Genomic DNA, 72,089 nt, shown 5'->3' with positions numbered 1-72,089 from the left:
AATTCCTATAAAGGTGATATCTTAAAACATTTGATATACGTCCACTTCCGTTACAGGCTGTAAAGTTTCAACTGGCCTACGCGGACATGATTACCACATTGTGAATGATTTTAAGGAAAGGGTCTAGCCCAGAATAATTAATGCTATTTTTAATTTGACAGAAAATGTGGGTGCACAGAATGTCTTTGAGCACTAGTCCCAAAGAACCAGATTGCTCTTCCAAGAGAAAACTGCGTCGTGACACAGATTGTGGTGACATCGGAAAGGGTAGTCTTTGCCCAAGCGCAAAAAGAAAGCAGTGTGGCGAAGCATGCATATAAATAAGGGTACAGGACCTCTATAGTTCCCTTTTACCAGAAAACATGCTTTATTCTATGTATTTGAACGTAATTTAATGGCTCTCTAAATGATTACTGGTCACCGTGAACTGTGAGATAGGCTGTTGTAGAAGGCTCTGCAGCTGGGATTGTATTTGGCTTATTTCCCATTTTTCTCTAAGCTTTTACTTCTCTAGATTTATTAGATTTATTTTTAGTCATAGAAAACGGTGTACATACAGGTTTTGTTGCTAGTGCCCTTGAGGCAACGATCAGACCCTGGACATTGTGCATCAACCAAACATTACAGCCTTTGAGGAAATATCGGTATCCCCTTAAGCTCATAAGATAAACTGATAATATTACTATGGAGACAAGATCTAATGCTAATTACAATGCGGGAGAAAAAATGCGGCAAAATCTTGGAAATTTCCTGTTCGAATGCATGAAGAAGAGTTTTTGTTTGTTTTCTGCCGTACCAAATCTAAAGCTCCGTACAAAAGAAAAATGAGCTTTTTGGAAATCAGTCGCTAAATGAGAAAGAGACTGGGGAAATATAATCGCTGGTATCAGTTTTAACGTTATCTAGCGGCATCGCAGCGACCGGATATTCAAAACGGGGATTGGTCTGCGGTACACTTTGAAGAGCCACGCAAAGAGGCTTTAAACACTCTTGCTGCGCACTGTCGAAAACGAATCAGTTTATGATGGGAAAGTCATGGCTCTGGTGTGCTTACCGTGAAATGCCTCAGAATACGAAGTCCAAGCTTTTCTGCTCCTGGTGGTGATACAGCAGGAAATGCATCCAGATGGGGTATATATACTTGTAGCAGGGACGGAGTGCCCTATATTTTCGCTAAGAATGTCACAAAAATTGACGATAAAGCAGCGCATTCGTGACAGGCAATTTACTCAGCGGCGGCGTTCCATATGCACGCACAGCTGAATTGACGAGAAAAAAAGCTTTTAACTCCGAGGAATGATTGAGTGAAGAGCAGTACTGATCAGAATGTCGGAAAGTCATTAATGAAGGCACAGTTTGAATGACAGGCATTTTACTACTCGGCCGATTATAATAACAACACAAAGGTGAAGCAAATAACACAGCCGATCAATTTAAGCGCAAAAGACGCTAGCACTACACACCGAGCGCAACAATATAAGAACTTTTATTACAAGATACGAAATTTTGAAGATCTGAATAAACGGGCAAACTCTCAAGAAACTGCACACATGGTCTGCACTTTCTATTCATTTTTGAAGTTCGAACAATTCCCGCTTTTTCATGCTTTGCTTAGTGTTATTTCTTTACAAATACAGTACCAAACATAAAGATTGAATATTTTCAACGTTTTCGTGTAAACTTAAATTAGAGTTGGTGTAAATGACTTGTTGGGCTATTTATGAGTATATTGTGATGCAATAATATTCTTTTCCCCAGAGCTGTTGTTGGGGCATAAACGTTTGCCTGCAGTTAGCCTTTCAATTGTGTTCTTGCATGGACCATTTTCAGTGCGTTCATTTATCGTCTGTTCTCAATTATTATCAACTTTCTGCCTTTTTGAGGTGGGATATTCTGCGGTGGCATGTAATACTCTATATTTCTATAGGCAATTGGCGGAGTGCAAGGTTAACTTAATGTCATCAGGACTGCTCAAGTGGCAATAATCCGTGCCTCAACTATGTATTAATCGCCATCAGGTTACACTTGATTTTATACTTGCACAATCCACAACTTCCCAAGATTTGAACCGATATAGCTTTAGAGTTGGTTTGTCGTTTCCATCCTCTCAGGAGAACGACAAAATGACCAACCAAATTATCGAGGAAGAGTTATTTCGCGCAAGCCTTGAAAACTGTAAGCTCAAGCAAAAATTAACACTTACGAACTCGATAAAATTTACGCTTAATATTTCTTTTCAAGTGGGTGATGCTTTTGTCACCAGGGGATAGGCTGAAGCCCCTAAACTATGAAGGCCCGTTTCCTGTCCTCAGTGTATCATCTTTCGATGGAGCAAGTTCAGGATAGTTGTTTCGCACCAACTACAGCGGTAGTCGCTTGATTACATTTTTTTGCGGCCGCGTTTATGTACATATAATCCTAGTATTAAGTATACAGCAGCGCGAAAGACAAAAAGTACATAGTGGATGCTTTGAATTCCGCTAATCTTTCAATTCTTTTGCGCTGTGATGAAGTATATGCTGCTGTACTTTTTATACTACACTGAGTATTCCTGCGTGCACAATGCTTTCTATCGATTCCAGGTCATATATCTTATGGTGTTTGCATTTTTGTTCAGAGCAACCGTTTAGTTCGCACAGGGAGTCCTTAAAGCTTGTTTCACCAGTTGCTAGCTATCCTGAATATCGTATTGATGTGGTTTTAATTCCTTGTGTTAAAGATTTAGCTAGAAGAACTGGATGTGGTGCAGTGCAAACGGATGCGGTTATGCATTTGACACATACTGTAGAACTGTAGAGATTTCTCCAGTTAAGTAAAGAAACCTCTGCAAGCGCGTGTTCTGCTATTGTTTTCGGAAGTGTTTTCAACGCCTAGTGATTATACGTTCTTTTTGGGCAACTTTTTTTTTTTACAAGTCAAGACATTTTACCACACTGCTGGAAGGGTTTGCAGGCTACAGGAACCGTGCGCCAAAACCGGCCTATTAAGTGTCTGCTGGCCCTTAAAGAAATAAATGATATAGAAACAGCGAGAAGAAATTGGTTGTAGTTTCAGTCGCGTAGGTCACCCGTTTTTCGTGAAGCGTAAGGACAACAGCGCGGTGACTACAATCAGCAAATGTCACAGCATCGAGCCAACATGTTTTGAAGAGTGGTTGTCGCCTACAGGGCACGAAACTGCACTTTTGGCAGTCAAATCTTTTTTCTTTAACTATACTGGCACGGAAGGTGTCGAATTTCCAAATCAAGCTTTTAGCTCCTATTAGATTGGCACCAGGGCAGAAATTGGTGGCGGCTGTTGTCGACACGAAAGCTCAACTTTGCAAATATGGGTGCCTCGACAATGTACCAATTTGCTAGAGAGGAGCATGCTGACCATATTTGATTCCGTAAGAAGGGCTACTCGTCATTATCTACGTCTCGACATGCCGCAACCAGCCGCTCGTAGGCTTACTCGTCTCTCATGCTTTTTTGACATAGGGGAAAATTTCGCGCTCAAATTAGAGAAACAACAGCGGTGCTAGAAGAGCCAGAAAAAAATTATGAGGGCCTGCGAGAAATATATCACCCTGCGAAAAAATCACGGATATTTAAAAAAATCACTCCGTTAAGTATAAGTGCAGCGAAGTTCCCGCTTCTGATATGGGGAGTACCCAGTGTACCACAAAAAGCACACCTCTGTAACTTCGAAACTAATAAAGAAATTTTCATGAAATCTCAGAAATCTGTTTCGCACTATATGAAACTTTATGCGCAAAAAATTAAAACAATCCGGCCGTTTGAGTTTTCTTTGTCACTAAGGGGTTAATAGGGCTTCTAAGATGACGTAAGGTCAAAAACCTCGGGTGTGAATTGGGTGCGAACAGAAATGGGTCATTTGATAAGACGAATTGAAGTCATTTTTGTAAGAGATTGATGAGATTTCTTCGATATGTCGTCCCAAACGCCGATAATATTGACGTCATTATGAATTTTTCTTAGTAAACCAGGGTTGAGTCTACACTCGTGGAGTTTGGCTCTGTGACTTGATTCAAGGCGCTATAAGGAAAGATCTTTATCGGAGTATTCTTGAAAAGTATATGATTCTGTATTCACGCAAGAATCTGTGTTTTGCATATGCGTATGGACAGAATTATGTTTCGAAGCACTGTTCTAGGCTTGTGAAAATGTGAATGAAAAAAGAGAAATTTGGTACTTATGGAGTGGCGAGGCATGGATTATGATATCATGTAAATTGGACATCTTTTCTTGAGCATCGCACGTCGTCCGAGGCAATATAAGCATTTTTAGGCACCCAGAAAGTCAAACAGATGCTGCAAAAGTGGGTACACTTATTCTAGACATTCTTTGAAAGCTTCCTGGACACCATGCTTCGGCTGTGCGATGCAGTTGCCGGCAGAAAATGCTTGCGTGTGCAGAATTCAGAGATTAAATTATCCTGAAAAAGGTATTCTTGGTATTGTTATTCCTTTAATAAAGAAACTTATAACAGTCAATACCTTCATGGAGCGCAGAACGGAGTTCTACAATAAAATTGACCCCGAAACAAATTTTGCCTAAGTAGGATATTACCTCGTTTTGTGTAAAAAGTCTGAAGTTTTAGTTTCATCCGCGTCGTGAGCATATTATACTGCGATAAAGAAAGTAGAATTTCAGGGATCGTCATATGTATCTTTTGTTCACGATTGTATGAATCGTGCCGCATGAACTGTTCGGTTTTAATTCTGTAATATCGAGACATTTTTTTCCGATATTACAAAATTATAAAATAACTAGCGGATCAATTTAATAGCCTGTCTCCCTTACGTTGCGGCATTTTGCTTGTTATCTGAGACATCTATCAGTTAGCGCTGTTCTTTGTTGACCCGTTTGAGTAGTGCATCAAGTATTACTTTTGTCTAAAAGGGTTTATTTTTTAAAGGTGCGCAGACTGTGAAGTCACTCTCCTGCGGTGCTATTGGATGTAAACAAGGCATTTCGGAGTTTTGCGCACCATTTGTATCTGTGTCATTGGTTTTGCGTGGACGGCCATGGACCGCTGACTTCTGCACAGTCAACCTCTTATGCTGGAACTTGTTAGGGTGTCATTCCCATGCATATTCTTGCGAAAAAAATCTGAGATTAAATGTATCCTTGTTGTGCGCAGAAACACTCGTTTTAAACATGCAGCTATCGAGACTACGCAAACGACAAGTTCAGCTCATCTCATTTGCCCTTAGTTGACTTTAATACAATGAATATGGATAAGGGCAAGGAATAATTCAGGATGTAAGAGAAATTGGCTGGTCTTGAAAGGTGTTGACAAACATTTGAGCTCAAAGAGATTAAAAATTGCCCTTCTAATCAACTAACCTTAATGCCCACAAGGACGTTAGATAGGCTGGTGCAAAAAAGGTTGAGAAAAAAGAGTAGCATAACAAAGAAAAATTAGTAGGACGAGACAAGGAGCTGGACGCTGCACTGGTTGAAAGCGATGACGGGATGTAATGGCGAAGCATAAAAAGAACTTTGAGAAGATTGAAGGCCGTAAGCAAAATGAATATCGAAATGAAAACGAACGCCATTAAAGAAAAAATGTTTGATTTCTGATGCATTCACATTCTCAAGGAGCACATAAGGTTGTCATGAAATGAATCATGGCTAGTGGTAACAGGTGGCAAGAAGAGGCGAGGAGTGAGAAAAAAATTCCAGATGCGAAAATGGGTTGCTCAGAAGCGTGAATTGTTGGGCGAGTTGGTACATGTTCACGTGAAAAAAAACCAGCGAGAAGAGACGCAAGACCAGAGGAAGACGCACACAGACTGTGTGCGTCTTCCTCTGGGCTTGCCTCTTTTCTCACTGTTTTTTTTTTTTTCACGTGAAAATGGCTTGCGTACGTCGTGCTGAAGATGCAGACGCAAAAATCTTTGATTGGCTTTATAGAATAATCGTTTCAAAGAGCATGAAAGATTAGATAAAGCTTGTGAAGCAAGGACACGAATTTAGCCAATCTACGAGTCTCAGGATATGATACTAATGAATTTTTATTTCACTTACGAGAGATTCACGTTACAGCATCGTTTAGAGCTAATTCATCTTATTTATTAGATACGCCTGATACTGATTCCGTATCAGATGTGTATACAATTAATGAGTGAAACAATGCAGTGCGAGACGTACAGTCTTGCTCGTAAGTCTTAAGGCCAAAGGCTTTCCGCTTCAGCCGCATAACAGAGCTGTCACGGCACTATTAAAGACACCGAATGACCTTGAAATCGTAGCAGGAGGTTTCTTCTAGCGGCGGAGAAGCTTCCTGCATGACCTCTGTTTTCAATGGTCCGCCATACGGAGCATTCTAGGAGCATTCATCACGGTGCACGTGAACTCTGCGGCCTTAAGATTTGTTACAGGACTCTACGTCTAGTTCTTCTATTCACTAATACACCTTGTGCCTCACGAACCAAAGCGCTTTTGTCACCCTGCTCAAGATCCTGTCTATGTAAATATGCGATGAATAGTTAGATGAAAAATGAAAGCGCAAATGTTTCAAACGCTAACGTAAATTGAAAAGTGCATAATATGCCAAAGAGGAGATTAACAGTCCTTTTCCTAGAGATAGCTCTAAACCTCTGTAAGGATCAGGAAAATATTAGTCGCAGCAGCCTAGCTCCTACACGAGCAGTTGAAATAGCATGCAATTTATAAGTAAAAGCAGCACTTAACCAGTTAGCGTTAAATTTGAGAAATTTTAAAATTCCATTTCAATGTAATGCTTCTTGAAGCAGAAAGTGCGACTTTATAGTCTGCAAATCATTTTTCATGCCTTAAACATGAGTATAAGGTCTATCTCTAAAAATTAATTGCATTTCAGAATTGTGTTTCTACCATAAATAAACATACGAAACATCACACCACTGAATTTTATAACAGGGTCTTTTTGTCCGATCCATAGATGAGTGGAGTACCTTTACAAAAGACATCGTACGGTGCTCTGATAGAGATCTTAAAAAGGCCCCAATCAAATATGTCTATTTATTGTTTTATTGTTTTATTTGTTTATTGATTTATTGTTTTCTTATTGCTTCGCATGTATTGATATTTCATTCTTCTTTGTCGCTTGTTACTTCTCTTGCTATAATTGTTTTAAATATCTGTAAGTATTTAGAGTTCTACAGTGATGTTCGCAGATTTGATATTTTGCACTATAGTGAATTACGCTTTTGGGCTTTGATACATTGTCTTTTCATGCTGATTGGTGTGTAACAAGCTGTTTAATCACTTGCTAGCGTTGTGCCTAACTTCAATGTCGTTTGTTACTGTTTGCATTTTTGCTCTGAATTCTGTTACGTATTTAACGCGAACTCTTGTGTTCGTGTTCCTGGACAATGTCAAAAAGTAAATAAATAATTTTAACAAACATTATTTTCGACCAGATAGTTTTAGTTCCGTGTTTAAACGCCACCCGATTGGTACACTGTGCTAATCGGTTTTAATAATTTTTTTCATGAGTTTTGAGCATACATGGAGCCCCTAATATTTTATAAAGTACTTAATTTCCCATATGTGATATATACTGGCGTGAGCATTATGTTAAAGTCGTTTTCCCTAATCGAAATGGACAGTGCCGCTTCGCTAGTGGCCAGTTTATTACTAAAGAGGCCTCGCCCGTTTAACCTTCTCTCCACCTTCTGGTAGGCGATAACTGTGAGTTTGTGTCACGGTCCAAAACTAAACTATAGTTAACTGCAATCTTCCTTAGATAGCCTTTTTTATGGCCCATGAATACCCGTGGTCTCCTCAGAATTTCCTCCCTGATGCCCTGGTCCCGCCTGGTTCTTCAACGCGAAATAAGTGCTTCACGACACGTAACAGCCGCTCGAGTGCCCTCCTTTCCTTGTAGCCCAGAGGTTGCGTTTGGAGGGGTATCAGTTAGTTATCACTGCGTTTATTTTGAAAACAAAAAAAACTATTAGTTCGACGGCCTTATTTTCTTGCTTTTCTGGTATGTCAGAGAGGCCATTAATTTCATGCCAAAAGTATGTTTTTTGAGACGTATATAATGAAAAAATGTCATAAATAGAGGAAATGGATAGCGCTTGCCTGTCAAATGTTCCACGGAGCTCTCCGAGGAGCATGATTGCCCCAGGCTGATTAGGTCATCACGACTACGGCGAAAGCTTTGATTCACTTTGACTTCAATGGCATGCGGTCCTAATTAGACAAAGAAAGACTGCAAAAAGCAATGATTAGTTTGTGGCAGTTTTTGCGGTCAGTCGTTTCGAAGAGAGACTCTTATTGCGCTCCTGTCAGTGATGCTTCCTGCTGTAATTGCGGTAAAATGACCCTTATACTTGGTAAAGTTTTCTGAGTCTATATGAAAAAGGGAAAGCACTGTGAGCTCAGAACTATACTGACAGTTCTGATATGGCGTTTTACACAATGAAAAGAAAAACATAGAGCCAATTCGCTTCCAGCTCAATTGCTGTGTTTCAGAAAAAAATTACAGTTGCTTCGAGCATCAGTTGAATCCGTCTCTAACTGCAATCATATAAACTTCTTCACAGCACTAAAAAATTGCTCAGCTTCCATGCGTCCTGAGTTTCATACGAGTAAACACCGGTGTCTTGAATGTAACAAAAAAATACTACATATATCAAAAAGTCTGCATTTACGACTTGCTACATGCGGCATGATGAAAAAGTGAGAAGGCATTCTAGCCCCTCACGGAAGTAAATTTGCTTACAAACTATCATACGTTGCTCTAAGATATGCAGCAAAAAGCGATTTGCTCTTTTAGATGTATTTCCGGCAGCGCCTATAACTGTACATACTGTTAATATTTCGACAGAAATCTCGGGGGAATATATTTTCGCCAAATTTTGACAGCTACTTAATACTGGTATATTGCGATGCTAATGCCTTAAAAAAACAACGAAAAAAACACTTATGCACCGTCTCCAGTGTATGGCTCGAGCGTGTAATGAGCCAACTCTCATATATCTCATGTATTCCCATGTGTACTTTACGTTCATACATTCATAGATCGCTGGTAGTCCTCGTAGCCTTCCTGGCGCACCGGTGCAGCGGTTGAGTGATGCAGCACATCCCCGCGATTCCAGGTGCACCCAGTGGTTAGCCTTGCACGTTCCAGTTTGTTCTTCCCTAGAGACCAATCGTTAACTTATCTGCTGCCTGCCACTGTGGGGAGTTTGCTAACTATCCCATGACCAGGGTATGAGCACGCCGCAAGGTCACGTGACCTAGGTGGCCAACCTGCCTCCTAGGTTGAAGAGTCACTTTATAGTAACTCTACAAGAGCGGCACGTTTGTTTTCTCTGCGCCGCTCACGTCTCTATTGGCTAATAATGATCACATGGTTGAAGAGCATTCATGCATTGCGGAGAAGCCAACTCGTTTGCATCGTTCATCGCCAGATCGTTGCTGTAAGTCCATTCGTACACCTGCTGCTCTCGTGCTTTGCGGCATTTTATTTTGTCCCAAATGATATATTCACTGAAAGCGATGGTTTCAAATCAATCATTCCCTCCTTTATCCCTTCCCTTACGGCGCGGTTCAGGTGTCCAACGATATATGAGACAAATACTGCGCCATTTCCTTTCCCCCAAAAACCAATTATTATTATTATTATTATTAAATCAATAACACGCAATTTTCCACAAGCCTTTGCCGACTATTAAGAGAACACGTTTGCGATTGGTGGCGCTCAACACATCCGCCGCCAACCAACCACAAGACGAATATATCGTTCGTCACTCATTCAGACAGTCCTTGCTGCAGCCGACTCATTATTAGGATCCCACTTCGTTTATTGACACAGCAATGTGTATAGAATAAATCAAGTTTGGCACCAAGAATTAAATTGATTGAGCTTTCAATTACTCTCACCACTCCGGTGATTTCCGATCCTGCATGGAAAAGCTGCGGCTTTCTCATAATATGGGTCCTTGGGGAAACAATATGGCGCTCCTGCAGAGAATTCTAGTAATTTACATAGTAACCCTAGTAGGCTGGTTTCCCTGGCCACCTTGCAGAGCCATGCCCGTGATGTGTCGCTCACAATGCGGACAATGCCGCCGACAGATTTTCTGACAAATGGCGTTTCACGCTATGGCAGAAAAATTCATCTCTAATCGGTGCACGTCTCAGAGACGTGTACCACAATCACCTCATAATTATCGGGATGTCACGAGAGACAGCTCAGTAAACTGCACTCGGCGTCGCAATAGCCTGCTGATATAATAGGAAAGTTGGCAGATACGCTTGAAGTGCTTACGTGTGGGAATGCGAAAGCAGTACTGTCCCTGGATGTCTTCCTTATGCTAATGTGTATACATGTGTGGCAGCACACCCGGCTCACCAAACACACGTGGCAGTGGGCGCAGATGAAGACGACACCGAGGATCATCCAATCCCCATCCCCTGCTTGGGCGTACGCCATTAAGCTTGAGGACATCATCATCATCATATCCAGGTTGGGCCCCCTCCTGGCGCTGGAGCCGCACGCGTGTCTCTTCCAGCTGGCTCAAGGCTGCGCATCGAACCCTGCAACTACTGTCTATCAATCAGCCAATGTTTACCACATCCCGACCTCGTACTGCAGGACGCAACAAACTGGTGACTCCGGACGTCGAGTAGAAAACCCTAACACAGCATGGACAGCGCCGACGGCAACGCATCCACCTAGTCCGGGGAAGACGCCTCTGGCGATATCTCTTCGCTCTATCGACGCCTTATTCTGTTCTCGTCTGCCAATCCTCAGCCGTGGCTCACCTAAACAAGAAGCCAGTTCTCTGGAGCGAATCACCTCCCAAACAAGAAGTTTAACCACGTCGCTGCGTCGCTCCTTCTCTATGTTGCCACCGAGGTACCCGATGTTCTCGGGGCTGTTTGACACGTTTGCTGCAAAACTCATCAAGCGAACAACAGTGACAGAGCATCGCTGCCCGCAACAAGTAATGTCTTCTGAAGAACTGGGGGACCGCAAAACTACCATGTTGCTGCGACGGCGGCCGCAGCTCAGGCTACAAGACTTCCAGCTTAGCCCGAGCCTTCCTGCGTGAACTGCTTCTTCAGGGCTTACTCTCGTCAATGCGCATGGTGGTCGTCACTGCTCACGATTGTCATTGGGCCAGCCCGCTGAGCTTGCGCATCCCGCCATGGGCTTGTCCTGTACGCTGGTTTTCTGTGCGCTGTGTCGCGCCTCCTCCACGCTTCATTTCTTCCCTCCCGATTGAAACTCCAGTGCGTCCGTGAACAGTTCCACATCCTATTACTTGTCACTTGGATCAGCTCATCCTCAGCCCATGAAATCTCCGTTTAAACATCGGATGAACCAAAACTGCCGTGATTACACCCTTTGATCTCTTCGAATACATCCGCATGGCCTTTTTGACTCCGTAACTTTAAACAAACATTTCAACGCTTTGTGGAGATCCTGATGTGGTGTGCAACCTTCGGCACGCCGTAAATCGATGATCTCGTAGTCTTCATTAACGATGCTTGCGAGCACTTTAAACACCTCAGTGAGTTTCTCAAGCGTCTCTCCGTATATAGCCTCATCATCAATAGAGCTAAGTGCGACTTTGGAAAGTCAGAGCCTGTCTTTCTCGGCCACCGTGTTGCCCGTTCGAATATCCGTCCTCTTCCATCGAAAGTCAAGGCCATTCAGGAATTGTTGAGGCACACCTCACTCCGCACTCTCAAGCATTTTTTTGGCCTTGAAAATTTTTATCGCCGCTTTAGTTCTGACTCTGCAACCCCCCTAAAGCTGTTCAAGGCGAGAATGCCAAGTGTGCACAACTTACATGGTCTTCTGCCGCTCTAGAGTCTTCCGAATCTACCAAAGTGAAGCTATTCGATGTCCCTCTCCTGGTCAATCCAAGTCATAATACACCTGTACGCTTAATGACTGGAAGTTCCAACATCGGCGTCAGAGCTGTACTCCACGAGCTCGTGAAATGTGCCGGGAGCCTCCTGTCCTTTTTCGAACAGAACATTTCCTCTGCAGAAAGCTGGTGCAGTACATTTGGCCGTGAACTTGTAGCCATCGACATGCATTTTACCGGTATTCACCTATGGGCAGAAGAGGCGGAGGCTAGCGTAAGGGTTCGGCTTAAGGAAAAAGCAACAAGCTATGGAAAGAAAAATTATAGCTGAACGTTAAGAGATTGGAGGCCGGCGGAGTTGGTGAGGGAATAAACGCAATTATGACATCGGTGTCGAAATCAGGGGGCAGTAATGGGCTTGGGCAGGACATGTAATACGAAGGCAAGGTAACCGCTGGTCCTTAGCGGTAACGGAGTGGATTCCAAGAGAACGCTATTGTAGCAGGGGATAGAGAAAGTGAGGTAAGTGGATGATATTAGGAAGTTTGTGGAGATACGGTGGCCGCAGGTGCCAAAGGACACAGTTAATTGGAGAGACATCGAAAAGGCCTTAGCCCTGCTGTGGGAGTATATAGGTTTCCTCGAAGGTCGGCAGTTGCTCATTTCCACCAACCACATTCCACTCACTTTTGTCACAAAGTCGGGAAGCAGTAAATTCTATACACGTGAAATCCGTCATCTCTCGTACGTGGCTGAATTCACGACAGACATTAGACCCGTGCAAGACCTTGACAACTCCACGGCTGCTGCATTGTCACGTGGCACCGCTTCGCTCTCTTCTGGCGCCTCGTCAGCCAACCTTGATTCAGCACAGAACCAGGACGCGGAAATCAGGGACCTTCCTAACATCCCGGATCATTGGTTCTCCGTGAAGTTCTCCTTCCTTCGTGCACCGTTCCCATCATTTGCAACACTGCAGCAGGCACTCCCTGCCTTTTGGTCTCCTCTGCGTTTCATTGTCCAGTTTTCAACGCCCTCCAACGTCTTTCTTAAAAGGAATTTGCGCCATGCCGTATCTCCTTACGCAACGTTACGTATGGCCTGGTATCAACAAAGACATGTCATCCTGGGCCCGTACACGCCTGGCGTGCCGACAGTGGGAAACACAGCGGTCACGACATCTCCTTTCGGCTTGGTCTCTCCGCGATCAGCCCGCTTTCACAAACTCCGCATCGATATCTTGATCTCTTGGTCCCCGCCTGCAGGATATTGCTATCTGCTTATGTCCATTGACCGTTTCACTCGCTGGCCCGAAGCTTTTCGTCTCCCCGATGGCACCAATGACCCCATCTCCAGAATATTCGTCGCAGGTTGGGTGTCAGGATACGGGGCTCCCTCAACTGTCACCACAGACCGTGGCCCCCAGTTTGAATATTCCCTGTTCATGAATATTCAGGCTTTTCTTGGAAGTTCTCGAATTCTGGTGGCCGCTTACCCTCCCATCGCCAACAGCATGATTTAAAGGTTGAACCGTTGGCTAAAGGCAACCCTCAGAGTACAACTGGATACCACTCACTGGACTACATCCCTACCACTTGTTCTGCTTAACCTGCGGGCTACTTTGAAACAAGATCTCCACGGCACTGCGGCAGAATTTGCCTTAGCACGCACCTTCGTGTTCCTGGTAAATTTTTGACGTTACAGTTCTCACTCCCAGCTCCGATTATTCCACCGTATTTGTCACAGAGCGTCTCCAATTCAGCCGTCATTTCCGAGCTCCTGCTCCTCGACACCAGACTCGTCCATCTTCGAATGTTCCTCCGGAGCATTCGACCTGCACTCACATTTTCGTTCGGCAAGACTCCGTCCTCAAACGACTTCAGTGACCATACGACGACCAGTTCTGTGTAATGGAATGATATTCGAAGATTCACTCCATTTTTACCGACCACCTGAAGCCATTTTTTATGGAAAACCTACTCACCAGTACATCTTGCTGTGCGGTTCGTCTGCCATAAACGGACGGCTGTCATCTACGCCATCTTACCCTGATACTCCACAGTAGCGACATCTCTAGTTCCAGCTCCTAGCTCCGACGGGCTCCTTCACTAGCCGGGGGGGGGGGGGGGGGGGGAGGGGGGAGGGAGGAGTGGCTGGTGCAGCAACACAACCAGTTTTGCTCAGCACAGATGGCAGCGGGCGCCGATGCAGACGACACCGATGAGTGTTGTGCACCCCCCTCGCGCTGGACCTTCGCGCGAGTCTGTTCCGGCTAGCTCAAAGCTGTGCATCGAACCTTGGCCCTACAGCCTATAAATCCGCCGATATTTGCTTCTTCCAGCCTCATAATGGTTCACGCGACACATAAATCCGTTTTTTTCTACGGGTTTGTATTTGCGTGTTGGTGGGGAGCTGTATTACACCCAAGGAACACTGTATGACGAACAGTTGCAACACAGTTTTGATGTGAATCTCTAGGACTGCACACAACTGAAGGTGCGTATGTCGTCGATTGGAATACCTGTAGAAAGACAACCTCCAAGTTAACTAGCACATGTAAGCTATATGCAACAAGAAATCGTATGACGTCACCCGGAGCTCTGTACGACAACTGTCTGCGCCACAGTTAATGATCGAATTAATGTTGGGAATAATGCCACTACACTGAAGTCGGCCAGTATCGAGTATATATAGAACAAGGACTTGTATATAATTGTTTGAAGCGGTGGTGCTTGACTTCCTCTGTGCGTCATATGGCCGCTTGACGGCGTCTGTGTATTTTTCTTGCTATCGCAGGGATTTTCCGTACCATCTTCGAGTACCCTCACACACACGCCGCTGGATTTACTCGCAATAATAAAGATCATTGAATAAAGATCAAATCAAATCAAATGATAGTAGGAATACTTTCACATTTTAACTATTAAAAGAGAGAGGCTATCCTAACAATGAACCGAAATTTAGGCACGAGTGTACGACGTAGCGGAGAATATGAGCTTTTTTGTCGCGCGGCATTTTGTCGCCTATGTTTGTGCGGCGCAATGTTCGTTTTAGTGGCATTCTCATCTTCACTCTTGTGGAGAAAATTTGGTGAATGGCAAGGACAACCAAGCCAGGATTTCGGACAGCACCGGAGGTCTGCACAGGCCTTTTTTTATTTGCCACGAATTCAAGAAAGTTCCCACGTGATGTGCAATTTAATTGCCCGTTGAAAATTGCCAAGAAGTCGAAGTTATTCCTGGGCTCTTTTCTTCAGCACATCTATCTCTCTCTCTCATTTCTTTCACTCCTACCTTACTTCTCTCTTTTACCACTAGGTTGAGGGGTCTAAATGGGCGTGATCAGTCAATGCGCCTTTCATTTCGTGAAAACCAACTTGTAATTTTTCTTAAGAAGCAAATAGCAGATATAAAACAAAAGGCGCATACGAACTCCAAGGTGTGAGTATTGGCGCTCCTAGCCCTTTTTTAACATAGTTAAGTTTCGGAAGTATGGGCTCCCAAAACTTAAGTCTCTTTTAAAACGTGCCAGGATCCTCAAATTGTAGTATATATGTTTTGTTTATGCAATGTAAGTGCGATGTTAATGCGCATTGAAGAACCCCTAGCGATTGCAACTGTCCGCAGACCAGCACAATGGCGACCCTCATAACCTGATTCGCGTTGGGACACTAAGCTCTATAGAACGAAAAAAACGAACGATGGCGCGAAAGAATGTATTGGAATTGAGCAAGGAGAAAACCCCGATCAGTGAATATTGGCACTGATAAGATTGTGTAAGAACCATATACTTTAACGATGTCACACATTTAATCAAGATAACAACGAACAGAAAGCAAATTTTAAATAGAAATAGCTTATATTACTGGTTCAAACATGTCTTTCCAGGTTTCTAGCCGGATCATTATTTGAATGCAGCCTAATTGCCCTATCGGAGTACAGTGTTGACATAATAAAAAAAGCTCACAATACCCCCCGCCACTCAAGATTTCAAGTAAAAAGGCAGTACTGTATACTGAACCGTTGGCAGCAGGCTATTTGTGCACAGAATGATTGATGCGGCACCGCTGTAAAAACCTTTTGCTGAAAAAAAGGAATTTTGCGTCAGCTCCGCCCCTGAGAAATTTTTTGTAATGTTTTTTTTGTGTTTTCAGACTTTGTTTTTGTCACACACACACACACACACACACACACACACACACACACACACACACACACACACACACACACACACACACACACACACACACACACACACACACACACGCGCGCACGCACACGCGCACGCGCACGCACACACACACACACACACACACACACACACACACACACACACACACACACACACACACACACACACACACACACACACACACACACACACACACACACACACACACACACACACACACACACACACACATACATACACACACATGTATATATTCTTGCGTTCATGCACAAAATCGTTTTGTAATTTCTCTTTTCTGCTATTTACTACACTTCGAGTTTTCGGTTGATTTAAATTTTCTGTGAAACTTATGTTGTTTTTTAAAATGCTAAATGCTTTGCAGACATTCTGTGTATATATGTTTAATCTTTTTTGTTTTTGCACTCTCCTCCTCGGTGCCACTCCCAAATATCGAGAAATCTTATAACTCACCTGGAAAGAAAGAACACGTTATTGATTAGCGTACAAAAATATCTAAACCATTATAGTCAGACATCGTAAAACGTATATATATTTCGCATTACTAATGCATACAGTCAGCGTCACAGCTCTTGATCGTTTCAGAGAAACCAATGAAAGCTTTTAAAAACCTGCAAATTAGCGAGTTTCTTTCGAGGACAATGCTTTGTAACCTTTAATCGGTGCCTCGTTTCGCTTTTTACACGTTGTAGTACTACATATCTTAGAGGAGAAGTCACAAACTTCGCATCTATTTTTACATTTCTAGGCGGCTTCTATAAAAAAACTTGGTCCTACCACCATTGATGTGAACGCGCAGAAACCCTTTCTTGCTGCTTCAGAGGTATCAAAGCTCGGTCTCCCATCGCAACATTTATTTACCTTCAAAACGGCAACAAAAATGTAAAGATCATCCGTTAAGTTTAAGCACTTCATGTTAATTCTTAACGGGCATATTGGGGCGGGTAATGTGAATTTATATTAGCGAACGACCGCAAGAGTAGGTTTGTCGCACGCCTGTAGGCGCTCTAGAAACTGGAGGCAGGTGTAGACGAGCCTTTCGTCGAAATTCACAAACAGGGCGCCATGTTTTTGGGGTGGTCCGTCGTGCTTCTGTGCCCAGTGGACAACAGGCACCTCCGATGGAGTTTGTCTCCTGTCCTTACTGTGGCCAAAGACACCTAGACGCGCACTCTATAGTCGGATGCAACGTAAGTCTACAGTGAAGCTCCGCCCACATTTAGGACCGGCGCACAGAATCCCTCCACGACGAAAGAGTATTCCGTGTTAAAACTACCTGAAGTAGAAGATAATCACCAGACAAAAGTTACAAGGTCTAGATTTTTCATACCTGGCTTGATTAATAAAGTCAAACATTAAAATGCTGATTTCGTTTACTTTTGTGACTGGCTACCGGAGTAAACGAGTACGCCGCGGATGGTGGTCCAATGTTAATAACTGCTTGTTTTTTTTAATTTATATAGGCGCGCATTTCTAATTCTACTACAAGAGCGCGCACAGGCTTCCGCTTGTTTCTGCGCTCCAAGTCGCGTTGGGGACTCTTCAAACCGAGCCTCGTAATCGAGTGACTTCGTGTACGCCACGCGAAATCTCCCATTAAAGGCAACATACAATACGAGAAGCACGCAAGCGTACACTCTTGCACAAGGTGCTGTCCAGTGTCCGGCGACCACAATTTAAACAGCGTATGTTTTGTCGTTCCAGAGGCAGTAGCAGCACCAACGTGGGAATGGTTCGCAGTTTAACTTATTTCTCAAATAGTCCGGTCAGCAAAACCAGCAGCGAAAGTATACCTGGAATACCAGGGCGACCATCTTGGAGAATGCCGGCTCGCAGGAAAACAGTGCTACCCAGAACAAAAGATGCATGCTTCTTGTGAGTGAAAAATTGCCCCTATGTTCACAGTTCACATTGCAAGAAAGCAAACGCCTATATACCTAGTTTATTGCATTTGAAAAACGATTTTTTTTCTACAGCGGAGGGCAGACATAGCTGAAGTTATGGTGTAGCTGCGGAATGAAGAGGAAATTACGGTCTTTTTCTTGAACAGTTTTTGATAAAGGTCTTTAGGAGATATTCTCTTTATGACAACTGAACGTTCTTGCAAAAATCTGTGCAATTTTGCACACATTTCGTACGCTGCGTACTAATGACGGCAAATAGCAGTACCCCCTGAAAGGTCCTGATGGAGAAAACAGATTTCGTGATTCCTGTGTCAATTGCCTGGCTTTTATATATTGCCTAATGAGAGAAGCTTTCTTAATATATGCCGGGATGAAAGAAAGATCTATCAGTTAAAACCGTTCACCATTTTTGTTTCTGTTAGAACGCATCAGCGCTAATAAGTTTTGGCATTTTGGCATTTTTGGCAGTGTTGGCATTTTATTCACCGTCGTGGTCTGGAAGCATTTCTTTAGGGTTGCTTTGGTTTTGCATCTGTATTTGATTCTCAGCTTCCATGCCAAGTCGTGCACTTCGAGATTCGCCAACGTGCAGAGATATGCAAACGTCCCTCAATTTTAATATCAGCTGAAAAGAGCACGGAAAAGAGGGGCTCGTTATGACATACACGGCGTGCGTTTGGATCCCACCAGCGGCATGTGCTGCTTTTTCTTCTGCTTATTTTATCTATAACTTTGATTAACATCAGCAATTGAAAAAACATGAATGGCTTTTGCAAGCTATTTGTATTACGCATATAATGTCTCGAATGTTAGTCGAATGAACGAACAATTTATTAAAGCTTAATTCCCACGCTACACGTTTCTGCATCTCTAATAGACTCGAAGGTAGTGGTGTGGAGAAAAGCACTGCTTTGAAGTTTAAATAACAAAAATAATATTGAACAATATTGAGGGTCAGACAAAAATAACGAAAAGATAAAAATTCTAGAATTTCAAATATAGACACAGTAGCTTGCTTCATTTCCCTTAAATGGACAAAACACACGTGTAGATTTCTAAATAGCGGAGAATTTTATTGCAAGAATAGTCATATTTGTGACCAGTAGCACGATGGTTAACAGAGCGCTTCACAGAGCATATTAGGCACTCCGGCTGGGAGCCCAATCGAGGTCTGCGGTAACAATAAAGCGCGCTATAGATTAGGAACTGGTGTTCCCGGCCTAGATTTGAAGGTTCAATTTGGATGCAGCCACAGTGGTTAAAGCGCTCAACCGGTGAGCCCAAGCCCGCCGGAGCAAATGACGCGTTGTCGGTGCTCGTGCGTCTGAAGGCATGTTTTGTAGCAGCTTGCTGTAATACGCTTGGAGAACCATAGATTTTCTGTTTTCTTCGCGGGCAGAGGAGTTTGAGAGCTCTTTGGCACAAAAGGTGAGTTTGTATTTTTTTATGAGTATTTATATTGCAAGCACCCTCCTACGAATAATTTACTTCCTGCATCGCCCACTGCCGCGCACTTGCGCGAATTAAAAAGACGCTTGCCAAGCCGCCCGGAAACGCAGTTGTCACCTTGCTCACCGTGCAGTTCCTTGTTCCCCTGGTGATGAAGTATTACTGTGGGTTCCCGTGCGCATACCCTGGTTATGTGAAAAACTTACGAGCCGCTATATTGGTCCTTATACACTGCCTGAACAAATGTCCCCTGTAAACTATCGTGTCTAACCTGCGTCATCTGTTACTGATCGTCGCTGTCGTGGCATCGATATCATCCTAGTGTCGCGCCTCAAGCCCTTTGCTCGTCGCTCGTCATCACTCTAACTCGCAACTACGATGGCCGCTTTCGTCCGGGTGGGGGGGGGGGGGCATTAGTCTAATCATTGTGCCTGGCACTCATCTTCTTTTGCCTATATTCCTCACCATCTCCCATCGTCGTCTTCGTCGCGAGCGCTATTGCTGCGGCTGGCAATAACTCCTACTCCGTGAATTCACAAGCTCACAATATATAGCTCTGGGATTAAAATTGAGAGATAATCATTCGCCACTCGATCAGATCACTCCAAACGGCAGCTACGATTCCAAGGCCTATGCCAGAGTTTACAAAATTTTCAGAGCATCTTCATGTAAAGTAATACAGTGGTTACAAAAATATAGTTGGTTTTTGTTTACTACATAAAATTTATAGGCTGGGAGATTTCCGTTATCATGTTTTGGGTGTCACCACATTTCGGAGAGCTCAGTTCTCGCGTGGTTGTGGCCCTCTTCTCTTAGAAGACAAACCTTTTGTAACGAAGGTTTAACTAAACAAGCTTTCGAAAGTAGAGCGTCCTTGAGGGCTAGTGTGTTCATTGCAGAAAAAAGATCAGTTCTGTGCGAATCAGACAGGACAGGAGAACGAGGAACAAAAACGACAACAGGGGCACAGACTTCCAATTGTTTACTCGAGGGCCAACGGGAAACGATATATAAGAGACGAACCTACGCGCATAGCCATCACTGTCATTCACACAAGACCTGGTTAAAATGTAGACCACATTGATGAAATTTTTAGTTGTAGAAGGACCGATAAACCAGACAGCACTCAGTCGGCATGTCCCCAGAAACTCTATGCCACGAAAGCGATTCATAGCAAGTAAGGAACCTAATAATCAACCTCAGTAAAAATTGTGAAAAATATAGGAAGTGACAATGCAGGTGACCCAACGAACAAGAAGAGTAAAAAAAATGAAAACGCGATAAAATCATAGTGTGACATATGGAAAAACCGGCAAGAGAGGATGGAAGCAACAAAAAACAAGATTAAAGGTGAAAACTGAAACCAGGCAAAAGCATGGAATCAGGTATGGAAAAACAAAAGTGACATGGAAGCCAACGAAGAACGAGTGTAATGTTGAGCATAAAAGCACATAAAACAACATTTACGGCCTTGAAGTACAGCTTAGGAACAAATTTAAGACACAAGAGATGCAATTATAGGTAGCCTTCTAAGAACATGATTTCACTCAGCGAAAGCGTTGTACTGCTGACACAATTTCACCCTTTTTTACGATGTGATATGCTTCGACGACCTCCCTTTCCGTCTTATCTCTTGACTTAAACAAAAAAGTAGTGTTGCGCAAAACAGAGGTTTTTCGCAGCACTACTTTTCCTTCACAGTTTTTAAAATGATGTCCCTGATGACCTCCCATGTTCTTTACTCCCAAGTTATGTTCACGTGCCAGTTCGGTAAAGCACCTACCAGTCTGCCCAATGTAAACTTTACCGCACCTGAGGGGAAGGGAATTTTGTACACAACGTCTGAATCTTACTTTGTGAACTTCTTTTCGTGATTCGTATAACACTGCGGCTTGTTTCTCTCTTCTGTCGACATCAAAGGGCCGACGATATTCAGCTTGTAGCATCGGCGACGAGCATCGGCAACAAGAGCGGTTGGTTTTTGCAGTGATGTCGCTTGTTTTTATATGCCCTTATATAAATTTTTAGTTTATGATATCATCAATAAACATACACCTTCACTGTTAGTATTAACGAAAAAACTCAGGCTTTTGTTCCGGCTACTTTTTCTGCTACTCAAGGCAGCAGTTATGGAAGGAAGAAGCACAGAATTTCTATTTCTGCTCTAAATATTTGCGCAGCACTTGTTCAGTAAGAAACAAATCGCGCATAAGATATTTCATAATTTGACAAGATCCCTCAATGTGTGTCCCGTACGTAATTGGTATCCCATAATTTCGCGGCGCGCAGTGTCTGTTCTGACCGGCGCTAAAATTGTAGCCGCTATTACATCGTGGGAATGTAGTCGCTGGAACACGATTAAGAACGCGAAGTTCAGCTACAGAATAACCACTATCCCATCAAGTGTCTTTAGTTTTGAACCGCAGCAAGAGCACTATAAATCTAAATCCATTTTGGGTGTATAACCATTCTTTAGTGATGCACTATAAAACTAAACATAAGACATGCACTTTCACTTAGAACTGAGTGCACAATGCAAGTGGTGCAGGAATCACTTTATTTGATTTTCGTAGCATCGCGTTGCTTTTTTCGTTCACATACTTACCGAAACGCATCAATTGTGCTGCGCACTCTGCTAAACAAATAGGAGTCAACTCTACGTCGCATCAGTCCTAAGTCAATGACATGGTTTGGCTGCTCTACGTGAGGAAAGACCCGCATAATGGCAATTTGGAGCCGTGTGCTGCTTTCACCATAATTCGAACATTGCTGGAGGACGCCTAACCGAAGATGTATAGGCGTCGGAATTTCCGAAGTCGCACAGTCTAAAACGCGATTCTTGTCAGCACTGCTGCGTAACGGGTTTGTGGCCTTCACGTAGCTTGAACTGAAGCTCAGTGCCACGAGTGATAGAGTAGCCACGCCTACGAGCGCGAGCGACAAAACAGCCCCTGGCTGCGCGGTCAGCTCTAGTCGCCGGCCTCGAGCCGCGCTCCAGGCCCGGTTACTTTATTCGAATAACAATTAGAACTGTTTTCTTGGTGTGAAAGTTTGACCACTACTATTCGGACTGCGTTCATTTCCCACGCCAGGCAGTTGCTTTATTTACATGCGATGGCGCAGCCCACATTTACTAGACTTTACAAGCTAGCTTAGCGGAAATATGATTTCAATTTGCCCAGTGAGTGCCTGTGGTTCATCCCCAATTGTGGATCAGATCATGTGATTCGCGGGCGATCGACAAAGTACGACTCACTGGGCCACAGTGTCGGCACCTTCTTTTAAGTCGCGGAAACAATTTTAGCGCCTTTTTATTGCGAATCAACGATCCTTCATCAGCATTTTATACCCTGCAAGATGCGACTACAGTTTCGTACAATTCAGAAATCATAAGAGTTTTCTTTGCACGGCGCATGAATGCAACGGTTGCGTCATCAGTATGGCGGCTTTAACATCATGTAAACGTTACACGGGGACGGAATTTTTCTTGTCACGTGAACAATTATAGGCCATGATCTCAGAAGAACCAGCCCAAAATGAAAAACGGACAAGAATCAAGAAGGCCGACAAGGATAGGCTGAACTTTCAACTGTATTTTGGAAGGTTTATTACAACGTATTTATACAGTAACCGGTCAGGGGCAATGACGCACAAGCAGAGCAATACAATCAAGTTGAATTCGAAAGGGGTTTTGCCATTTTCTCGCAATGTTCATCACCATTATCCTTGACGCATGAACTGCCAGATAATGGGTTTTTAAGATTTTTGCAATTGGGCATTCGTTTCAAGACGGATCACCTTTGCTGGACTTATGACCAAGGGGCAAAAAACCAATTCTTCAGTTTGATTCAGCCCACTCCAAGGACCTAATAAGAAATGTAATCCAAGGAATTTTTATAAACGCGCTAATGAAATCTTGTGATCACGAAATGGAAACTATCTTTTTAACGCAAACAATAAGATTGGAAAAGGCAGGTTGCCCAACCAAGCTTTTGGCCTCAGTTGAAGAAGCAATGCTCAGAAAATCAAAACAGCCGACTTCCACACGGACCTCCAATAAGAAGGTAGTTATGCCTTACTTGCATCGCATTTTGCACAATATGAAAAAATTGAAAAACGAGTTGGTGTTGAGGTCGTCTTTAGTCCTCCTGAGAAACTTTCCCAGCTTTGCAAGCGGGTCAATGAACCACGGAAAAAGACGAGTAAATGCAGTATTCAGCACCAACAGTTTCGTGCAGTGCACAGATTCGGTTGTTTATTCAATTCTATTGTCATATGGTAAGCAATATATTGGTCAGACTGGACGTTGTCTAAATAAAAGACTAAAAGAGCATGACTACAACCTAAGTGTTCAAAAGTGCCACCACATTGGTATCCATTGTAGGAGATTGCGAAGCTGTGTAAACAGGTTGTTTGCCCCAACTTGAAAAAATATATATATTAACAGCGAGGAACGGAAACAAGATGTCTAGTGAGATCATTGAAGCAGTCAACATGGTATTATCAAATGACAACTGCATTAGCTAGCCTTCTGTTTCTCTATCAGGAAAAGAACCTGCCTATCTGACACAAAATTCGAGGCATTAGCTGTGCAACCCTCCCACCATGTCTTCTGTTTTTTTTTTTGCACTTTCGTGACAATTAACCACATCTTATAGTTGATCTGCATGTATAGCTTAGTTTCATGTTTTTGCCGTGTTACTTTTTGGCCTTTTAACTCGTTATACTTTCATGACTTTTATACCTTTTATCTTTTTTTGCTTCATGACCAAGTTTTTATCACTGCTTGGTTATGGCGTATTCCTTATTGGCCATTCATCTTCACATTTCTTTTTATTGCGTTCTTTATTTCTTTCCTTGATAACTTAAAGTAAAGAGCTGTGTTGGTTATTGCTTGCTTGTTGCAACTGCCTCATCATTTAATTCCTGAGTCATTGTCCGATCAATAGATTGTTTTTCTCTATTCGTGCGCCACTGCCTCTGCCTGGTTACTGCATATATACGTTGTAATAATTCTTTCGAATTAAAGTTGAAAGTTCAGCGCTTCTGTCCGTGTCGGCCTCCTTTTTTCTTGTCCGTTCTTCCTTTTGCACTGGTTCTCCTGAGATCATGGCCTACCAACTAGCCCAACAACTAGTTTTGCTTCAATTATAGGCGGCGCGTGTGCTTTGAAAGGATCAGTGGTTCTGCAGGTTAGCTTTGCGCAGTTATATGCGCACATAGATGACGCAGCGCCAATGGCGGCAGCAGAGGAGAAGTAAAAAGTTATCTGCTCCCATGCGCCCACTAGCAGCTTCTGCAGTTTTAGCGATATCTACATACAACTTCTGTATTTTATCAACAGTTGCCACTTCTGCAGGTTACATAGGCACGAAAAAATATATCGATGTGAAATCGGTGGTTCAGCGCAGTGGACTTGGCATGCACATGATAGTCTCACCATTCAAATTACAAGGGAAACAATATGCCAGTTCCCCTGTGATCACCGCACTTCTTATATTAAGCCGATTTTCTCACTTCTGATCGGAAATCGGGTGCTCAGGTATCAAACATGTGAAATTTTTTTGAGTACTTGAGTGGAAAAACAGTTGCTGAAGATTATTTACAGCCCGCGTAGTCAATCTTATAATATGGGATTGGCGGTAAATACGGCTGTTGGCTAATTCGCTTTTGTATATTTTTTAAGACATTTACCCTGAGCGCTAAGCTGTTTCTCAAAAATGCGACACCTAGAACAAGAGAGTTGAGGTATTAATATCGAGTCAAATCAACTCCAACTCAGGCCCCAGCTGTTTTCCAGATGACTACTCTCGTGCATCTATTTCTTGAGCCATGAATTAATTCTAGAAAAAAAAATGCCTGAACATCCAATTGTACACTTGACCAAAATTTTCCAACCCAAATTAAAGCTGCCCTAAAATAATTGTGGGGATACTTATACTCCGCTTTAAGGGTACGAGCTAATAGCGTATAGGGTTAATACCCATATCTGCAGAAGGTCATTCTCTACACTACACTCATTGGTACCTGGTAGTCCTCATACCCCTCCTGGCGCAATGGTGCAGCGGTTAAGCGATACGCCACTACCCCGCGATGGCAGGCGCTCCCAGCAGTGTTCCAATATAGGAGCCCAGGTTGCTCTTCCTGTGTGATCGATCATTAATTTCATTTCCACCTGCGACGGCGGGCATGTTTGCGGACTATCCGGTGGGCAAGCTGTAATGATTCCGCGAGGTGATGTCACCTAGGTCGCCCACCCGCCCGTTAGGTTGCTCTCTGGGCATCACCTGCCAGAGGTGTGCTAGTGATTTTTCGGACGCAACGCCGACGATGACGGCGACAACGCCAATGCCGTCACGGTATTTTCTAGAGAACGAAGACTTTAACGCTATCGCGTTAAAAGCAGTGTTTGGTTAAGGCAGCTCGATGAACTCAATGAATGGTTTGCTTCGACTGACCAATGCTCGCCCGTAAACAATGTAGAAATAAAAGGAGCCTCTTGCAATAAAAAATGGAAGCTATATAGAAATTGATTGGGCAATAAGGAGAAATGAGTATGCCCCATTGCGGCTGCTGATTTCGACGTGTGCAGCTTTTGCGGAAAGCAACAAGGCTGCATGGTTTGCTTATCATTAGAATAGTAAAGCCCTTGCAGCTTCCCTAAAGATCAAAAAGGCATGGGAAGGTGAAGACAAGGGATGTACTTACCACACAGAAATTTAGAGTTTGAGAACTGGCATAACGGCTTCAATATTCGACTGAGAAGCAAGCCATCTAGACTGGTTGCTTTTGGCAAAAGGGGTACATCGTGTTTCTGATAAGAATAGAACGAATATTGTTACCTCGGGAGAACGAAGAAAACAAATTTTCTGGAAAGGCTGGAAAGGCACGGCTGAGAGCTACAGACGTTGGGGTATCTGCAGACGACGATAAGCCGCTGTGTGCTAATGAACACCTGACGCCTGAGAAGGAGCGCTTGTTTGGCAGTGCCTTTGAGCTTAAGACACCAAACGGGTGAACTTCTTTATGGTCGACGACTGCATTATCATGACCAAGAATACGTAAAAAAGTGAAGTTTTTCGGACAGCAAGCAAAAGAATCTTGTGGTCTTTACTTGAGTATTTCGTATTTTCCTTCTTGTATTGTTTTTTCCTTAAAATTTGGCTTTTTTCAGTACTTTCGCAGGCCGCTTAACACAAGCTCTTTAAAAAAAGTCGCCGGTTTATCACTAATTAACTGTTCTAACTGCAGTGCTTGTAAGCATCACAATAACCTTGAAACTTACCTCTCTATTCTGAACTGCACATTCTCTATTGTATGGTAGTCAAAATCATAGCTTTCACTTGATGAAGCTGATCTATAGATATTTCAAGCTTATGTTTCTAAAGTTTTCAATCAAGAAAAATTCTGAGGCGGTGGTTCTGACATATTTGTGAAATTATCTTTACCATGTACGCTAAGTGCTGGTCTTGTCTTTAGCGCTCCACAGATTGAGTGTGTTTGGTTAGATTTTCATCCCAACTTTGTCTTTCAATAACATTGGCACAATAATTGCTTACATTCATCGTGCAGCATCCTCTTCGTAATCTGAATTCTGTTGCTGATATAGCGACATTCTAAACACAGTAATTACTGAAAGTAATAAAATAATAATTCGTGACGTCATAAGTCAGTAAAATTGACGTTAGCAGTTCAGCTTCGACTGAGCAGATTAGCAGTATTATTGGTTGTGGTCTCGCATATTTAATATTATTCCTGAGGAGGTGTAAGTGTTTCGATCCTACAGAACTATGACAAATAAATATTCAGGGTTACCCTAAATCACACTCCTGACGTTACTGAGCATCTAATGACCTATCACCATTTTTAATTTATGTGCATTGCTTCTGCAAATCATTTTATTCGTGATCCACTCATTAAATTATTATTTTAATTAGACGAATTCGAGCAGATGACTCCTGTTTTTGACTGGCCTTCTGTTACTACTTACATCCGGCTCCTAAAAAAGCCTCCAGTTTATGTTCATAAAAACCAGCATGCTGCATTACACAATGCAAACGACACATCGACGTTCAACATCGATTTGGATCTCCCGAAATCCATGGACCATGAAGGGCTCACTACGAGGAATGTCTTAGAAAAGTAAACTACAAATGAATGAATAAATGAATGAATGAATGAGATCGCAGCGATTTAACACAATCATCAGGCCTAAATTTTGATTGTATTCTCGCATGTTTTCGCTGTTTTAAAAGGAGTAACATCTCTACTATCAAACACAAATATTTAAAAATGTTAACAAACACCTGCCATCAACGGCAGCTGATTAACGAATTGCGACTAAATAAAAGATTTCAAAAGTTAAAACGACGCATGCACGTATGCTCATGTCGATGACATTTCTAATGCCATCTATGTCCACTTTTCGTCTGCAGCGTTTATGAGCAGGCAACGTTTCCAAACTGGCACCATTCTGAATTTTCTCATTACTTTTCTCGTTAATTTTCTCGTTGTCGCACATGATCCGTCGAAAATTCAAAACCAAATTCCTTCGCTCAACACAACCGGTCGAGGTTTATTTGCGTTCCATCCTTCTAAAATTATTCTGTGGTATAACCTCTATCTTCTTTTTGGCATCTTTAATTAACAAATTGTTTTTGTGTGGGCGCGTCTCCTTACGCCCTAAGGGTCGACTAAACGTTAAACTACCTTCGAGTTTGTACATTATACAAAACCCAATCCCTACGCGACTCGAAGCATTACTATCGAAATTCAACTTACTTTCACGTCACCAATGCAGTTTGCATCAAGGAGTTTTAACTGAGCTTGTTCTTCTCTAATTAACTGACAAAAGTAAGAAAGCTTCACATCAGAGCAGTATTCATAGATATTACAAACGTTGTTGATACAAATATATTCCGCATCCTCTCGCACAAATTAACCTGCTTAGGAATACGTGATGTACCTTTACAACGACTTCAAAGTAATCTGAGAGTGTTCAAGTGAACAATAAAGTATTATCTGCAAAGCTTGCAACCATGAGTGTTCCTCGAGGTTCTAGCTTGGGCTCTTTATTTTCATGTTATTTGTAAATGAAGTGCTTCATTCGTTGAGTCACGTAACTGCATTTTGCAAGCAGTCGAGGCCACAATTATCACACAAGAAAAAATTGCGACCATACTGCATCACAAAACAACGCTGATCACAATATCATTTTTGTGGGGCAAAATAACACTCTACTTATTGATCCTGCAAAAGCAATGATCATTTGGTTCCATTCACCTCAGATGGCTTTTCTTATATCTGCATCGGTACGCTTTACCGAGCACTATCTACATTCTTCGGGCAGAGCTACTTTTTTAGATAGGAATTTTAGATAGCAATATGAAATTTATTCAGCATGTTATTTTTTACTTAAAATGATTCGTTTGGCCTTACATACCAGCGCAACGGTGGCTTATTATTGACCCGCTGCGGTAGCTCAAAGGTTATGGCGCTCGGCTACTGAGTTGGTGTTCCTGCGCTCGAACCCGGCCGTGAAATCCGCGTTTCTGTGGATGCGAAACGTAAAAAAGCGCCCATGTGCTGTGCGATGTCAGTGCAGTTTAAAGATCCCCAGGTGGTCGAAGTTGTTCCTGAACTGTTCACTACCACACCTGATTCTTCCTTTCTTCGCTTACTCCCTCCTTTACTCCTTCCCTTACAACGCGGTTCAGGTGTCCATGGAGATTAGAGATGGATACTGCGCCATTTCCTTTCCTCAAAAAAAAAAACAATTTTCATTTTCATTTCATATTCTTGGCGGAATATACTTCACATACATTCTTGGCGGCTTTCCTATGCATAGATATGCACAGGCGTATAATATTTATTTAGTCGAACATGTATGCGTTATGAACAACAGCCATCTCTTTACTCCCACAAAGTCTGCGGCTGCTTTAACTAACTCATCCATATCTAAGTTGGAGCGCTCACAATAAGAAGGTTGTCTCAGGCGCCACTCAAAGGCTCTGGACGCTAAGACATAAATTAAAACAATGCATGTCAATGACAAAACTAGTTGCTTACGCAGAGCTCATACGTCCACTACTCGAGGATGCCGACGTCGTCTGGGCCCCGCATCCTCGAACAAAAGTCAACCTTATTTAGGGGGTGCAACGTAAAGCTCTCCGTTTTATCTATAAAGTCTATTTTAGGCACTTCTCAGTGAGAAGTGTTTTTACGCTATCTAGCCTTCCACAGCTCGAGGAGCGGCACAAAACGCACCACCTAGAACTACTTTGCATTATCACTAATAGCAACACCAGGCTTTATTTTAATGATTGCGTAATAATACAAGGCCTGCTCGAGGAAAGCATACCAAAAGAATTTTTATGCCTCAATGTGAAACAAATTCATATTACCATTTTTTTTTCCGAGATCTATCTTTGAATGGAACAGTCTGCCTTCCGACGTTACCGAATCCATATCAGTTGAAACTTTTGCTTGTTTGCATCCCTGCTTGTGATAGTAGTGTATGTAATGTTCTCTTCTCGTGTGAATAATCAGCGGCTGTCCTTTATCTTCTTTGGCAATTGCACAGAAGTTTTGCAAACAACGCACACTCTTCGCGTCTGATTCTCGTTGTATCTTTTGTTCTGTTTATTTTCCTGTCAACACCCATTGTATACCACGTGCGTGACTCTGCGCAAATGCACTGTACTCCGCCTATTCCAGCTTTGGCCGCTAAAAGGTGGCTGACAATATTGCAAATTAAAATGAAATAAATAAAAGATATCGCTAATGACGTTGCCCTTTTTGTCTCTTAGCATAGATACTTTGTTTTTACTTATTCCTAGTTTTCTCTTCACTGGTTTTAGACTACCTCCGTTCTTTAGAGCATCTTCGATGCGTCCATGTTAACCTTCCTTATGTCGACTACCTGGCGCTTATTAGTTTCTGAATCACATTCTTCGTCTCCTGAAATAGCCTGCCTGTATCATATCGAACCATCTCACCGCCTACTTCTACTGCGCACTCCGTAATGATAACTGTGAAATTATCCCTCACTGGATGCTTAGAGCCAAATATCTGTTCAGCAGCGATATCCTGAATTCCTCTACTTTGCCTCTTACTGCTAAATTGTTAATGGGCTTTTGCTTAACTAAGTTGTTCCGTTGCCTCTTCACGTCTCAGCTATTTCGAGACCTCACCATTCTTTGGTCGCAACAACGCACTCGTGTAAGGACCTCCTCTTCCTGCACAATACCAGGGCGAGCGCATATTAAGAACTGCCTCTCATTTTTATTCTCACCTTTGGGACTCTTTCACATCCGCTTCCTGTTCTTTCGTTTCGAGAAAAAGTGTTCGTGAGCAGAAAATATTTGTCTGCGAAATTTATATTAACTCTCCCCTCTTATTGCTGGAGGATAGGCCTTAGTTTTCTACCGCTTGGCCTCCGGCCTGCTTCTTTCCCACATCCGCATTGAAGCCGCCCATCAGGGTCCGTATTTCGAGTGTGTGTCATAATAAAAAGCGTCATAATCTGCTGCAGAGGAAACTCCTAATTGGTCGCAATGCCGGAAGCGGATGTGATGGTTCGGAGGAAGCGAGAAGTGTCGAGAAACCGGACGGTGATGTCAAACACAAAGCGTACGCTGCAGACGCAGCACAGTCAAAATGCCGGCGAGCTCTGAAGTGAAGACTTTCGCTTCAAAGTGAACTCGTCGACGTTACTGCTTTTTTCGGCCCGTGAACTGGCTATAAACTTGCTACGATATTTTCGCTTCGTCTTGCCTTGCCTATAACAAATTGAATGGACGACAAATTTGGCCTGCTGTTTATTTCATTTGACGATTCGGTACCCCCTAAAACCAAAGAGCACCGGTTTGTCGCAGAAATTTTTCTCTTCATTAAAACAAGATGGCGCCACTGTCACCAGAGTTACCTCATCTGCGCACATTGAACGATGTAATACAATTCATAATGTTCCGCAAAATACTTGCGTTTACGGCGCGCAGACATGTATTTCCTATTCTAGAACTCTCTCTTAGGTGTTGAAGCATCCTGCAACATGGCCGTATGTAATTCCTTGGCAGCGTGAAAACTCTCATCTGCACAGATGATCAGCAGTCCCCAGCTCCGCCCTACTACACCGCTGCGTTGTACGTGCCAGATGTGGTTTTTCGGCGTTTCTTACGGTCTTCCATAACCGTGGTGGTGTGGCTTGGAATGGAGCTCGAAAGTTAGCTTCCAAGTTAGTTTTCAGGCGTCGATGGGCAAGCTTGCACTTCGTACCATTGCGAAACTACGAAAACTTCGTCTGCGAACTCTCCCAACGTATATATAGAGAGAAGGACAGTAAGAAGATTTTTCTTAGCTTATCCCTTTTATCTATTTGCACTGCCTGCATAAAAGGAATGAAAAACGTAAATTACCGCCTGCACAACCGTCTGATCAAAGCACCAATTTACACTCAGCGATGACGCACACGGCAAGTCGTCACGGCGTCTTAGTTCAGCCCGGCACGATGCGCGCATTGTGAAACGAGTGAGTGCATGCTGCAAATTTTCCTCTTCATTTCCTTTTCCTCAAGATAAATATAAAACACGCTGTTGTGCGAACAAGCTAGCTGCCTTTTATTAACCATCGGCCATCGACGGCTGTAGGGGTTCCCTTCTGTCACTGAAACGCCATGCGTGGTTGCGTGCAATATTTTCTTCTTTACGTACACCTCCGGCCTTTACGGCGCAGGAAAGAGTGCTTGAACTATTGTTTATATTTGCTGAAGTCAATTCGGACAGTAAAGCAGCTTTGACATTACTCTTTTACAGTCGAATCCAATGCGCCGCCAATTTTGTGGCTGAATGTTTGTTCTGTCGCATTGGAAGCGCTCCTTTTCTCGACAAAGAGCAAGAGCACCACTAAATGTAAAGCTGCGGCAGCCGCAAGGCAGTGCACATCCTGCCGCCGCTCACAGTCGCAACAGAGTCGACATCCGCTTCCGGTGTTTTGAACAATCAGGTGTGGCCGCTGCGGCAGATTATGACGCTTTTTATTATGAAAAAACTCGGAATACGGCACCCGTACAGTGTTCTGCGTTTTTACTCTGTTCACTGCCGATTCCACGCCTTCATAGAAGCTTTCAACAGTCTGGTCATTATGTCTTGATATAGGCGCGTAGGCATCCACCTTCCTCAGCTTCTACCACTTGTTAGCATAATTACGAAAGCTGCCAACCGATCGTTAATAATATAGCACTCCTCTATGTTCCCAGTTCTATCCTGATTGATGAGGAATTCCCCAAATATTCCTGGTCTGTCCGCTAATCAATGATAGCACATTATATACCCTCCCCTTAGTACTGTATACGTCTCATCTCTCCTAACCACACTAAGCCCTACGACATCCAATTTAATACCCGCTAGTCGCTAGTTCCTCAAGGAGACCTTGTAGGCTAGCCTTACTGGATAACGTTCCAGCATTAAACGTTGCCAGGTTCAGTTTACAATGGCGGCTTGTAGAGAGCCAGAGATTCTTAGCATTTTCCGGTGAGTCACAAGTCTGATTGCCACCTTGGCCAATTGGTCCCTTGTTGCTGAAGACTGAGGGCCGGTGCTGAATGCGCGTGCTAACGCCTTAGTTTCAGGACTCTGCGACTGGACCGGTGGGCACCCAGGTCCTTGTCATCCAGACTAGAATATTTTTAGGAAGATTTAAACATTTAATGTGCCTCCGGGATGGTCAAACAGCACTTGCCTTTTACAACAGGATTATATTTTATGTGCAGGTGCGGTGACCTGGAACCCGGAGGATTGTTCGCATCGAAGTCTGGCAGGACGCGGCCGGCAAGAGCACTAAGAATGATATGTATCCGCATGAATCTGCCCCGTTGTCCCTTTCTTACGCTCGGAGCGCTGTTCTTTATGCTACTCCCATTGCGGGCGTCGTCCATTTAATCGCTGGCTACACTGGTCGACGCAGTGGGTCGCTAGTTCCTTACAATAGTTTTTCCTATACTAAATTTAATCAACGCGGCTACCTTGCGATCTGCAATCGTGACCAGTTGATTACTAACTCTGCCTCGACCGCTAAACGCCATCTCCTGAAAGGTTATGGTATTGGGTTTGTGGCCTGAACGAGAGCTAATGTTTCGTTGACTGTAATCTTTCAGTGATAGCTGTAATAATTTCTATTTATCTGTGCGGCTTTCTTAAAATGGTTGGCAGCCAATGATTGCTTTAATTCTCCAGGCTATAAAAGGGTAGGGCGATGGAAATATTTATTCTGCCTCCGGGAATGTCAAAGAGTACCTCCCTTTCAGAACAGGATTATATTTTATGATGCACACATAAAAGAAGACGTCATACATGTCCCAAACTCAAAACCCTTGAGCGTAAAAAAGTTCACGATGGTTTAGGATTACTGAGCAGGAAATAATGTGCGAAAGCACGCTATAGCAGGTCGACACCACCAGCATCTCTTCTTGCTGCGAGGGCCCAGGCGCGCTTTTCATCTTTGGAGCTGAGTCACCTCGGTCTTTAACGTTCAATATTTAATCGTGGCAACGTTTCTCGCCTCCTGTAATTAAACTTCGCCGGGTGGGGGGGGGGGGGGGGCAGTTGCTGAAAAGCCACGTTTCTGCCAACGCAGCTCAACGCCACGTAGCTCAACGCACGAATGAAGTGTCCACTGACCGAGGGACACAGTTATGCGGGTTTGTTTTCTGTTCGTGATTGCCACAGAGGCTTCGCGACCACCTCCGGATTTTGCAGTGTATGAAGCTAAGAGTGCTTTTTGGGTTCAGAATGAAATTGATGAATACGACAACGTGCACTGCGCAATAAGAAAGTCCTGCAGCTTACCAAGATTAGTGATCGCTTGCTGCTATTGCATAGTACTCTCGTGAAGGGACCAGCAGACCTGACGTGTTCGCGTCGCCGCAGGTACGAAATCGGCACTCCCGAAACTTTTATTTCTGCAAGTATCGGAGAGGCCTCGGGCAAATACAGCGGTTTTCAATATTGGGAGTGAAGTAGTGCTTGGGCTGTAGAGTGCAACGGAGCGTTCGTAATAGGGCATGATTGCTTAACACTCACTAGTCATCAGGGCTGCTGTTGAAGCATTGTTTTATTCACCAAGCACGTTTTGGTGGCCTAAGTGACCAGAGTCGGACTGAACAAATGTTTACATGACTTTGCGGTGGCTTTACTGCCAACCTCATTGAAGAGACGGCATTATTATGCGTCCTGTGAGTGTCATTCTTCGATACCGTAATTTGACAGCGACACGGTAAAGATATGCAATATTGGAGGAAGCTCTATCAGTGTCATTCTTAACAGTAAGAGACAAATAACATCTGCACTTACGAAACCACTCTGACAGTTCTGCAGTGGAGTTAGTCACATTGAGAGGAATAATATCAGCGTTGTTGCGATGTTAGGCCTTATGCTATATTTCAGACACATATATCAGTGCCGTTGGAAGTCAGTTGATTCCGTCTCTAACTGAAATCAAATAATCTCTACACAGCATCAATAAATATGCCCTATTCCCAAGCGCCTTCGTTATCATAGCCGCAAACACCCATCTCTTCAATCTAACAATGGGCAACTTGTATAACTCAAAACAGTTGAAACACCAAAAGAAGCAAGAATGTATTCTACCGCTTAGTCCACGTTAATCAAGTGGCCCAACTTTCGGCTTTGCTTAGCCCAAGTAAATCTCCCCTACACTTATTATGCATTGTTCGAAGATTCAGCGGTAGGGATTTTCGCAAGTTAGGTGTATTCATTACACCACTTTAATCTAAGAGTGATGTTGCGATTTCGATTTCGGAAGAGTTTATTTTTTAATATACTTCTGGCCCGCGCTTAATGCTGCTATGATCGGATTCTAATCCATGAAAAGAAATGCTAGTTGTATACGGTGGACGTTATGCAGCGACGTACTGTTACCTGAGAGTTACAAGAATGATAATATGGGTCCGTGGCATGACGTGATTAAGGGCCAGTCATGACCTCTGCCAAGTTGGTTATCAACATGCTCGAGGAGCTTGTTGTCGACTTTGTTAAAATGAAGTGAAAGTGAACGCGCCACGCAGCGGTTAAAGGACTCAGATGATGTCGATGTCCAGTCGGTGCGATGTGCTGGTAGTAAATTGCTCGCGACAGTTAAAACCAACTTTCAGATAAAATAGCCGAATATGCTGTTTCGCATAGGAAACGGGGTATCAATAAGGTTTCAAGTAACTCCGTTTGGTTTGTAGACGCTTTAAATTGCTCCAATATGAGTGTGTTTGTGCACCGTACCACAGATACAATGCTGGTGAACACCGCACCACTCTGCGTAATGCGCGTTGAATGCGTTTATGTACACTGGCGAAAACTGAAATATTTTGTCTTTTAAATAGCCTTATGTAACTGTCCTTATACGAGAGATGTTTTATTCGAGTGCGTTGCTTGCCTTTTAAGTCTTCAGGGGTTACAACAATCATTAGTGTGTCCCTCAGAAACTCACAGCTCTGTTCTTCACTTTAGGCGCAGCAGGTTAAAAGACTGCGTTAAAACAATGTAGATAACAAGATTTTTTCTCTTGATGGTAACATATCTATTAACACAAAATTTAACGACAGCAGCGAGCATTGGACAAACGTTATTTTCGCTGGAGGCAACTTAATTGTATTCAGCGCGCGAACATTACTGATCTATGTAGTGAAGACGATTCAGTCTGCTTTTTAGGACTTAATTCTGCACTTTGTAAGCTCGTGAAGCGTGGTATTCATAAATGTTCACTAAGCGCAAATAACTTGTCTAATTCATTCCTTTATACGTTGACCTTTCTTTGCATTCAGTACCCAGCAACTAAACAGACATTGTTGACTCGAAACTGATTCGCGACGCTGTATATCTAGCGGTTTCAGCATTTATAATCAGCCCTGAGATGATTTCGTTTTATAAGGTTTATATTTGTATCATAAATTCTATGACTGCCGTTGGCAGTTATCAGCGAATTACAATGAGTTTCTGTTGAAGGAGTCCCCCACGATCTCCGGTATCATTTCAATGCGAACATTATTTACCTTCCCCGAAATTGCGAGGATTGTGTGTATAAAATTGTTGACCAAGTATTATAAGTACGCTGCTATGATGTGTGGGTGTATGTGTAGCTAGACACAATAGAGGAGAAGAGGAGTGCACTTGAGTGTATGCACTCTTACAATACTGTTATTTCAACCACACCTCTCTCACAAGCATCTTGAAACTCTGAAAAAGAGAATTTTTTTGAAGAAATATATACTCTTCCTGATATTTGGTGCAATAACGTGTTTGTTTTCGTTACCGCCACTATGAACGTGCGCCACACGTAGAATTGGTCAGTTTGTCCTTCACTTCGTGATATCAGTCTCTGCTGGCCAATCCAACAATTTATACAAGAATATAGGATTTCTCTTCCTGCCACAGTTTAGCGATAGCAGCAAAGACTGCGATGGCGACGGCAACTTAAAAGAAGCGTCTCGTCGCGCTTGACGTTTCGTGCAGCAGCGCGAAACCTAATCGGTGGCAGATGGCCAGCATAACGCTTGTATTACAGCTGATGCTAGAGTGTATTCCTTAACCGCACAGCCCGTATCTGGGGTAATGACTGGCGTTTCGGGCAGGTTTACTTGCCGTAAATTGCTATGCGTGAAGCACAACGAGAAAACACTGAAAATGAGGCAACTGCTTTGAAAAGACGAAACGTTCTGCGTTAACTATCGTGTCTTAGAGTGTTCGCTTTAGATCGCTTTAGAGTGCTCTGTGAGGTGACCGCACATTCGGCTGGTCGAAACCGGGCGCTCTGACTACATTCATCTGGTTCTTTCTGAGCGTTCGCCTCCAGCTCAGAGAGCTCTGACGCGCTCCGAGAAAAATGTCGGAGCGGCTCCAGATGTGTTCACGTGACAGAGCCGCTTTCGCTATTTCGCGAAAGCGGTGCGAAGCCTAACCTAACCGCGACGACCCCTACTCGTAGACAGAAGCAAATGTCGGCTGTTGACGTAGTCACGCAGTTGTAGCGTCCTTGCAGAGTTGTGTTTTGCGTGGGACGCGCTGTGTGACACAAAAAATGTCTCAGAGGCGCCAGACCCTGGGTTAGGATTGCGATCTGTGTCTGTCACATCTAGCACAGCACAGCAGCAATTCCAGCAGCAGCTCAGACGAGGACGACAGTGCTGTCTACAATGCGATGTTTAAAGAAATTTTCAGCGTGCCATACTCTGTGCCGAAGGTTGCTTACTACGTCTGCAGTGGTGCAACACTACTCCGGAGAAGACGTAAGTGTTTATGCGCTAGTATGTTTCGATGAGTAATGATGTTTTACAGTTCCTCAGAAATTTCCGCCTGAGACGCCAGGTATGCTATGACATCCTTACGAAGTTCCAGGAGTCGGAATGCTTCCCGTCGAACAGACACCACGGCGGTTCTCCGGCATTGACGCCGGCAGAACACATTCTTTCCTTTGTCTGATGGGCTTTGTTTTAAGTACCAAGAAAATGGGGAACGTTATGTGGGGATGCGAATAATGTGCGTGATAGATGAAAAATTTTTCTGAGCTCTGTTGCTGTTTGTGAATACAAAACAAGATATGGAACCTCACTAATGTTTTCGTGTCGTAGTCCTGTTTGCTACAGTTTCTTATAGTGGAATATGTATTTAATTATAATATAGTAATTATATAGAGTATATTTCCATGAAACAGGTGGCTGTGAGTAAAAACTGCCCGAAGGAACGGCAGCTTGACCAAAGTTCAAAGCTCCCTCAGCATGTTTGCACTTTTTGTTTCTGCAGCACACGTTCTAAAATTGAGTCTTGGTTACTTCTACGAAATAATTTTATTGTATGCGCTTGAAGAGACAGCTGAGGAAAAAGAAATCGATGATACCTCTTTTTAGAACCCAGCATGTTCTTATTTGGCTCACAGGAACCTGTTATGAACAAATTTTTAAAGAGTGGATGAAAGTAGCAAGACTTGCTCAGAATAGCTGTATTAAATTATTATGCTTTCTATTCATCTTGTAACTCCAAGAGTGTTTGATAGTGAGTGCAGGTTTGGTAAATTACAATTCATGCATTTATTTAACACGTATGCTGCCAACACGGCATCGATGCTGGAGTGTTCTGTCCTCTTCAACAAAGCTAGTGTCCATAGAAAGTGTCCTGGAATCCCTGTCCCAGATAGCTCCGAATGTGTTTCACTTTTTATCCGACAAGCATACGCTGGCCATAGATTTCCGGAAAGTGAGTGTTTAAATCTCTCTTGGCCTGCTGTTCAACTTTGAATAAACAATTTCACTAATGCCATGTCCACCATCATTGGGCTTAGTGCAGACTAAACAATACATATGTTTATATGTTGCAACATATCATGTGTTAAATTGTCTAGCTTTCTGACTTAAGCATGCAGAAGAATGCTCCTTTCTTACATGTAAAACTGAGGCAAATAGAAAATGCTCAGAAGCAAAAAGTAGTGACCGGTTGGTTTTCCCAAAGCTTGCACACTGCTTTCATGTACCAAAATTTCCCATTTGCTGCAAAGTTATACCACCATGCTTGAGCAGTTTCATTGATTAACCATGGGGAAGGTCCTGGCTTTCCCTTTTTAACTGGGGCTGAATTATCTTTTCTTTCTTTGCAGGCTTTCCAAATGTCATTGGATGTATTGATGGAGCCTACACACCAATACGATGCCGCAGCAACCAGATCAGGTCTACTTACATAAATAGAAATGATCAAGTGTCAATAACTATTCAACGAATATGCGATGCAAGAGGAAGATTTATGGATGTGTTCATCGGGCCACCAAGCAAAGTGCATAACGTACGAGTGTTGAGGTTGTCTCCAGTGCACGAAGACTTGCCTACACTGTGCGAAGCGAACAAGTTCCACATTTTAGGTGATGCCGCTTATCCCATTAGAGAGCACTTGTTGACACCATTTAAGCACTACGGGCCAACGACAGCAGCCAAAATTAGTTATAACCAGTGCCATGAACTACAAGGGTGATAATTGAAAATGCCTTTGGAATGCTGAAGGAACGGTTTCGGCAGCTTTGTTACGTCGAGTTTACATCGGTAAACAAAATAACAAAGTTTGTCGTAGCTTGTTGTGTGCTACATAACAAATGCTTGGATGGAGGTGACTTTGACGTTAATGATTTGCTGACAGATGATGAAAGAAAAGAAAGAAGAATTGATGCTGCCGTTCGCAACAGGCTAAGCCTAGCAGAGTTAAGGGCAAGTCGACAGCCTGTGTCCGAAATCGAAGGTACTCTTCGCCGACTGGGAAAATTGAAGACAAATTCCTTGGCCGATGAGCTCTCAGCTCCATTCACAGAGACCAACGTTTTGTTGTAAAAACATTTAGTCCACATCAAATGTTTTTTTGTCAAATTTGCTTCATCATGAAGTCGCCACGCACGCAACCTGTGCATACTATTGTGTAAATTGTTTTTGTGTACTAAGTCTTCTCCCTACCCTCTCTTCCTGTCCCCTCACCTCTTTCATTTAATTTCTCCATTCAGCCTGCTATTCTTTGTTTCACTGCCCCAGCTCGGGTGCTTCAGTACTGATGGCAGATACGGGGGGCTATCTAAAATATATTCCTTCCTTGTTATTATTACAGGAATAAACCATTTACTACTACTACATGTCAAAGCGTTTTTACAATTTACATGCTTTGGTTGTATGAAAAATGACATCAGAGCAAACATGTAGAAAAAGTGTTGTGTACATAAGTTAAAAGCACGTCGACGGGAGGTGTACCTCCTGCCAAAAGTATTCGGCCCAAGGGAGTTTGCTTGTGAGCCCTCCAGCATACCTCGTTATGCATCTTCAGTGACCGTAACCTATTTAACAAGGTATGGCTTCACTCCTCAGTCACCCCAGCTTTGGACTGCTAGAAGCGCTAGGGAGCCCAACTAAATAGCTAAAAAGCAATCCCTTTCGGCTATATTCTTTTGACGGGGGCTGCAAATCTCAAACCAAGTTCTGGATGCTAATTCTTTTCTGCTACAGTTCGCAAAAGTGCCATATGCTCGGAATGTGCTTTAGCAGCTCCCGATGCCATTGCTCATTTTTTTGTCCTCTATCTTCCTTTCTTTCTCTTTCTCGCTGTGCAATTTGTTCATTTGGTCCAATAAGAACTGTATGTGTTGCATTCTAGAGTTGCTTGGGCACAATCTCCTCTCGGCTATTTTTTTCTTGAGCTCTTAGTACCGCGAATCTGTACCGGCTTCGAATGAACAGTCTCCCCTCGACGAAATCGAGGGCAGGGTATCATCACTGAACTATGTGTTTTCTTGGACGTCTGCGACGGCTGATTGTCGAGAACTTGCTTTACTTGTCGATGCTTCCTTATTCCTCACGGAGTCCACACCGCGCAAGACTTCCGGCTCCAAGCTGTCATCTGTAGCCTTTATGGCATAGAACTCTTGGTCATACTCTACACGGCAGCGGGTATTTCCTGATGTATTATTGTGCTTGTCTTCATTCCTCTTCCGCTTTGACACAGTCTTGAAGCGTGTTTCGCACTGCACAGCATCGAGGTGAGTGCCAAGAATGCCGGACATGTCGCAGGCAATTTGCTCAAACATAGCTCGCTTGCTACGAAATTTCTTGAGTGGGCCCACCTCTCTGGCATAGCGTGCATAATTGTCGAAAATCAGTTTTGTTTGCCGTTCATCCCATGAAGCTCCGTTGGAAAAGAAATATGTGGAACAAGCTTCTCAAGACATTTTTTAATCCAATATTGGAATTAAGTTTAAGTGTTGTTTATTTCGTTTAAATATAAATTATACCTCAAAATTTATCTAATTAAGACCTTTTTATGTATGTTTAATTCTAGAAAAAAACGTTCAAGCATGACCAAACAACTATATATTTTTTCATCATCATCATCATCATCAGCCTTACTACACCCACTGCAAGGCAAAGGCCTCTCCCATGTCTCTCCAATTAACCCTGTCCTTTGCCAGCAGCATCCACCCTTTGCCTGCAAACTTCTTAATCTCATCCGCTACCTAACCTTCTGCCGCCCCCTGCTACGCCTACTTTCTCTTGGAATCCACTCCGTTACCCTTAAGGACCAGCGGTTATCTTGCCTTCGCATTACATGCCCTGCCAAAGCCCATTTCTTTCTCTTGATTTCGACTAGGATGTCATTAACCCGTGTTTGTTCCCTCACCAACTCTTCCCGCTTCCGCTCTCTTAACGTTAAACCTTTCATTTTCCTTTCCATCGCTCGCTGCGTTGTCCTTAACTTAATCTGAATTCTTTTCGTTAGCCTCCACGTTTCTGCCCCGTAGGTGAGTACCGGTAAGGTAAAGCTGTTGTACATGTATTTCATACATGCTAGCTATATTCATTTTTTTTCAGGCGTATTCACCACACCAGTTAAGCTGGAAGTATCCACTCGGCGGGTGCATAAATGTAAGCATGCAGCTTCCCCACTAAAGCATTACAGTGGCAGAAAGGCAAATTGATTTTATGCATGCAGGGTAGCTAACTCAGATTTGCAACTGCATCAGAATTGCTATGGTATTAACATGCATTCAGGAAAGTCTAGTATCTTAACTAACCAATTGACACCACAGTTTTCCTCGACTTTTTTGAAGAGTGCATAACTTCGGGGTTTCTGGGCGTTCCTCCGCTGCGTAGATAAAACATGAAAATAAAAAAAAATGACTGGCGCTTTAGCATTTGCTGAGACCAAAATATTGCGCGAAAGCACTTATTTTAGGTGCACACAGGCCCAGGCAGCCAGTTATGCGCGTGTCTTTTCCTCAAAATGAAAGGGGTCTAAACCTTGCGCTCGTTTTGAGAAAAGGAAAGGCGCATAACTTCCTCAGTTTTGTAGGTGGACGTCACCTTTACTCGCAGAGCGATTCAGGTGTCCGCCGACCCAGTTACGCTTTTTACTCGGAGGCTTCACTCAGACACACAGTGCTGAAACCCCGGAGAGTGTGCTAGAAGAGCTTTCGCACTAAAGAAAAAGCGTGCTGTGTAGCAACACACAGAGGTAAGCGCAGGATGCTAGACATGCAGACGACACGGGTATTATGAACACGGACTTAATACGTTTATTACGCATTTCTGCTGGCCACGTGAAAAAATGTATCTGCCGCGCCAGTTGTGTTATTGGTGAAGGCTTATCCCAAAGGCCGACCTGAGAGCATTACTCAATCCCGGGCAGGCAGATTTCACTGAAGTTGGTCTGGAAAAGGTAAGGAAAGGAATAAACATGCTCTAGCGTCTTCCTTGAGCTGCTACAAAATGTGCAGTGCTCAGCACGAAGCATGGGTCAAGGAAAAAACGCAAAGTTGAAAACATTCACACCACAACAAATGTTATTGTGCAATTTTTTAAACTTTTTTTTACACTAGAATTCGCACGCCAACGCGCAGGGTATAAGGAAAAAACCACAATGCTGCTTTCGGCATTGTACGTCGCTCGAAACTTCGACAGCCCTCAAAACTACGTCACTGCGAAAAGGCGCGAAAGAGCGCTGTTCGTGCGGACGACAAATAAGTCCTGACTTACCATTCAGCATTGTATTCAACACGACTTCGGCTGTTGAGGTATATCCAGAGTGGTCCCACGGGGCGCTCATTTTCGCCGGAGACCGAGTGCCAAGGTAGCGATAGATACAGGTGAAGCGGAAGAGGCGACCGCGATGCAGACTGTACGACCACGTGCGGCTAATGTTGACACTTGCGGTGCCACGTCGGGGTTCCGGAAATTACGTGCTCCTACTTACTGCGCTTTCGCTCTAAGAATTCGCTGACCATTCGGCTTGACGAGTCTCGCTTTGTGCTCGGAGCAAGAGCGGCTCCCACTCTGCCAAATCCTAACCGGATTGCGGAAGCGACCAGTCGAAGACAGCATCCGATATGTTACACCATTCAAGCTTGCGTCGTGTTTAACTGAAAAAAATCCTAATTATGGTAAGCTGCGTTGTTTGAAAAACAGCACCTGGATATGTTTTACTGTATTAAGAATGAGCGAAATAAAACTGGGCGCACCGTCCATTACTGAAGGATCCTAACGGATCCGTTCAATCAGTTTTGGATCTTAGCTGTTGTGTATTCATACGAGTTTTCACCATTGAGCCTTATCTTATGATCCTCCTCAATCCATCTCAAGTTGGTTTCAGCCACCTGCGCAATGTCGGATCAATCATTGGCTCAATGCTAACTGTGGATTGATGGGGGTTGCGAAACGTTGCTATGCAGTTAATAGAGTGTGCGATCAGTTTGTAGGGGATGTATTTTTTCAGCATGGCATGAAAAGTTATGAAGTTAACTCTCAAATATTATTAGGAAATGAAAATTTCTAAGTACACTGAAAAATAACTGTAGAGGTACGGCAATGGTGCATTTGAACGGCACGAGTTTCACACTTGTCTACTTATTAGCGCCTATAGTAATAAGCGACTTGTTAGGCCATTTACAGATGCGCCAAAATCAAGTTGGAAGAAGAGTTTTTCATACTGAATATTTATTACAACCTAATAAACGCAACTGTTCAAGAAAAACTTAATCTATTAGGAAATTCGAACAGCATTGTTGCGCTTATTGTGTATAATAACGACAAAAAAGTGTTCCACGTGGTAGTTATTGACCTCTTGTATGTTAAAAGACATGCACACGAAACATTACTATAGACTGATAAAAACTGAGCGCTGTTAGTGAGGAATCACATCATCAATGGTGCGATGCGGTGGTGAACGCATAAAGGACTTGTTTTAAAAGGAGCAACTATGGCGTAGTTTGTAACACACTCACGCAAAATCGAGAAACACCCGATCTAGTCCCGATCCAGGGTGTTGAGAGGAGTCTCAGCAGATCTTAAAAGAAAGTGAAAGCGTTTCAAGTGAACAGTGTTTTCGAAAATCTTGTTCTCCGGAAATAAAAGACGAGCTTAAGTTGATGAAGTTAATAGAGGATAAAATAAAATATGTGCCTAATAATAAGCAAGCAATGCTCATAAATCCAATAGCACTGTAAATAAGAAGAGAATAGCTGTTACATTATTTCAAAAGCTTGTCCGTGTTACACGCCTTGCAGACCAGCGGCAGAGAGCTGTGCAGGAATGTTGTGTACAAACGATGGCCGAAGTCACTGATGAATTTAGGTCCGTTCATTTCTAAATTTTCGAATATTTTCACCACCACAACCAGTGAAGGAAATCTTCAATCTTGGCATCTAGTTCACCTGTTCAGATTAATAAATTACTTTAGAATCTATAAGAAGCAATGTGCGAGTTTGTATTCTGTGTATTACAACAGCAGCGGCATCTTTAAAACACTGCAACGTATCATCACACCATTCGTCATCGGAAGCCTCCGCGATGGCTCATGCTTATTGTGTTCGGCTGCTGACTTTAAAGACGAGGTTTCAATACCGGCCAGGATGGTTTTATTTTGATGGATGCGAAATCGGAGAGGTCGGTGTACTGTATGCTGTCAAGGCAATGTTAAAGAAACCCGTGTAGTAGAAATTATCCGGAATCTTCCGCTACGGCGTCCCTCATAGCCTGGGTCGATTTTGGACAGTAAACACTGTAAAGCAAACCAAGGAATTCGTAATCAGGGATCCCATTACTGTTACAATCCGCAAGTGATAAAGCGCTCCTATAAGGCGCATTCATGCCTGACCAAAATTTGAAAGATTACCAGACAGAAGGATCGAAAGTGTCGGTAAGGAATCACGTTTTGGCGCTTTGAAAGAAAAATGCAATAATTCGAAAGGCCTGGGTGGAACACGCAAGGTTTAGAAACGGGTCGTTGTCTTGCTTCCGTTTGTGGAACAACTTTTTTCTTTCTCAAGAGCTTCTAGACGTCAACGTAAATAAACAGGCGTTTTTTACTCAAATTCATATAGGAGAGGCGTCATTTGCTTATTAATGTCAATTTCTTTCGTATTAAAGCGCATTATTTTTTCATTCGTTAATTTCATTTATATTTCCCTCAGGGCAGTTTGGCATTACAGAGGGTTTATTATTAGTGGTCCCTTCATTATTCAATGACGGAATGGTCGAAGAAATCATGCTTCCTTTTATTGAAATAATTTCACGTTCTTAGTTAATTGTAGTACGATTACCGAATCTGTACTCTCCGATTCTCTTCAATGCGGAAGTTGAACGTGGTGTGCGGTTAGTTGCCATCGAAAAGTGAATAAAGCAGTGGAATCTTAGTCTAGGCTGTGTGTCATGGAGTGTACGATGTGGGGGACGATAGCACTGGTACAAGTTTAATAGCTGAATTGGAACGAGCTGTTCTAGGGTGCAATATCAGATACGTAAGGTTTTATTTATGAAACAAATTTTTAAAATTCATATTTTTCTTTCCAACCGCATTATTCGAGTGGTGTACGTTAAGACCAGACTTTTAGCAGCAATTGAAGAAGCCTAGCTGGACCAGGGCTGCTTGGAAGTGTCAACATTAAATGATCGCTTCAACAGATTAAATATTTTAAACATTTAGATTCCTCGAGAGTCTTTACCTCAAAGCGGCAGCGTGTCCTGTACTTAAGAAATCTTTATGGATCCATTGAGCTTTTGAAGCTAAACAAGACGGAATAAGTTGGTAAAAGCTCACTCATTTTTAAACCTCAGTGGCGCCAAAGCATAATATTGAACGTTTAGACATCAGTGGTTTAAACTAGGCGGGCCAATTTAATCCTTATACGTAATTTTTAAGGGAATACGACTATCACTTATTTGAAAATACCAGATTTCGCTTTGCGGTGATTAAAGACTTGTACCCTTACACATACTATTTTCAACCCGTTGCGCGATCAGCACACTTATCATGATATTATACCCGTAAAACACGCTTGCAATCTCTGAGAGAGCAGTGCCATAAAATGCGAAGCCGAATGTTTTGCAGCGTATTTAATGGGATGTAGTGTGCTTTCGATTTCGATTTTGTGTTGCCAGCGCAACATTTCTCGTATTGAATAAGACATAAAAACGTGATTTGGGAAGTGTTAATGTACGTTTCCATTTTACTGGTCTTGACTGCGCTTTTTTAGAAGGATTGATTTGAGAACGCTGCACTACATTCCTTAAAATAAGCGCAGCCTATAATGAGCGTTTCCATTCACTTTATATAGATTGCGATTAGTATCTGCTGCCATTTGATCAAAGCAGGCGTGGGAGCGCCGTTAACATACTGATACCATTCTGCCTGAATTTGACCATCGCCATGTGGCGCATTACAGCAAGAAATGTTTTGTATCACCAAGCGATGGTTGTAGACGGCGAAAGGCTCAGCTGTGTAGTGGTGTTTGGGAAGAGTTATTGACAAAAAGTAAGTGTTTGACAGTGAAGACTTTGCTCTTTCGATTGTATATTTCGAAGCGAATAAATACGAATGTCGTTCTGTGCCCGTGTTTATTCAGAAACCGGGGAACTTCATTCCTTGCTAGCCGTGTCTTCTTCCCTCCCCAAAGCCTGTATGATAGTATCCATAACGTTTGGAGGAATCGCCTCTGCTCCATTGGGTGCCATAATCAGCAGCGCTGGAAAAAAAAATGACCACACAAATGGGTTAGAAAGTTTGCATTGAAGTGTTTTAAACATTGCTGCTGTATTCTAGCCGTTCATAGAAGGCGCATTTGTGTCACAATTTTCATCATACTCTTCCTTTAAGATGAACCGCAGGCATTTACAAAGATCCGCAATGAAAACTTGACTGAGTGGGGTACAATGCTAAATAGAAAAAATCTTCTGGACTAAGCTGCTTTTAACTAATTTGTTTCCGAATCTCTCAGTATGTCCCGTTTAGAAGCCATCATAAGAAGGGTGAAATTAATGACAGGACCCCAATTAGTACTGGGTGCGATACTCATCCCATGTGGGACTAATCAGGGCCACTGTCAATAATTTACACTCTCGACAGTTTATTAAATGGCCTTCTACTCAGGATATACTGATAAGTACAGAATCCACTTTATTGACCGCTAATTGATGGTGAAATTGTTCCTTTTTAATTTGGTTGCTTAGGGAAATCTGCATTCAGGCTTGATGGTTAGTTGGATGCGAGCGTAGTTAACTGCCACGCCGATGTATAAAAACAAGATATCAGTAGCGGTGCGCTTTTTGGTAAAAAATATTAGTTGAAGTTTCCCGTCTAAAGTTTTTTTTCATGGTGATAGGCTTAAGAAATGGGATTGAGTAAATCAGAGCAGTTAACATCTTTTCTTCCGCGACTGGGCAACTATCGTTAGGTGCTGACAGAAGGAAGAGAGACGGGTGGCAAAGGAGCGGAAATTCCTCCAACATTGACTATTGTTCAGATGGTGCGGCGTTTTCGCCAGAGGGAGCAAATGTAACTACGGGTGCATCGTGGACTGATAATTTGAAAAAAGTTTCGGTGTTGTTTTCGCCGCAGTTAAAAGATTGTGTTCCGCCTAACTTGGCGGAAAAGAAAGTAACAATTATTGCACATCTAAAATTTTATTTCGTAAACTTACCAAGCATGGCGGCCACCGAAGCCAGCAGATTGACAGCGAAGATGTTGGACATGTTGGCTTGGCCTGCAAAGTAATAAATTGTCTTTGTTTTAAAGTACAGAAGAGATAGTATAGGCTTGCGGACTCATTCGCGACGACGATAATTAAGTAGGGCGCCTTTTGTAGCATTTTAGGAATAGTTGCTTCAGGGTTCATTTAACAGTGGCTCCTGGTTTAATTCTACTCTGAGCTTTATGATATGACACGAACGGCAAAGTTTCGAAGGTTTCAACATGTGTCCCTGCGAGTTGTTCGCTTTTATTAGGTTTTGAGAGTGTAACCTGCAAGCCATTCGCATAACACATATCATGTCTGAAGTATAAATGGAATGATCGAACGCATATGAAATCATACGTCCCACGCTCACGCTACAGGTTTTAGAATCTGCTCGACTCACACACGGTCATATGCGCAGACGCACTCCTTTGAAGTCTGAATAACGAAAAGGATACGCACCAGGATGGAGGGTGAGTTAAAAGTAACAGAAAAGGTAAAAATTCAAAAATTCTAAATCTAGAGACAGTAGCATGTGCGGGTTTCCAATGAAATCAACAAAAAAAAACGTGCGAATTCCTTTTATAGTGGTGAATTTTATTGCAAGAAAAGTTATATTTATATCTGCAAGGACGCTGCTGAACACTGTGCCTGAAATACAGCATATTAAGCAATCCAGAAGAAACTCAACGACCGCGGTCGTCATGCATCGAGCTATAGTTTTGGACAAATTGTTTTTGGGCTGGGTACGGCGCTGCCTTTTTGACGGAACCTACAGCCGTGGCTCAGTGTTAAGGCGCTGAGCCGCTGGCCATGGCCGCATAGCCAATCAAGCGCAGTAGGCACTCCTGCATCTCAGGGCATATTATCGAACAGCTGTTGGTAACAGGCCTGCAGACCGATACTTTTTCTCGTCTTATCGCGGACGGAAAACTTCAGGAGCAGTTTCGCAACAATAGTGAGGTTTTTCTTCTTTAAAAAAATTTCGACTTCGCGTTTGGAGTTAAAGTGAAAGATAATTATTCATCCACGCGGTCAGTCCTGTCGGCAGCTAGGAATCCTAGGCCTAGGCGGGAATTTTGTTTTGTAATTTTCAGTCCAGCTTGAAGTGTATTGAGTTCTATGATTACAAAATACAGATGTTTTTGTTTAAGAACTTCCCGGAGGGGAGATTTCCCTGACCATGATTTTTGTGTCCGCACATAGTGGACAGCCTTTCCGGCACGTCGCCGTATGTTTGCTTGCTTAGAGGGCGCACTTTCCGGTAGCGAGATTTACCAAATCCAGGTTTGAAAAGTAGAAACGAGCTTTTACCCGTCAGGGCTGCTCTGTGAATCCTATTACCGAACAGCCTTAGAGCAACCACAACATTAGTCTCAGATATGAGAAATGTAAGAAATAAATCTCCGAATTGACAAACAAGAATGTCGAGTGAATGTGCAGTAAACGTTGGCACTGTTTTACGTACCCGTCTAGAGCCTGGAGGTGGGAAGTCAAAGCTGCTGTGCCAGTTATACCCGTTATGGAACAAATGCCTGCGGTGTATTGCTTATATAGTGCGAGAAAAATACAGCGGAGCAATTATCGAGCGAGTGTGAAGCGAAACAACTAGGAAAAAATAACTGCAATGACGAGCTTTTTGACCTAGTCGTAGATGTCTAAGAAGATGAAAGACAGAAATGCCGATCAAATTGTGTTTTTCGGACACTTCAAAAACATCGCATCACGGAGATACATTACAAGAGAAATAGGTGAGCGCAATATGACCTGCAGTGATATGAAATGCCACAAACGACGTGTTGGACGCCACATGAAATGGGGTTCGTCTTGCCATGGCAGATTCCTTGTAGTGATGCACACATCCGTGTTGGACACATGCCTGTTTTGCCTCGGTCGATCTGCCAATCCCGTGGTTGGAAATTGGAACAAGGCTATACCTCACTTGAGCGAAATTCCTCGTGCTCTTCCTATTTGCAAGAGTATTAGCGAAGGCGATTCTAGGTCGCTATAGCAATGACGCCGCATGACGCGATACATTCAAATTCCAAACCCAGCGTATGTACGCAAAAGCTGATGATTTGTTTGACTATTCTTATCTAATAACTGTGCGAATGGTTGTTATTAGGGAAGATATATTCACCAGAATTATTCGAATCTAGGCGATAGTTCTTTAATAACACGCGGTATGAAACTATTAGGATGCCTTAGATTCAAGGATTTCGTCGTTCTGTTTTTAGAATGTGACGACAACGCATAAAAAAAAAAGCAGCACACAGTTAGAGGCTGCACGAAACGCCAACAGACGACGGAACTATATCCGTTACTATTAGTTTTAACCTATACTAAAAAGAGCACACACCAGCACTGGCTGCCTTTTTTCCTCGTTTTAGCTCCGAGTGGAGGCGCGAACACATTTCTGTTGCAGTAGAAGCTATTCAGACGGGGATTTCCACTGATATCATGGCAACAAAGATACAGTGTCATTACAGTGCCACCTTCAAGTGAAAACTCCTGCATGCTGACTGCAGTCTTCAAATCTGTTAGCCCGTCTGGACTTCTAAATGGACCAAAGGAGTTTTCACCGTTGGAGGGGTAAGCGTAATTATTCTCCTCGAGTCGCAACGAGGATGGCCTTCACGGACCCGAAGAAAGGCCGCCATCCAGAAGTGGACTCAGAACTGGCAGATTTCGTGAAATCGCGGAGGTCAGAGCCACTTCCAGTTAGCAGAGAAGTGCCGCAGGCCCAAGGGAGAGCGCTGGCAAGAGAGCCAGGCATTCCACGGAACCAGTCTAACGTCACAGGGAACTCCAACAGTCTGCATGAAGCGCGTGTCGCTAACAGTTCGACTGCCGCAGCCTGAGATCACATCCCTCAAAACTTGGTTGAGCGTTTGTTCAGAAACTTCAGCATTGACAGTGCGCTAGATGGCACAGAAATTTGTGAACTGTACGAAGAGAGAAGTGATAATGAGGTCGGCGGTGTTTCCTTTGCGTGTTTTCCCTGCTGTCGTTTTCACTTGCCGATTCGGCCGGCTTAGACTCGAGGAAATTTTTTTTCTTATTGGCAATTAACTTTCCTTTCTGGCCTTAAAATCTTGGCCGGCCAAGATTCGAATCAATGTATTGGCGCAGCCTTACACTCCAAGTAAATTCCGCGCTCATTAGGAGCTGTGATTCAAGAATCACTTCTTTACAAAGCAAAGCTGCATCCGGGAGGGACCGAGATAAACTCATATGTCTTGATTCTATTGTACAGCGGTACAGGAGAAGTCTATTATCTAGCGGCCAGCTCTAAGACAAAACGCTCTTCATCGCTCGTTAGATCTTTATATCGCTATTATCTCTTAGACCACTCAACTTTCGTTTCGCACACGACACCAATTTATCATCTACCTACAGGCATGTTACCGACTAAACACGAAAGAAAAACGAAGCCGTTATGATGGAAATTTGTCTGCGTCGATTATATAAGTGAAGCTTAAGTGGTCATGGTCACAGGAAAATGGGCCATCTCGGTTGTTTCTCTTTGAAGCCCATGCAGAGCCATGAGGGGTAAGGAATTTACTGCATATGTTTAGAAACATACTTTCGAATGCCGGACTTCCGATGCCTCTGTACCTCAACGCTTTTGTCGAGCTGCTGTTGTTGTAGTCCGGATATTACACTGACTGTATGCCAACACGGATGCTCCCTTGTATTTGTTACTGATAAAAAGCGTGCTTTGGGCAATAATTCGCCCCAAAACATATCAGGGCGCCGTGGCAGCAAACCATGAGTTCTAAAACTAGTGCCCGCAAGAAAAAAAATGTTAAAGATAAATAAAGTTGATGTCTTAACAACCAGCGACGAGATTTACTATTAATTGGGTCTTTTTTGTACAGAATTCGAGAGCCTGAAAAACTAAAAGATGTATAAGTTGCTTTGAGTCAAACCGTACTTAGAGGTTGGCAAAAGTGAATCGAAGTATTATCCACCCTGGCGTGCTGCAGCACGTATTGTTAGGATTGAACAAGCCTGGCACCCTTGATGCAGCATAATTTTATTGCGATGAGTGTGTCTATTCTCGAATTTTCTTGCCTGTTGCTGACAGGGTTCAGCCTCTGCTCATGCCTTGTCACTGTCCTTCGCTAACCTTTCAGAGACACCTCAGTTTGGGTTTTTATGAATAGCTTGCTTCATCTGCGAGCACTGTTTTTTGTAGCTAGCTCCAGACTGGAGAGTCAACGCTTATATTTCAGTATATTTTTTCCTAGACCTCTTTCGGTTCTTGTTAGTCTCGGCTTGGAAGCTTTTTTTTTCTCGTACAGTAACAACGGTATCGCCGCTATATCTGGTATAACATTCTAAGTTCTAAATTAGAAGGCTGTGCTAAAAAATTTTGCTTACCCCGGACTAAGTGACCCATATTTCGCTGAGAGGTTTTCGTGCACTTCTTTCGTGCCATCTTGAATGTTTGTTGAGATAATCACTAATTTACCCAGACCACGGAAAGATGTGCACAATATGTCATCTTGTCAAGCGTCTCTGCATCCAGCCCTATTCCGGACATTGCACTCTCTCGACCGTCCGTCCGGCAGGAAATATTTTTTGACATTTCACACGCCTAAGAATTTGCTTCGTTTTTGTGATACTTAATTTCACAGAAAATAAAGAACGTCTGCATTCCTATGAAGGCGACGGCTATAGTGGCGTCATACTCCAGAGTAAAGAGTTGAAGATGGCTTTCATTAGACACTCCTCTAAAACTGGTAAACTTCATGAAGATTATTTATTGAGAGAACGTAGAACATAATTAGTTGGGTTAAACAAAGGTGTTCAGTGTGTTCGTTGATTGCTGTGGGGTACTTCAATGCTGCACAATTGTGCACGAAATGATGGTATGTTCTTGGTGAAATTCTGGCGGTGTTTTTTGCTCGCTTTAATTCGTTTGTAAACAACAGTTAATGCGCCCTTTGATGCAGAAAACACAAACGTGTCCGCCACATTAAGTATTAGGATGTCAAGAAAATGTAACTAGGAATAGAGAAACTTCTGCCCTTGGTTTCTCAGTGCACTCCCAATTGACACTGAAACATGTGGTTTCAATTGAGACCATTACGTAAAGCAATTGAAGTAACGGATGTTACATGTTAAGGTTCAATTTTAACTAGCACGCTATTCAACTTTAGTTTGAAAATATACGTTTTATTTGAATAGCGTACTTGGAATAATATTAGGTGTCTTCCTTACATGGAACCTTTTAAATATGTTAACATCATCTTTGGTGAGAAATGCACCTTTGTAAACAAAAAAAAATTGTTGGAAGCATCCCTTCATGCGTACAGAGCATCTAACTTATGGACGCCACTACTTCGCTTTCAGAAGTGCTTCAGACGAACTTGTACAAAGCTTCGAATACTGAAATTGTAGGCCGTGCACATAACACAGAGAACAACCTTGCGTTGACAACATAAAACGCTGTCTATCGAAAACGAGGGACGAGGCTTTTTTATCTTTCCTGGTATATCCGCTGTGGTTACTCAGTGCTTATAGTTCCCATCTGCTGAACGGAAAGACGTGAGTTCGACTCCGGCCTAGTCGTGGCATTTCTATGAACGGAAACGCTAGAGGCCCGTATACTGTGGGATGTTAGCGCACTTTAAAAATCCTTAGGTGCTCAAAACTAGCCGATGCCCTCCACTACTGTTTCTTTCATAACCTGAGTCGGTTTGGGACCTTAAACCTCCTCAACTAAGCTTCATTTTCATGGCAAGGAACAAAAAATTCATAGCGCCACATCAACAGGCTGCCAGGAAATGGTAGCAAAATCTAAGAACTATAATTTTTATAAAGGTGATATCTTAAAACATTTGATATACGACCACTTCCGTTACAGGCTGTAAAGTTTCAACTGGCCTACGCGGACATGATTACCACATTGTGAATGATTTTAAGGAAAGCGTATAGCCCAGAATAATTAATGCTATTTTTAATTTGACAGAAAATGTCGGTGCACAGAATGTCTTTGAGCACTAGTCCCAAAGAACCAGATTGCTCTTCCAAGAAAAAACTGCGTCGTGACACAGATTGTGGTGACATCAGATAGGGTAGTCTTTGCCCAAGCGCAAAAAGAAAGCAGTGTGGCGAAGCATGCGTATAAATAAGGGTACAGGACCTCTATAGTTGGCTTTTACCAGAAAACATGCTTTAATCTATGTATTTGAACGTAATTTAATGGCTCTCTAAATGATTACTGGTCACCGTGAACTGTGAGATAGGCTGTTGTAGAAGGCTCTGCAGCTGGGATTGTATTTGGCTTATTTCTCATTTTTCTCTAAGCTTTTACTACTCTAGATTTATTTTTAGTCATAGAAAATGGTGCACATACAGGTTTTGTTGCTAGTGCCCTTGAGGCAACGATCGGACCATGGACATTGTGCATCAACCAAACAATACAGCCTTTGAGGAAATTTCGGTATCCCCTTAAGCTCATAAGATAAACTGATAACATTACTATGGAGACAAGATCTAATGCTAATTACAATGCGGGAGAAAAAATGCAGCAAAATCTTGGAAATTTCCTGTTCGAATGCATGAAGAAGAGTTTTTGTTTGTTTTCTGCCGTACAAAATCTAAAGCTCCGTACAAAAGAAAAATGAGCTTTTTGGAGATCAGTCGCTAAATGAGAAACAAACTTAAGAAATAGCATCACTCGTATTAGTTTTAACGTTATCTAGCGGAATCGCAGCGACCGGACATTCAAAACGGGGGATTGGTGTGCGGTACACTTTGAAGAGCCACGCAAAGAGGCATTCAACCTACTTGTTGCGCACTGTCATCAACGAATCCGCATAATATGAGGAACTCCCTGCTCTAGTGTACTTACCGTGAAATGCCTCAGAATACGAAGTCCAAGCTTTTCTGCTCCTGGTGGTGATACAGCAGAAAATGCATCCACATGGGGTATATATACTTGTAGCAGGGACGTAGTGCCCTATATTTTCGCTAAGAATGTCACAAAAATTGACGATAAAGCAGCGCATTCGTGACAGGCAATTTACTCAGCGGCGGAGTTCCATTAGCACGCATAGCTGAATTAACGAGAAAAAAAGCTTTTAACTCCGAGGAATGACTGAGTGAAGAGCAGCACTGATCAGAATGTCGGGAAGTCATTAATGAAGGCACTGTTTGAATGACAGGCATTTTACTACTCGGCCGATTATAATAACAACACAAAGGTGGAGCAAATAACACAGCCGATCAATTTAGGCGCAAAAGACGCTAGCACTACACACCGAGCGCAACAATATAAGAACTTTTATTACAAGATACGAAATTTTGAAGATCTGATTAAACGGGCAAACTCTCAAGAAACTGCACACATGGTCTGCACTTTCTATTCATTTTTGAAGTTCGAACAATTCCCGCTTTTTCATGCTTTGTCTTAGTGTTATTTCTTTACGAATACAGTACCAAGCATAAAGATTGAATATTTTCAACGTTTTCGTGTAAACTTAAATTACAGTTGGTGTAAATGACTTGTTGGGCTATTTATGAGTATATTGTGATGCAATAATATTCTTTTCCCCGGAGCTGTTGTTGGGGCATAAACGTTTGCCTGCAGTTAGCCTTTCAATTGTGTTCTTGCATGGACCCTTTCCAGTGCGTTCATTTATCGTCTGTTCTCAATTATTATCAACTTTCTGCCTTTTTGAGGTGGGATATTCTGCGGTGGCATGTAATACTCTATATTTCTATAGGCAATTGGCGGAGTGCAAGGTTAACTTAATGTCATCAGGACTGCTCAAGTGGCAATAATCCGTGCCTCAACTATGTATTAATCCCCATCAGGTTACACTTGATTTTATACTTGCACAATCCACAACTTCCCAAGATTTGCACCGATATAGCTTTAGAGTTGGTTTGTCGTTTCCATCCTCTCAGGAGAACGACAAAATGAACAACCAAATTATCGAGGAAGAGTTATTTCGCGTAAGCCTTGAAAACTGTAAGCTCAAGCAAAAATTAACACTTACGAACTCGATAAAATTTACGCTTAATATTTCTTTTCAAGTGGGTGATGCTTTTGTCACAAGGGGATAGGCTGAAGCCCCTAAACTATGAAGGCCCGTTTCCTGTCCTCAGTGTATCATCTTTCGATGGAGCAAGTTCAGGATAGTTGTTTCGCACCAACTACAGCGGTAGTCGCTTGATTACATTTTTTTGCGGCCGCGTTTATGTACATATAATCCTAGTATTAAGTATACAGCAGCGCGAAAGACAAAAAGTACATAGTGGATGCTTTGAATTCCGCTAATCTTTCAATTCTTTTGCGCTGTGATGAAGTATATGCTGCTGTACTTTTTATACTACACTGAGTATTCCTGCGTGCACAATGCTTTCTATCGATTCCAGGTCATACATCTTATGGTGTTTGCATTTTTGTTCAGAGCAACCGTTTAGTTCGCACAGGGAGTCCTTAAAGCTTGATTCACCAGTTGCTAGCTATCCTGAATATCGTATTGATGTGGTTTTAATTCCTTGTGTTAAAGATTTAGCTAGAAGAACTGGATGTGGTGCAGTGCAAACGGATGCGGTTATGCATTTGACACATACTGTAGAACTGTAGAGATTTCTCCAGTTAAGTAAAGAAACCTCTGCAAGCGCGTGTTCTGCTATTGTTTTCGGAAGTGTTTTCAACGCCTAGTGATTATACGTTCTTTTTGGGCAACTTTTTTTTTTTACAAGTCAAGACATTTTACCACACTGCTGGAAGGGTTTGCAGGCTACAGGAACCGTGCGCCAAAACCGGCTTATTAAGTGTATGCTGGCCCTTAAAGAAATAAATGATATAGAAACAGCGAAAAGAAATTGGTTGTAGTTTCAGTCGCGTAGGTCACCCGTTTTTCGTGAAGCGTAAGGACAACAGCGCGGTGACTACAATCAGCAAATGTCACAGCATCGAGCCAACATGTTTTGAAGAGTGGTTGTCGCCTACAGGGCACAAAACTTCACTTTTGGCAGTCAAATCTTTTTTCTTTAACTATACTGGCACGGAAGGTGTCGCATTTCCAAATCAAGCTTTTAGCTCCTATTAGATTGGCACCAGGGCAGAAATTTGTGGCGGCTGTTGTCGACACGAAAGCCCAACTTTGCAAATATGGGTGCCTCGACAATGTACCAATTTGCTAGAGAGGAGCATGCTGACCATATTTGATTCCGTAAGAAGGGCTACTCGTCATTATCTACGTCTCGACATGCCGCAACCAGCCGCTCGTAGGCTTACTCGTCTCTCATGCTTTTTTGACATAGGGGAAAATTTCGCGCTCAAATTAGAGAAACAGCGGTGCTAGAAGAGCCAGAAAAAAATAATGAGGGCCTGCGAGAAATATATCACCCTGCGAAAAAATCACGGATATTTAAAAAAATCACTCCGTGAAGTATAAGTGCAGCGAAGTTCCCGCTTCTGCTATGGGGAGTACCCAGTGTACCACAAAAAGCACACCTCTGTAACTTCGAAACTAATAAAGAAATTTTCATGAAATCTCAGAAATCTGTTTCGCACTATATGAAACTTTATGCGCAAAAAATGAAAACAATCCGGCCGTTTGAGTTTTCTTTGTCACTAAGGGGTTAATACGGCTTCTAAGATGACGTAAGGTCAAAAACCTTGGGTGTGAATTGGGTGCGAACAGAAATGGGTCATTTTATTAGACGAATTGAAGTCATTTTTGTAAGAGATTGATGAGATTTCTTCGATATGTCGTCCCAAACGCCGATAATATTGACGTCATTATGAATTTTTCTTAGTAAACCAGGGTTGAGTCTACACACGTGGAGTTTGGCTCTGTGACTTGATTCAAGGCGCCATAAGGAAAGATCTTTATCGGAGTATTCTTGAAAAGTATATGCTTCTGTATTCACGCAAGAATCTGTGTTTTGCATAAGCGTATGGACAGAATTATGTTTCGAAGCACTGTTCTAGGCTTGTGAAAAAGTGAATGAAAAAAGAGGAATTTGGTACTTATGGAGTGGCGAGGCATGGATTATGATATCATGTAAATTGGACATCTTTTCTTGAGCATCGCACGTCGTCCGAGGCAATATAAGCATTTTTAGGCACCCAGAAAGTCAAACAGATGCTGCGAAAGTGGGTACACTTATTCTAGACATTCTTTGAAAGCTTCCTGGACACCATGCTTCGGCTGTGCGATGCAGTTGCCGGCAGAAAATGCTTGCGTGTGCAGAATTCAGAGAATTAATTATTCTGAAAAAGGTATTCTTATTATTGTTATTCCTTTAATAAAGAAACTTATAACAGCCAATACCTTCATGGAGCGCAGAACGGAGTTCTACAATAAAATTGACCCCGAAACAAATTTTGCCTAAGTAGGATATTACCTCGTTTTGTGTAAAAAGTCTGAAGCTTTAGTTCCATCCGCGTCGTGAGCATATTATACTGCGATAAAGAAAGTAGAATTTGAGGGATCGTCATATGTATCTTTTGTTCACGATTGTATGAATCGTGCCGCATGAACTGTTCGGTTTTAATTCTGTAATATCGAGACATTTTTTTCCGATATTACAAAATTAACAACTGTGTAAATGTTATCTATAAAGTTATAAAATAACTAGCGGATCAATTTAATAGCCTGTCTCCCTTACGTTACGGCATTTTGCTTGTTATCTGAGACATCTATCAGTTAGCGCTGTTCTTTGTTGACCCGTTTGAGTAGTGCATCAAGTATTACTTTTGTCTAAAAGGGTTTATTTTTTAAAGGTGCGCAGACTGTGAAGTCACTCTCCTGCGGTGCTATTGGATGTAAACAAGGCATTTCGGAGTTTTGCGCACCATTTGTATCTGTGTCATTGCTTTTGCGTGGACGGCCATAGACCGCTGACTTCTGCACAGTCAACCTCTTATGCTGGAACTTGTTAGGGTGTCATTCCCATGCATATTCTTGCGAAAAAAATCTGAGATTAAATGTATCCTTGTTGTGCGCAGAAACACTCGTTTTAAACATGCAGCTATCGAGACTACGCAAACGACAAGTTCAGCTCATCTCATTTGCCCTTAGTTGACTTTAATATAATGAATATGGATAAGGGCAAGGAATATTTCAGGATGTAAGAGAAATTGGCTGGTCTTGAAAGGTGTTGACAAACATTTGAGCTCAAAGAGATTAAAAATTGCCCTTCTAATCAACTAACCTTAATGCCCACAAGGGCGTTAGATAGGCTGGTGCAAAAAAGGTTGAGAAAAAAGAGTAGCATAACAAAGAAAAATTAGTAGGACGAGACAAGGAGCTGGACGCTGCACTGGTTGAAAGCGATGACGGGATGTAATGGCGATGCATAAAAAGAAATTTGAGAAGATTGAAGGCCGTAAGCAAAATGAATCTCGAAATGAAAACGAACGCCATTAAAGAAAAAATATTTGATTTCTGATGCATTCACATTCTCAAGGAGCACATAAGGTTGTCATGAAATGAATCATGGCTAGTGGTAACAGGTGGCAAGAAGAGGCGAGTAGTGAGAAAAAAATTCCAGATGCGAAAATGGGTTGCTCAGAAGCGTGAATTGTTGGGCGAGTTGGTACATGTTCAAGTGAAAAAAAAAAACCAGCCAGAAGAGACGCAAGACCAGAGGAAGACGCACACAGACTGTGTGCGTCTTCCTCTGGTCTTGCGTCTTTTCTCGCTGTTTTTTTTTTCACGTGAAAATGGCTTGCGTACGTCGTGCTGAAGATGCAGACGCAAAAATCTTTGATTGGCTTTATAGAATAATCGTTTCAAAGAGCATGAAAGATTAGATAAAGCTTGTGAAGCAAGGACACAAATTTAGCCAATCTACGAGTCTCAGGAAATGATACTAATGAATTTTTATTTCACTTACAAGAGATTCACGTTACAGCATCGTTTAGAGCTAATTGATCTTATTTATTAGATATGCCTGATACTGATTCCGTATCACAGATGTGTATACAATTAATGAGTGAAACAATGCAGTGCGAGACGTACAGTCTTGCTCGAAAGTCTTAAGGCCAAAGGCTTTCCGCTTCAGCCGCATAACAGAGCTGTCACAGCACTATTAAAGACACCGAATGACCTTGAAATCGTAGCAGGAGGTTTCTTCTAGCGGCGGAGAAGCTTCCTGCATGACTTCTGTTTTCAATGGTCCGCCATACGGAGCATTCTAGGAGCATTCATCACGGTGCACGTGAACTCTGCGGCCTTAAGATTTGTTACAGGACTCTACGTCTAGTTCTTCTATTCACTAATACACCTTGTGCCTCACGAAACAAAGCGCTTTTGTCACCCTGCTCAAGATCCTGTCTATGTAAATATGCGATGAATAGTTAGATGATAAATGAAAGCGCAAATGTTTCAAACGCTAACGTAAATTGAAAAGTGCATAATATGCCAAAGACGAGATTAACAGTCCTTTTCCTAGAGATAGCTCTAAACCTCTGTAAGGATCAGAAAAATATTAGTCGCAGCAGCCTAGCTCCTACACGAGCAGTTGAAATAGCATGCAATTTATAAGTAAAAGCAGCACTTAACCAGTTAGCATTAAATTTGAGAAATTTTAAAATTCCATTTCAATGTAATGCTTCGTGAACCAGAAAGTGCGACTTTATAGTCTGCAAATCATTTTTCATGCCGTAAACGTGAGTATAAGGTCTATCTATAAAAATTAATTGCATTTCAGAATTGTGCTTCTACCATAAATAAAGATACGAAACATCACACCACTGAATTTTATAACAGGGTCTTTTTGTCTGATCCATAGATGAGTGGAGTACCTTTACAAAAGACATCGTACGGTGCTCTGATAGAGATCTTAAAAAGGCCCCAATCAAATATGTCTATCCAATTAGATTTATTGTTTTCTTATTGCTTCGCATGTATTGATATTTCATTCTTCTTTGTCGGTTGTTACTTCTCTTGCTGTAATTGTTTTAAATATCTGTAAGCATTTAGAGTTCTACAGTGATGTTCGCAGATTTGATATTTTGCGCTATAGTGAATTACGCTTTTGGGCTTTGATACATTGTCTTTTCATGCTGATTGGTGTGTAACGAGCTGTTTAATCATTTGCTAGCGTTGTGCCTAACTTCAATGTCGTTTGTTACTGTTTGCATTTTTGCTCTGAATTCTGTTACGTATTTAACGCGAACTCTTGTGTTTATTATTTTCGACCAGATAGTTTTAGTTCCGTGTTTAAACGCCACCCGATTGATACACTGTGCTAATCGGTTTTAATAATTATTTTCATGAGTTTTGAGCATACATGGAGCCCCTAATATTTTATTAAGTACTTAATTTCCCATATGTGATATATACTGGCGTGAGCATTATGTTAAAGTCGTTTTCCCTAATCGAAATGGACAGTGCCGCTTCGCTAGTGGCCAGTTTATTACTAAAGAGGCCTCGCCCATTTAACCTTCTCTCCACCTTCTGGTAGGCGATAACTGTGAGTTTGTGTCACGGTCCAAAACTAAACTATAGTTAACTGCAATCTTCCTTAGATAGCCTTTTTATGGCCCATGAATACCCGTGGTCTCCTCAAAATTTCCTCCCTGATGCCCTGGTCCCGCCTGGTTCTTCGACGCGAAATAAGTGCTTCACGACACGTAACAGCCACTCGAGTGCCCTCCTTTCCTTGTAGCCCAGAGGTTGCGTTTGGAGGGGTATCAGTTAGTTATCACTGCTTTTATTTTGAAAACAAAAAAAAATATTAGTTCGACGGCCTTATTTTCTTGCTTTTCTGGTATGTCAGAGAGGCCATTAATTTCATGCCAAAAGTATGTTTTTTGAGACGTACATAATGAAAAAATGTCATAAATAGAGGAAATGGATAGCGCTTGCCTGTCAAATGTTCCACGGAGCTCTCCCTGAGGAGCATGATTGCCCAAGGCTGATTAGGTCATCACGACTACGGCTAAAGCTTTGATTCACTTTGCCATCAATGGCATGCGGTCCTAATTAGACAAAGAAAGACTGCAAAAAGCAATGATTAGTTTGTGCCACTTTTTTCGGCCAGTCGTTTCGAAGAGAGACTCTTATTGCGCTCCTGTCAGTCATGCTTCCTGCCGTGATTGCGGAAAAATGACCTTTATACTGTTTAAAGTTTTCTGTGTCTATATGAAAAAGGGAAAGCACTGTGAGCTCATAACTGTACTGACAGTTCTGATATGGCTTTTTACACAATGAAAAGAGAAACATAGAGCCAACTCGCTTCCAGCTCAATTGCTGTGTTTCAGAAAAAAATTCCAGCTGCTTCGAGCATCACTTGAATCCGTCTCTAACTGCAATCATATAAACTTCTTCACAGCACTAAAAATTTGCTCAGCTTCCATGCGTCCTGAGTTCCATACGAATAAACACCGGTGTCTTGAATGTAACAAAAAAATACTACATATAACAAAAAGTCTGAATTTATGACTTGCTTCATGCGGCATGATGAAAAAGTGAGAAGGCATTCTAGCCCCTCACGGAAGTAAATTAGCTTACATACTATCATACCTTGCTCTAAGATATGCAGCAAAAAGGGATTTGCTCTTTTAGATGTATTTCCGGTAGCGCCTATACCTGTGCATACTGTTAAGATTTCGACAGCAATCTCGTTGAATATATTTTCGCCCAAATTTTGAGAGCTACTTATTACTGGTACATTGCGATGCTAAAGCCTGAAAAAAAAACGAAAAAAACACTTAAGCACCTCCTACAGTGTATGGCTCGAATGTGTAATGAGCGAATTCTCATATATCCCTTATATTCCCATGTGTGCTTTACATTCACAGATCGCTGGTAGTCCTCGTAGCCTTCCTGGCGCACCGGTGCAGCGGTTGAACGATGCAGCACTTCTCTGCGATTGCAGGTGCTCCCAGCGGTTAGCCTCGTACGTTCCAGCATGTTCTTCCCTAGAGAGCAATCATTAACTTATCTGCTACCTGCCACTGTAGGGAGTTTGCTAACTATCCCATGACCAGGTTGTGATCGCGCCGCAAGGTCACGTGACCTAGGTGGCCAACATGCCTCCTAGGTTGAAGAGTTACGTTATAGTAACTCTACAAGAGCTGCACGTTTGTTTTCTCTGCGCCGCTCACGTCTCTATTGGCTAATCATGATCACATGGTTGAAGAGCAATCACGCATTGCGGCAAAGCCAACTTGTTTGAATCGGTCATTACTAGATCGTTGCTGTCGGTCCATTCGTACACCTGCTGCTCTCGTGCTTTGCGGCATTTTATTTTGTCCCAAAGGATATGTTCACTGAAAGCGATGTTTTCAAATCAATCATTCCCTCCTTTATTCCTTCCCTTACGGCGCAGTTCAGGTGTCCAACGATATGTGAGACAAATACTGCGCCATTTCCTTTCACCCCAGAACCAATTAATATTATTATTATTATTATTATTATTATTATTATTATTATTATTATTATTATTATTATTATTATTATTATTATTATTATTATTAAATAAATAACACGCAATTTTCCACAAGCCTTCGCCGACTATTAAGAGAACACAATTGCTATTCGTGGCGCTCACAACACCCGCCGCCAACCAACCACAAGACGAATATATCGTTCGTAACTCATTCAGACAGTCCTTGCTGCATTCGACTTATTATTAGGATCCCATTTCGTTCATTGACACCGCAATGTGCATAGAATAAATTAAGTTTGGCACCAAGAATTAAATTGATTGAGCATTCAATCACTCTCACTACTGCGGCGATTTCCGATCCCGCATGGAAAAGCTGCGGCTTTCTCATAATATGGGTCCTTGGGGAAACAATAAGGCGCTCCTGCAGGCAATTCTAGTAATTTACATAGTAACCTTAGTAGGCTGCTTTCCGTGGCCACCTGGCAGAGCCATGCCCGTGATGTTTCGCTCACAATGCGGACATTGCCGCCGACAGATTTTCTGACAAATGGCGTTTCACGCTATCGCAGAAAAATTCATCTCTAATCGTTGCACGTCTGAGAGACGCGTACCACAATCACCTCATAATTATCGGGATTTCACGAGAGACAGGACAGTAAACTGCACTCGGCGTCGCAATAGCCTGCTGATATAATAGGAAAGTTGGCAGATACGCTTGAAGTGCTTACGTGTGGGAATGCGAAAGCAGTACTGTCCTTGGATGTCTTCCTTATGCTAATGTGTGTACATGTGTGGCAGCACACCCGTCTCACCAAGCACACGTGGCAGTGGGCGCAGATGAAGACGACACCGAGGAGCATCCAATCCCCATCCCCCGCTTGGGCGTACGCCATTAAGCCTGAGGACATCATCATCATATCCAGGTTGGGCCCCCTCCTGGCGCTGGAGCCGCACGCGTGTCTCTTCCAGCTGGCTCAAGGCAGCGCATCGAACCCTGCAACTACTGTCTATAAATCACCTATTGTTTACCACATCCCGACCTCGTACTGCAGGACGCAACAAACTAGTGACCCCGGACGTCGAGTAGAAAACCCTAACGCAGCATGGCCAGCGCCGACGGCAACGCATCTGCCTAGTCCGGTGAAGACACCTCTGGCGATATCTCTACGCTCTATCGACGCCTTATTCTGTTCTCGTCTGCCAATCCTCAGCTGTGGCTCGCCTAAACAAGAAGCCAGTTCTCTGGAGCGAATCACCTCCCAGACAAGAAGTTTAACCACGTCGCTGCGTCGCTCCTTCTCTATGTTGCCACCGAGGTACTCGATGTTCTCGGGGCTGTTTGACACGTTTGCTCCAAAACTCATCAAGCGAACAACAGTGACAGAGCATCGCTGCCCGCAACAAGTAATGTCTTCTGAAGAACTGGGGGACAGCAAAACTACCATGTTGCTGCGGCGGCTGCCGCAGCTCAGGCTGAGAGACTTCCAGCTTAGCCCGAGCCTTCCTGCGTGGACTGCTTCTTGAGGGCTTACTATCGTCAATGCGCATGGTGGTCGCCACCGCTCACGATTGTCATTGGGCCACCACGCTGAGCTTGCGCATTTCGTCATGGGCTTGTCCTGTACGCTGGTTTTCTCTGCGCTGTGTCGCGCCTCCTCCACGCTTCATCTCTTCCCTCCCGATTGAAACTCCAGAGCGTCCGTGAACAGTTCCACATCCCATTACTCGTCACTTGGATCAGCTCATCATCAGCCCATCAAATCTCCGTTTAATCATCGGATGAACCAAAACTGCCATGATTACACCCTTTGATCTCTTCTAATACATCCGCATGGCCTTTTTGCCTCCGTAACTTTAAACAAACATTTCAACGCTTTGTGGAGATCCTGATTCGGTGTGTATCCTTCGGCACGGCGTAAATCGATGATCTCCTAGTCTTCAGTGACGATGCTTACGAGCACTTGAAACACCTCAGTCAGTTTTTCAAGCGTCTCTCAGAATATAGCCTCTTCGTCAATAGAGCTAAGTGCGACTTGGGAAAGTCGGAGCCCGTCTTTCCGGCCACCGTTTTGCCCGTTCGAATATCCGTCCTCATATATCCAAAATCAAGGCCATTCAGGAATTGTTGAGGCACACCTCACTCCGCACTCTCAAACATTTTTTTGGCCTTGAAAATTTTTATCGCCGCTTTAGTTCTGACTGTGCAGCCCCCATCAAACCGTTCAAGGCGAGAAGGCCAAGTGTGCACAACTTACATGGTCTTCCGCCGCTCTAGAGTCTTCCGAATCTACCAAAGTGAAGCTATTCGATGTCCCTTTCCTGGTCCATCCAAGTCATGATACACCTGTACGCTTAATGACTGGAAGTTCCAACATCCGCATTAGAGCTGTACTCCACGAGCTCATGGAAGGTGCCGGGAGCCTCCTGTCCTTTTTATAACAGAACATTTATTCTGCAGAAAGCCGGAGCAGTACATTTGGCCGTGAACTTGTAGCCATCGACATGCATTTTACTGGTATTCACCTATGGGCCAGAAGAGGTGAAATATAACGAAAGGGTTCGGCTTAAGGAAAAAGCAGCAAGCTATGGAAAGAAAAATTATAGCTGAATGTTAAAAGATTGGAGGCTGGCGGAGTTGGTGAGGGAACAAACGCAATTATGACATCGTTGTCGAAATCATGGGGCAGTAATGGGCTTGGGCAGGACATGCAATACGAAGGCAAGGTAACCGCTTGTCCTTAGCGGTAACGGAGTGGATTCCAAGAGAACGCTATTGTAGCAGGGGATGGAGAAAGTGAGGTAAGTGGATGATATTAGGAAGTTTGTGGGGATACGGTGGCCGCAGGCGCCAAAGGACACAGTTAATTGAAGAGACATCGAAAAGGCCTTAGCCCTGCAGTGGGAGTATATAGGTTTCCTCAAAGGTCGGTAGTTTTTCATTTCAACCAACCACATTCCACTCACTTTTGTCACAAAGTCGGGAAGCAGTAAATTCTATCCACGTGAAATCCGTCATCTCTCGTACGTGGCTGAATTCACGACAGACATTAGACCCGTGCAAGACCTTGACAACTCCCCGGCTGCTGCATTGTCACGTGGCACCGCTTCGCTCACTTCTGGCGCCTCGTCAGCCAACCTTGATTCAGCACAGAACCAGGACGCGGAAATCAAGGACCTTCCTAACAGCCCGGATCATTGGTTCTCCGTGAAGATCTCCTTCCTTCGTGCACCGTTCCCATCATTTGCAACACTGCAGCATTCACTCCTTGCCTTTTGGTCTCCTCTGCGTTTCATTGTCTAGTTTTGAACGCCCTCCAATGTCTTTCTCAAAAGGAACTTGCGCCATGCCGTATCTCCTTACGCAACGTTACGTATGGCCTGGTATCAACACAGACATGCCATCCTGGGCCCGTATACGCCTGGCGTGCCGACAGTAGGAAACACAGCGGTCACGACATCTCCTTTCGGCTTGGTCTCTCCGCGATCAGCCCGCTTCGACAAACTCCACATCGATATCTTGATCTCTTGGTCCCCGCCTGCAGGCTATTGCTATCTGCTTATGTCCATTGACAGTTTCACTCGCTGGCCCGAAGCTTTTCCTCTCCCCGATGGCACCAATGACCCCATCTCCAGAATATTCGTCGCAGGTTGGGTGTCAGGATACGGGGCTCCCTCAACTCTCACCACAGACCGTGGCCCAAAGTTTGAATATTCCCTGTTCATGAATATTCAGGCTTTTCTTGGAAGTTCTCGAATTCTGGCGGCCGCTTACCCTCCCATCGCCAACAGCATGATTTAAAGGTTGAACCGTTGGCTAAAGGCAACCCTCAAAGTACACCTGGATACTACTCACTGGACTACATCTCTACCACTTGTTCTGCATAACCTGCGGGCTACTTTGAAACAAGATCTCCATGGCACTCCGGCAGAATTTGCCCTCAGCACACACCTTCGTGTTCCTGGTAAATTTTTGACGTCACAGTTCTCACTCCCAGCTCCAATTACTCCACCGTATTTGTCACAGAGCTTCTCCAATTTAGCCGTCATTTCCTAGCTCCTGCTCCTCGACACCAGACTCGTCCATCTTCGAATGTTCCTCCGGAGCATTTGACCTGCACTCACGTTTTCGTTCGGCAAGACTCCGTCCTTAAACGACTTCAGCGACCATACGACGACCAGTTCTGCGTAATGGAATGATATTCGAAGATTCACTCCACTTTTATTGACAACCTGAAGCCATTTTTTATAGAAAACCTACTCACCAGTACATCTTGCTGTGCGGTTTGTCTTCCAAAAACGAACGGCTGTCATCTACGCCATCTTACCCTGCTACTCCACAGTAGCGACATCTCTAGTTCCAGCTCCTAACCCCGCCGGGCTCCTTCACTAGCCGGGGGGGGGGGGGGGGGGGGGAGTGGCTGGTGCAGCAACACAACCAGTTTTACTCAGCACAGATGGCAGCGGGCGCCGATGCAGACGACATCGATGAGTGTTGTGCACCCCCCTCGCGCTGGACCTTCGCGCGAGTCTGTTCCGGCTAGCTCAAAGCTGTGCATCGAACCCTGCCCCTACAGCCTATAAAGCAGCCGATATTTGCTTCTTCCAGCCTCATAATGGTTCACGCGACACATAAATCCGTTTTTTTTTTTCTACGAGTTTGTGTTTGCGTGTTGGTGGGGAGCTGTATTACACCCAAGGAACACTGTATGATCAACAGTTGCCACACAGTTTTGATGTGAATCTCTAGGACTGCACACAACTGAAGGTGCGTATGTTGTCGATTGGAATGCCTGTAGAAAGATAACCTCCAAGTTAACTAGCACATGTAAGCTATATGCAACAAGAAATCGTATGACGTCACCCGGAGCTCTGTACGACAAATGTCTGCGCCACAGTTTATGATCGAATTAATGTTGGGAATAATGCCACCACACGGAAGTCGGCCAGTATCGAGTATATATAGAACAAGGACTTGTATATAATTGTTTGAAGCGGTGGTGCTTGACTTCCTCTGTGCGTAATACGGCCGCTTGACGGCGTCTGTGTATTTTTCTTGCTATCGCAGGGATTTTCCGTACCATCTTCGAGTACCCTCACACACACGCCGCTGGATTTACTCGCAATAATAAAGATCATTGAATAAAGATCAAATCAAATCAAATGATAGTAGGAATACTTTCACATTTTAACTATTAAAAGAGAAAGGTTATCCTAACAATGAACCAAAATTTAGGCACGAGTGTACGACGTAGCGGAGAATATGAGCTTTTTGTCGCGCGGCATTTTGTCGCCTATCTTTGTGCGGCGCAATGTTCGTTTTAGTGGCATTCTCTTCTTCACTCTAGTGGAGAAAATATGGTGAATGGCAAGGACAACCAAGCCAGGATTTCGGACAGCACCGGAGGTCTGCGCAGGCCTTTTTTTATTTGACACGCCTTCAAGAAAGTTCCCACGTGCTGTGCATTTTAATTGCGCGTTGAAAATCGCCAAGAAGTCGAAGTTATTCCTGGGCTCTTTACTTCAGCACATCTATCTCTCTCATTTCTTTCACTCCTACCTTACTTCTCTCCTTTACCACTAGGTTAAGGGGTCTTAATTGGCGTGATCAGTCAATGCGCCTTTCATTTCGTGAAAACCAACTTGTAATTTTTCTTAAGAAGCAAATAGCAGATATAAAACCCAAGGCGCATACGAACTCCAAGGTGTGAGTATTGGCGCTCCTAGCGCTTTTTTAACATTGTTAAGCTTCGGAAGTATGGGCTCCCAAAACTTAAGTCTCCCTTAAAACGTGCCAGGATCCTCAATTTGTAGTATATATGTTTTGTTCATGCAATGTAAGTGCGATGTTAATGCGCATTAAAGAACCCCTGGCGATTGCAACTGTCAGCGGACCAACACAATGGCGACCCTCATAACCTGATTCGCGTTGGGACACTAAACTCTATAGAACTAAAAAAACGAACGATTGCGCGAAAGAATGTATTGGAATTGAGCAAGGAGAAAACCCCGATCAGTGAATATTGGCACTGATAAGATTGTGTAACAGCATATACTTTAACGATGTCACACATTTAATCAAGATAACAACGAACAGAAAGAAAATTTTAAAGAGAAATAGCTTATATTACTGATTCAAACATGTCTTTCCAGGTTTCTAGCCGGATCACTATTTGAATGCAGTCTAATATCTTTCTCGGAGTAGTGTTGACATAACAAAAAGCTCACACTCCCCCCCCCCCCCCCCCCCGCCCCAGATTTCAAGTAAAAGGCAGTCATCGGGGATAGTACTGTATACTGAAGCGGTGGCAGCAGGCTATTTGTGCACAGAATGATTGATGCTGCATCGCTGTAAAAACCTTTTGTTGAAAAAAAGGAGTTTTGCGTCAGCTCCGCCCCTGAGATATTTTCTATAATGTTTTTTTTGTTTTTTCAGACTTTGTTTTTGTCATATATATATATATATATATATATATATATATATATATATATATATATATATATATATATATATATATATATATATATATATATATATATATATATATATATATATATATATATATATATTTTCTTGCGTTCACGCACGAAATCGTTGTATAATTCCTCTTTTCTGCTATTTACTACAATTCGAGTTTTCGGCTAATTTAAATTTTATGTGAAACTTCTGTTGTTTTTAAAAATGCTATTTGCTTTGCAGACATTCTGTGTATATATGTTTATTTTTTTTTTGTTTTTGCACTCCTTCGCGGTGCCACTCCCAAATATCGAGAAATCTTATGACTCTCCTGGAAGGAAATAACACGTTATTGATTAGCGTACAAAAATATCTAAAACATTATAGTCAGACATCGTAAAACATATATATTTCGCATTACTAATGCATACAGTCAGCGTCACAGCTCTTGATCGTTTCAGAGAAACCAATGAAAGCTTTTAAAAACCTGCAAATTAGCGAGTTTCTTTCGAGGACAATGCTTTGTAACCTTTAATCGGTGCCTCGTTTCGCTTTTTACACGTTGTAGTACTACATATCTTAGATGAGAAGTCGCAAACTTAGGATCTATTTTTACATTTCTGGGCGGCTTCTAGAATAAAATTTGGTCCTACCACCATTGATGTGAACGCGCAGAAACCCTTTCTTGCTGCTTCAGGGGTATCAAAGCTCGGTCTCCCATCGCAACATTTATTTACCTTCAAAACGGCAGCAAAAACGTAAAGATCATCCGTTCAGTTTCAGCACTTCATGTTAATTTTTAGCGGGCATATTGAGACGGACAATGTGAAGTTATATTCGCGAACGAGCGCAACAGTATATTTGTCGCACGCCTGTAGGCGCTCTAACAACTGGAGGCAGGTGTCGACGAGGCTTTCTTTGAAATTCACAAACAACAGGGCGCCATGTTTTCGGGGTGGTCCGTCGTGCTGCTGTGCCGAGTGTACAACAGGCACCTGCGATGGAGCTTGTCTCCTGTCCTTACTGTGACCAAATACACGTAGACGCGCACTCTATAGTCGTATGCAAAGTAAGTCTACAGTGAAGCTCCGCCCACACTTGGGACTGGCGCAAAGAATTCCTCAACGAAGAAAGAGTATTCCGTGTTAAAACTACCTGAAGTAGAAGATAATCACGAGAAAAAAGTTACAAGGTCTAGATTTTTCATACCTGGCTTGATTATTAAAGTCAAACATTAAAATGTTGATTTCGTTTACTTTTGTGACTGGCTACCGGAGTAAAAAAGTACGCCGCGGATGGTGGTCCAATGTTAATAATGCTTGTTTTTTTATTTATATAGGCGCGCATTTCTAATTCTACTACAAGAGCGCGCACAGGCTTCCGCTTGTTTCTGCGCTCGAAGTCGCTTTGGGGACTCTTCAAACCGAGCCTCGTAATCGAGTGACTTCGTGTACACCACGCGAAATCTCCCATTAAAGGCAACATACAATACGAGAAGCACGCACGCGTACACTCTTGCACAAGGTGCTGTCCAGTGTCCGGCGACCACAATTTAAAATGCGTATGTTTAGTCGTTCCAGATTCAGTAGCAGCACCAACGTGGGAATGGTTCGCAGTTTAACTTATTTCTGAAATAGTCCGGTCAGCAAAACCAGCAGCGAAAGTATACCTGGAATACCAGGGCGACCATCTTGTAGAATGCCGGCTCGCAGAAAAACAGTGCTACCCAGAACAAGAGATGCATGCTTCTTGTGCGTGAAAAATTGCCCCTATGTTCACAGTTCACATTTCAAGAAAGCAAACGCCTATATACCTAGTTTAATGCATTTGAAAAACAATTTTTTTTTCTACAGCGGAGGGCAGACTTAGCTGAACTTATTGTATAGCTGCGGAATGAAGAGGAAATTACGATCTTTTTCTTGAACACTTCTTGGTAAAGGTCTTTAAGAGATATTCTCTTTATGGCAACTGAACGTTTTTGCAAAAATCTGTGTAATTTTGCACACATTTCTTACGCTGCGTACTAATGAGGGCAAATAGCATTACCTCCTGAAAGATCCTGGTGGAAAAAACAGATTTCGTGGTTCCTGTGTCAATTGCCTGGCTTTGATATATCGCCTAATGAGAGAAGCTTTCTTAATATATGCCGGGATGAAAGAAAGATCTGTTCAGTTAAAACCGTTCACCATTTTTTTTATTCTGTTAGAACGCATCGGGGCTAATAAGTTTTGGCATTTTGGCATTTTTTGGCAGTTTTGGCATTATATTCACCGTCGTGGTGTGGAAGAATTTCTTTAGCGTCGCTTTAATTTTGCATCTGGATTTGATTCTCAGCTTCCATGCCAAGTTG

General features: G+C 42.9%; 1 protein-coding gene and 1 long non-coding RNA gene across 2 annotated transcripts; one reads left to right on the top strand and one right to left on the bottom strand.

Moving 5' to 3' along the window:
* The first annotated feature begins 11,087 nt into the window (after positions 1-11,087).
* Positions 11,088-13,346, top strand: LOC144119739 (uncharacterized). The gene is made up of 2 exons (XM_077652286.1): positions 11,088-11,168; positions 12,393-13,346. Exons 1-2 carry the CDS (start codon positions 11,088-11,090, stop codon positions 13,344-13,346), a joined length of 1,035 nt encoding a protein of 344 aa, XP_077508412.1.
* A 33,441-nt stretch (positions 13,347-46,787) lies between these two features.
* LOC144118667 (uncharacterized) lies at positions 46,788-54,812 on the bottom strand. Its single transcript, XR_013312094.1, has 3 exons — positions 54,776-54,812; positions 47,878-47,940; positions 46,788-46,923 (listed from the first exon to the last, which is right to left on the bottom strand). It is a non-coding gene; the product is annotated as an uncharacterized LOC144118667 (long non-coding RNA).
* Positions 54,813-72,089: the final 17,277 nt, after the last annotated feature.

The sequence above is a fragment of the Amblyomma americanum genome, chromosome 2 (assembly GCF_052857255.1).
Source record: "Amblyomma americanum isolate KBUSLIRL-KWMA chromosome 2, ASM5285725v1, whole genome shotgun sequence".
In the NCBI taxonomy this organism is placed as follows: Eukaryota; Metazoa; Arthropoda; class Arachnida; order Ixodida; family Ixodidae; genus Amblyomma; species Amblyomma americanum.
Note: the sequence above shows the minus strand (reverse complement) of the source record. Positions and strands in the feature narration are given on the sequence as shown.

Bases quoted from the DNA above. Each gene is read 5' to 3' on its own strand.
- LOC144119739 (XM_077652286.1), top strand. From the start codon at position 11,088: ATGCGCATGGTGGTCGTCACTGCTCACGATTGTCATTGGGCCAGCCCG. The intron at 11,169-12,392 runs GTACGCTGGTTT...CGGTGGCCGCAG, and splicing joins TCCCGCCATGGGCTTGTCCT to GTGCCAAAGGACACAGTTAA.